We start from the raw sequence: 72,089 nt of genomic DNA on the forward strand, positions 1-72,089 counted from the left end.
CTTTGTATGGGACACAATCCTCTAAAAAATTACCTAAGGAGGACAAAGCTGCGTTTCACTACGACTGGATTCAAATTCTCCTGCTCTGACGCTCATCACAGTGGCGAGCGAAAAACAAAGAAACTTCCCCGCTTTAACAGAAAGCACGTCTTTGAAGCAGCTGGCATTCCTCCACTGGCAGTGCAGAGTGCCTTTGAAAAACCTTCTTATACATCTATTTGTAAGGTTTGCGACTACGGTTCCAGGCCCCCGTCTGACACTCCGCGCCTCGGCCCTGCTGCTCGCCCTGAGACCATGGGGCGGTGCTGTGGCCCAGCTGGAGATTGGAGCCCATGAGTAGCGGTGCGGGGCGGTGCTGGGGCCCGGGAGTGGTCGTGTCGGGGCGGTGCGGGGCGGTACCGGGGCGGTGCGGGGCCCGGGAGTGGCGGTACGGAGCGATGCGGAGCGGTGTCTGGGCGGTGCTGGGGCGGTGCTGGAGCCGTGCTGGAGCCCGGGAGTGGCGATACGGAGCGATACGGGGCGGTGTCTGGGCGGTGCTGGGGCGGTGCTGGAGCCCGGGAGTGGCCGTACGGAGCGATACGGGGCGGTGTCTGGGCGGTGCTGGGGCGGAGGCGGCGGCGGCGGCGGCGGCGGCGGCGGAAGCGGCGGGGCCAGCGTTGCCGGGCGGAAGCGGCGGCGGTTGGTGTTTAAAGGCTCCGCGGCGGCAAAAGGGCGGCTGGTGGCGGCAAGGCGGGCCGAGCGCTCCCGGTTCTCTCCGCTCCGCCTCGGGAGTGGCCGCTCTTCCCGGCCCCGGCAGCGCCCGGGCGGAGCGGGGAGATGGTCTCCAGAGCCGCTGATCGGCTGCTGATCGTCGTCTCCGTGCTGGAGGGTAAGTGTGAGGGGCGGGAGGGTCACGGCCTCCCGGCACTGCGCGTCCCCTGTGTCCCGAGAGGGAGGTGAGGGCTGGTCCTGCCTCCGAGGTGTTTTCTCTGGTGGCATGAGCGGGGTCAGCCGAGCAGCGTTGAGTAAACCGATGTTGTTAATAAAGCTTTGGATGTACTTATCTTAAGGGCAGGGTTGCCTGCCCTCTGTTAGGTTTTGGAGGTATTTACGCAATGTATTGTTTTAAGTGAATGAGAAAAGTACTAGTCGTTCCCTGAGGATTTGGGTTTTGTTGGTTTGGTTTTGTTTTTTCAGTAGTATTATTCTGGTATTTCTCTCCCTTTGTAGAAATCAACCTTAAGCTTTTTTTGGTAGTGTTGACTCAAACGTATATTTCGTCGGTCATCTTGCATTTCTACAGGTTTTAGTTTCTGCAGTCTAATTTGTGTATGTGCGTGAGTGAGTTATTTGTTAGGATGTCTTTTCCTCTTTTGGGCTATTTTGGAGATTAGTGGGGGTTTGGGTTGTTTTGCCTGAATGCTTTTTGTTTGCCAAGTAAATCCTATTACCTCTGTCCATTTATGTAGTTTGCCAGAGGATCTTACGAATAAGATCCTGCCTGAATAAGATCCTGCCTGCCGTCTGATGTGCTTGTAGTGTCGTCTCCTCACACTGTGATATAAATAAACTTTTACTTCTTTTTGTCATTTCATATCAGAATAGTGGATGATCCTGAGCCCAGGACTAATCCTGTACAGTTTTAGGCACTCTCCGAATCTGGTAATGATTTTTTTTTTTTTCAGCAGGTGGCAGGAGAAACACCATTCACTACTTTTATAAGATTATAACATTTTCACTTGAAGTAAAACATTCACTCTCTTTTTCACGCCTGCTCCCTTACCTATTGCCAGTCATAGATTTCTCAAATAATTTTAATTGCTTGCTACTTTGCTTTGTTACTTAATTTCTGATTTCTTCACAAGTAGTCTCATATTATGTTCTTTCGTATTTCTGCATAGTGCAAACACTCTTTCTTTAAAGATCAGAGCAGGGAAGGTGACATGGGAAATTAATTTCACGTAACTGATTTGTGGCATCAGTCTGAGCTCTTGCACCAATTTTAGTGATGGCACATGCAATGCCATTCTTTTACAGGGCGCTGTTTCCCAAAACGACCCAAGCACATGCTTATAGTTGAAGCCAAGTTAGATGGTGAACAGTTGGCTACTGACCCTGTGGAGCATACTGATCAGCCAGAATTTGCTACAGAATTGGCCTGGGAACTTGATAGGAAAGCACTTCATCAGCACAGGTAATGTTAAAAAGTGAAGTCTAATTTGCAGATAAAATTTAACTTTCTGTCTTTGCAGTTAGTGAAATACAATTTTTGGTTTACTGTCATCTGAATTGTTTTTTAGAAACTTTCTTTCAGCTACAAAAATGTTGTGGAAAAATGTACTAATGTACAAAAAAAGGTAATGTGTGGCAAAATAAGTGATGTTTAAAAATTCTAAAGGGTGTATTTTCACACTACTAAAAAACACCCCTCAGGCTCTTAGAGCAAACTAATAGTTCTGTAATTCAAACATTGTAGTCGAGCTTCCTTATGTATACTGTGGCACAAAATTAACTTAATTTCAAGTCTGAAAAGCCTGTGTAAATAGTTTCTGAAAATTTCAGAGATAAGCTGAGAAATTGAATGTTTCCTTAAGTGTTATTTCATTTCACAGGTCTTACAACTTGCAGGTTGTAATGTTATGATCATATGATCAAAGAAGTTAAAAATGCTGTATCATATTTATTTGACAGGAAAAGATGTCTACATTTGCCATGTGCTAGATGTCCTATCTGTGCCTTGCAGTAGTCAAGTGCTTTACCCAAAAATCTTGTCCACAAGTCCTGTTTTTAAGATGCCCCTCCAAGTGAAATAGAAATTTTGTGTGAGGCTCTGTACTTTTTTTCTTTTATATGAGTGAAGTATTTATTTGTTGCTAATGTCTTTTTAATAGCACTTGAGATGGAGGCTCCAGTGCACTCCTCTTAAAATATTAAACCATTTGTTCATTCTATCATTTAGTGATGTCTTGATGTTCAATATAAGTTCAGTTTCTGACCTAATGAAACTAGTTATATAATGAGTTTGTGTCATTGGCTTGCTGGAAACTTATGAACTATCTTTGAGAACTAATTGCAGAGATACATTTTATATTTAATATTTCAACTGTGTTACTATTTCAGACTACAGCGTACACCTATCAAACTCCAGTGTTTTGCACTGGATCCTGTATCTCCAGCTAAAGAGAATATAGGCTATATTGTACTGGATCTGAGGGCTGCACCAGAAAAGAAACAGGTACGTTATGGGCTATAAATACTTAAAAAATTGTTTTGACAACTATGCTGTTACAGATAGTATAATTTGAATTAAAGAATAGGCTAAACTTTTGAGTCTCATTTTGGAGTATGACTGATCATATATGGGGGATTTTGTTGCTTTTCTTAAGAGGAGAGGCATCTTGACTTGGATAACATGCGCAAATGAAAAAATACAGTTGGCACCAATCTTGCTTGCTTCTGAATTGAATAACAGGATCACTAGCAACCAATTAATCTACACAGTCTCATTATTTAATCAACTGGCAAATTTTATCTAAGCAATAGATATGGAGCAGTTGAATTGAATCTCCATCATCAAATCATGTCTTAAGTTTTTTTTATAGTGGCCTCCATGGAAGATGATGTGTTAGGTGATTGTTTCTAGCCCTTCAATGCAGCATAGAGTAAGCACAGTATAATTGTTTATATAAATTTAATTAGCCAAGTCCCTTGTATTAATCTTGATCAGAACATAACATTGATATGGGTCATATGAGAAGCCTGTGTCCTATTTTGGTATCATTCTTCTAGAGCATTTTCAATGCATCTGACTTACTTTGCAATTGAGGACTTGGAGATTTTCTAAGTAGAGATTTATGGTTTATTTCTCTATCTAACCTTTGCACTGTACAAGTCAGTGGAAAAAAACCAATATGTTCAAGTCATCCAGTAACTATACTATAGAATATTTTAGTACAACAGTATACTAATAGACCAAATCTTTAGAAATTTTTAGAAATAAAAACCAAAGTGTATTTCTGTAGATGATAAAGTAGAAGTGCTAGATTAAGACTGTTTTCTGTAATAGTATTATACTAGTTTTTTTTCTGTTGTATTTAAGCACTTTTGGGTCTTATTTTTGTTTTTTACTCTGTAGGCACCTAAATGGTATCCTTTGCTTAGTAACAAGTACCCTAAGTTTAAACCTGAAATACAAATTGGTGTTGCATTGGAGACGGATTCAAAAGCCCTAGCTGATGATTTTAAAGCAAAGGAGGCACCTCCTAGAGAAGGAAACGGTAAGTAACATGACATCACTCACTTTGAATTAAAAATCTTCCTGTGCCAGATTACATATCACTTGTAGCAAATCTGTTGTTTTAAGTCTCAAGAGAATTGTAATTTCACAGCAGTTCCAGTGCAAATCCTTTGCAGCTGATTAATGTACCTTGTAGAGCAACTTTTTCAAGGATTCTTTACTGTGGTAATTGTGTGACTTCTGCAAACCAGCTGGTATTTAAAATGAGAATCAGGGTCTCATAGTTAACTCCCTTGGGTATTTAACTTCTGTTTATGGGCTTTGGAAAATTACGAAAGAAATAGGAAAAGAGCTTCTTTATAGGAGGTAAAGTTTCAGTAGTTTGGGCTTGAAACAGTAAAGTAGTGAAGTGTCTCATTTGCTGGGTACACTTGATTCTTTTTTGGTTGGTTCCTCTTCTAATCTTTAGGTACTTAAATTATGTACTATTGTTAAGATACTTTGTAATAATATCTGCTTACTATTGGGACTCATTCCAATTCTGGATTCTCTTGTTTATTTTTCTTGAAGGAAATCAGAAGTGTCAAAAATCTATTGGACCTCAAATGTTAACACTAGTCGGTGCCTTTCTGTGCTGTGCCTTTAAGTCACTTTTTCATCTGTGTGTTTTGTTGGTTTTTTTTTTAATGCAAGTTAGTAGGTGTTAAAAAAACAAAAACAAGGCCTTAGAAACTTGATTTAACGAGTCCCAAAATAAAAATATATTTCCATCTTGCTCTGATCTCTCACCCAAATGCCTATCTACTTAACTTTTGAAAAGTTAGCCTTTTGGTACAACTAGTGGATTTTCTCCTGCTTACCTTACAATACTTTGTCGTCTTGCCCTGAAGGTACATTTTCCCTAATTCTAAATCGGTCATCTATCTGCTGTGGTCAGTGCAGTAAATGTTTTATAAGCTTCTGGCCCAGAGTTCACTGACTTGGTTGCATTTCAACATTGGCTAAGACAGGATTTAAGTTTCAGTGTTAGATAGCTTACTCCATTCTTTCAGGTTTACAGCAAAACACAGGGAACTTTCCATATTGTAATGTCTGTAAAGGAGGCAAAGAACTATTCTAAATGATTCCTTAGTCTGCACTTCCCATTTGGTCCTTGTGTCTGCAAGTTCTCCTATCCCTCATGACACTGGCAAAAAAATAAAAAGACCTTTCTGCCATTACTCAGCACTGTTTCCCATTTCATGTTTTCTGTGGAATAATTGCTACAAACAAGTTCGCGAGCTTTTTCCTCTGTTTCATCATGTCAAAATTAGTCAATATCATATTTATGTGATGGGGAAAAACAAACTTCTAGGTTTTCAGAGTTGTTAAGCTAATGTTTCAGGCATTGGGTATGACAAAGCTGTATTACCCAGTTCTAGTCTGGTCAGATACTTTTCCATTTAGTATTCATACACTCTTTCCCCTTACTGACTTAAGTTGTCTAAGGCTTCCAGTATTTGAAACAGAGCTTTTTTGTTCACAAAGTGCTATGTCATTATTTCTATTTGGTGGAACCTCAGGGCTGAATATGTTGAATTACTGGCACTATAGAACAAAAGCTAGCAAATCAGAATACAGAGTTTTATGCATTGAAGACTTGAGATTAAAAATCTTTAAATGAAGCAGTCTAAAGATCTGTGGAATGGCACAGCATACTTGTTCCAATAATATGCAATATGCAGTTACTGCCCTGCATTTTCTTTAATGAGCAAAGTAAAGAAATAGCATGGTATACTCTAGCCTACTGAAATAAACTTAGAGTCAGTGTAATGTTTCTCATTGTAACACAAAATAAAAATAGGAAGTAGAATTCTGTTTAGCACGGTGTTCAATTTAACAGTTGTGAATAAAAGTTAATTTCAGATTTTTTGTAGCTGTTTCAAAGTGTACCTAGGGACTTCTTAGTGTTTTGCAAAACTCTGGTAACAGCATCAAGATCTTTATTTGTAATTTTTGTTTCCACACGTAATTTCCATGTGTAATGCTTAAAAATAAAATTGCAATTATATACCAGATTGCTGCAGCAATTACAAAGACCACTAGTTACTTATGTTTATTTCTTCTCTCTTAGTGCTAACCCTTTTTCGTGGACTGGACCCTAAAAGTATTGTGCCAGTCTTGAATGAAGAAGAGGGCTATCATCAAATTGGACCAGCAGAGTATTGCAGAGATCACTTTGTCTTGTCTGTAACCATTGCATTTGCCACACAGTTGGAACAGGTCTGTTTCTTGCTATGTGTAGTTTTTAAGAAGTGTTATCCCACATTAATATTTTCACCCTCCCATTCCTCATTTTTAATTAGTTTTTTTATGGTTTCTTGAGTTTACTTCGAAGAATAACCTTGTCCCAAAGTGAATTCATATTCATTTTAAAAATTTATTAAGTCCTTAACATTTCAGATTGCAGATGAAATATAATTCTTTTTATGTACTAAACCTGTATTTACATCAAATGATGCATTCTTATGAAATGCATACTTCTCTACTGCAATATAGCTTAAGAAGTTTCTGTATGGATAATGCCAGTCTTCAGTGTGGTGCCCATGCATTGGAGTTCAAACAAGGTGAAATGCTTTCCAAGTATGTAAGACAGAGCTCATATGTTGCCTGAGGGAAAGACTCTACTAGCTTGGATGAAGTGGCATGCTAGTAGTTGTTTCAGCTTTAGACCTTAGCTGCTGTCTTGTCAACACTGACAGCATTGTTTTAATTGGTCTAGAACTCATGGTGTGTGATAAACTTTTGTCAGACTTGTCATGTTTCTTTTTTTCAGGGAAAATAATTTTCCATGTCAGAATTGTAGGACCTTGAGAAGCAAAATTTACTGTGATCATGTTTGTGGCTTGTGCCTCTTTAGGCATTGAACTCGCAGTTGCCTACAGGATGAAATAGCTGTTTGCCTGTTTCAGTCTTTTATTTAATCACATAAATTATATAACAGTATCTAATCTGCATTATTTAATAACTGGAATTATTTTATGAAGGCATGGTTTATTTCTGAGTATTTGTCCAGTACTTGATGTTAGTAAATACATGTTAGTTACAGCCCTTGGTGTTGACAAGACTTGTTCTTTTTTACTTAAAAAAAAATAAAACATTTTTTATTTGGCTATTGATATAATAAGTTGTATGTGGAGTGCAAGCTATGGTTTAGGTCAGCTGGTCACTTTAAGCTCTAATTTCCAAAGTAGTGCTTCAGAATTACTGTAACTCTGCATCAAGGAAAGAGATACATAATTCTCTTCTGCATCTCTTTCAGTTAGTTCCAAGTACTATGAAGCTCCCTGATCGACAACCTGAGTTTTTTTTCTACTACTCATTACTGGGAAATGATGTCACAAATGAACTTTTCACTGATTTAATTAATCCAAACTTTGAGCCAGAAAGAGCTTCAGTTCGAATACGTAGTACAGTAGATGTTCTTCAAGTTTATTTTTGTGCACAGTCAAAATTGCAGGTAAGCTGTTTAATTTCAAATTTGAATGAAAACAAATAATTAAATTTAAGGAAATAGAGTATGTCTCAGGTTGTATCTGTGAAGCATTTCTGTTTCCAAAAATAAGATGGTATTATAGTATTTTTGCTCAAATATAAATTGATTGTCTTGCTGATATGAGGGAAACCATAGCAGCAACTTTCCTAGCTCAGGTGGAGTGCTGGTTTTTAATTAGTTGCTATTACAGCAAGCTGGTTTACATGTCATGATAAAAGCTGTTGCTGAAATATGATCTTCCTAAAGAAGTAATGTGGCTCTCTGAAGAGCTCTGAGCTTTGGGGCCTGCACTGCAATCAGACCATCTACAATCCAGAGTCCTGCTTTGTGCTACCCATGGTAGTCCCATACCAGCTGCTCAGGTCACTCTAGCCTAAGTTCTAAAATCACTGTCCTCAGCACTCTTTGTGAATGATATGCGAGTTCTTTTTTCCCTGCTCTGTAGCCAAATGCTGTTTCTGAATACACTACAGACATTTTTGGGCTGTTTTGGGATATTTCTTATCTTTTTTAGCCTTGCCTGTAAATGGAGGACATGGTTTAGTGGTGAGTTGGCAGTGTTAGGTTAACAGCTGGACTCAGCAGACTTAAGGGCCTTTTCCAAGCTAAGTGGAATAAATATCAGGTAGTACTTAGAGTATTTATGGCAATCCGTGCATGGCTCAAACTAATTACAAAATTACAAAACAAGGGTCTGCTTTGTTGTATGAGGGTGTTGTAGGATTTCTGATAATGTAGCTGTTAATAAGACTGTAGTAATTATACAAAGTAATTTGTGGATCTGGACCATTTTAAAGTTATTTTTCTTTAAGTTTATACTGATCATTCTAGGGTTTTTATGCAGGGTGGTTTAAGGATGTTTTTATTTAAATCTTGTGTTGTTTCAAATTTTTTTTTTGCCTCAAGTTTAAATATTTTTAGAGCAACATATGCACTGGTGTGTTTGCAGTTTATTCTTACTCTAATCTTAAAGTGTTTAATATAACATATATGATACATATTTGTGGAATTATGCATGTTTTGCATCATGTGTAAAGAAAATTTTTTTTATTGCAGTCAGATCCACATTTTTATTTACAATTTTCTTCCTTTGAGTTCTCACTCAGCATCTTAAATCTTAGGATATAGGATCATATATAGAACCAGCACTGTGTTCTGGTTCTTAATTTTAATATATAGTTCCAAAAATGAAGACTTTGGTTGTAAAAGGTGCTAGTTGCCAGACTAGAGTGTGTATATATATGTATTGTATGACTGTATTTATATGTGTGTACAAAAATATGTGTACTGAAATACCTATACTGCAGCTCACACCTTCAGCACAACAGTTTTCCTTAAGTGCAATAAATATTAAGGATGGGAATATAATGTTCTGATCTGCGAAATCAAAACTGAAGTGACTCTTATTTGGGAAAAAACAAGTTAGTATTTGAGTTTCAAAGAGTAACTTCGAGGAAAATAGATTACTTTAGTGTGTACTGGTTTTGTTTTTAAGATCCATCTTTCACTCGTATATATAAATATGAAGCTGTGTAAGGAAAAAACAGTTGAATCAAGTTTCCAAATGATTATATTTACTGGGAATTAAAACCACAGTTACTTAATTCCAAAAATCCTTGCCAATTGAGTGGTGTCTAAATATATGCCCAAAGCCTTCAAGTAATCTTTTTCATTACCTTGCAGTTATGCATTTTATATGCCTGTGCCTAAAGGGCAAGCATCTCTGCAGTGTTTAGAAGCCACAGAGTACTGAATTTATGCTACAGAGGGAATGATACGACAGGTCCTCAGAAAGGCTGTGCAGTGGTTTGCTGCTGCCCCATCAGTGAGCAAATCCCACCTGCTCAAAACTGACATTTCATAGCTGTTCTTATTCTCAGCATGCAGGGACTAGGTTAGGGATGATAACTTGTTGTATTTATGCTACCTTTTGTGGAGGATGCACAGATGGTTCCAGTGCAAATCACGCATACCAGTTACTTTCTAGCACCTTTGTATGTGTGCAGATCCATCTTTGCTGTGGGGACCACTCTCTTGGAAGCACTGAAGTTCCCCTGTCTGGACTGCTGAAGAGAGGAAATGTGGAGATTGACCAACACCCTGTGGCAATAGAAGGACCATTTGTTCTTGTTCCACCAAATAGAGCTAAAGAGAAACTGCCACAACTGCCTCTGGATCTGGCTCCTACTGTTGGGGTATCTGTAATTCTTCAAAGGGAGAACTTGACTACCCAGGTGTGTTTTACTTGTTCATTGTTGGTTTAGACACAATTTAATGTTAAAAAATTATTGGTGTTTCTTAAACATATTTGACTGGTTTTTGCATAAAAAACAAACTGAAGGAATTAATTGCTTTATATGAATAATCCTTGAATTGGCATTTTTCTTTGTCTGAATAATAATCTCATACTATGAAATGTCATAGAGAGAATTTTTCAATGCGAGCTATGGTCAATAAGAAAACTATTATTTCATTCAGCCTTTAATTCCCTTAAATGCTACAACTGAACCCAAGCAGCCACAGGAGAAAGTTCTTTCATCTGTTAGTGGAAAAACAGAGAGCCAGCAGCAGAGATCCCAAAATGTCCCATCTCAAGCTGACCAGCGTTCTTCAAAAGAAGATGTAGCAACAGAGAGTGAAGTGGAAAGTCTTAAGTTTGAAAAAGGCACAAAACCAAGGAAAAGGGGTATGTGGTATATAATTTTTTTGCCCAGTTACTAAGTGTGATCTTAGATCATATACTACTCCTTCCTAGTATATTCATAAAGTAGAACCCATTTCTGGTGATAAATTTCAGAAAAAGTAGAATCATTTGCATAAAACAAGTAACAGAATGGGGATAAATGTTGTGATTTGATCATGATCGTTGTTAAGTACACTTGCAAGAACCTGATTAGAGATTTGGGGGTGCATAGATTACAAGTCATGTGGATGGTCATAAGCTTGAAAAATTGTAACAATTCCAGAAGTTTTGGAATTTTCTGGAGTTGTAAATGAGAAGGTTTAGTGCAATGCCTAGGAAGAAACTGACTTGCTCAATGAGATGAAATGGTCTAATGTTAATTTATTCAATAGTAAAGCGGGGTAATGTGGGATTTTTGAGTTTTCTAAGGAATTTACTATGTGGCTTATAGTTTGTGAAGACAAATGTTCATATAGTACAGGTTCCTGGACAAAACCAAGCAACTTGGTTGTTTTGTTTGGACTTGGTAGCCCAAGCCATAGGAAGACTCGTTTCTGATTTCAGAACTGGGAAGTGGAAAAGTGGAAGAACAGAGATAAATACCGTAATAACTGAATAAATCTCAAAAAATGTTGTTTTGCTAAATGTTACTGAACATGAATCTTCTTAAGAGGTAGTTTATGAATAAAGCGAAATTGTTTTTCTAATGATATTTGTATTGCAGGTCTTTTGAGCTTTGTCCTAAAGACACCCAGTTCTGTAGAGGAAATTCTGTGTTCTAGAATGGGCTCTCAGGATTTGTCTGCTTATTCAGCCAAATTTTTTTAATCTGAACTGATCTTATCTACGCAAGGATTAAGTCCTTTATGTGGAATGTAAAAAGAAAGTATTGTGAACCTAGCAGTTGGTTTGAATCTCTGGTCAGGAAATCCAGGATTGTACTTTTTTATTGATAGTAATAGTAATTTTATAATTGTGTTTTGCTAAGATGTAAAACATGTCATTTCACATTTGTCTTTCAGGGCTGGTGGCTGGCTGCCCTCAAGAGGTTAGCAGACAGTGTTTTGAAGAGCTTCCAGCTTTGAAATCACAGAGCAGAGCAAAGTCACCTCTGACAGATCTGCAAAATCCCAGTAAGGCAAAATTTATTGAATTTAGTACATTAAATTAAATTTGACTATAGTACCAACTTAAAATTTAACAGTAAGCTGTATGTACTTAAAAGCTGTATGATCTTTAAATTCCATTCAACCCATTCTTTGCACCAAGCAATCTACTGACATTCTACCTGAATCACTTAAAATTGTTTCATTCATACATTGTGTTAACTAGCTGATGTTGAAGTATTACAGCATTTTTTCTTTTTGTAATATTAATAATGCAAGCAAAACACTTGAAAAAAGGAGGAAAGAATAAAGTCAATGATAGTAATGGTGTATTTCTTTAAAATTACAGAAGTGGAAATGGTTTAAATAATTATGAAGGAAGTATCAGAACAAGTAGCACTTACAAAAGGCCGTTGAGTTCTTATCTGATACTTTCATTCCCTCTTTTGCAGAGGCTTGGTAGCCCAAAGAGCCCTTAAGACTTAAACAAAATGTCTTGAATATTTTTCAAGAACTCCTTTTGGAGACCTGTCTGTGGGACTTGTAGTTTGATGTTTTTCTCTCTGAAGGCAGTATTGAGTCTCATTGTAAGGATATGAGAAGCCTGGATGCAATTCGGCTGGCACTCAATGTTGCTTCTGCCTTCTAAATTAGAAAATGGATATCACAGTGCGTCGGTTCTATGACAGAAGCAGATGTGCTTTGCATGTTTTGGTTTGCTTCAATGGCTAAACCTCAGCTGGGGCCAAGGGTGATGCTGCCTTACTTGAGCACAATTGACCTGTTAATCTGATTGTCTTTGTAATTCCCCTAAAGAAGTTAGTTAATTTAAAAAACTCTAAATTTCTAAAACACTTTTTTCCTATGCATGCCATCAAGTTGACGATGAAAAATTAGTATAAATTGCAGTCTTACAGGGTCTTGCTGAAGAATTTAATTTCTTTCATCTTATCGTAAACTTTTATAGGCGAGTTAAACCTTACATAGCTTCAAAGATTAATAAAGAAAGGAAAAATATTACAGTCCTGTAAGAAGATTTAAAGTATATTGGGTTTTTGGTTTTTTTTTCTTTGGAAGCAGTAACTTACAGAAGGAGTGGTTATTTTTCACAGTATTCATTTATTTCACAAGGAATAGAAATCTCTTAGGGAAGCAACCTATCTACTTGCATTTAAAATGTGACACTAATCTTTGATATATTTTGTTATTTTGGGCAGAACAAGTTATAAAACATGTACATGAATTCTCTTTTGTGTTTTCAGCTGATAGAGGTCCAGTAGCAATATCTCAGCATAACCCTGTGGGTGTGTCCAGTTCTTCTGAGCCTGTGTCAGCACAGAAAATTGTCATTCCAGCAGCCTCTCACCATTTTTGCTTTTCAATAGACTTAAGAAGTATACGTGGTCTGGAAGTTGGATTTCCAATAAATTGCATTTTAAGGTACAATTTGTTTTTGTTATTCTTGGAAAATACAAAGCCTTTGTAATATGAGTGATGACTGCTGGCATGGTGCCTCTCTGCTTCTTCATGCCTTTTAAAATGTGGCTGATTTTCAGTGGCAAAATACTTTAGAATGTTCATCTGGCTTATCACTGAACTGACCATTAAAGATGGTGTGTAAAACTTTGCCTTTTGCTGTATTAAATCTTTCTGGCTCCATTTCCAGCTCATCAATTAAGTGACTTTTTTCTTAATTTTCTTTTTTTCTTTCTCTTTTTTTTTTTTTTTTTTTTTTTTTTTTTTTTTTTTTGTAGTTTCACACATTCCACCCAGAACTCTTCGCAGTGTTTTAGTAAGAGACAGATCACTGGTTTGTGTATGGATCCAAAGGAAGTCCATTCTAGTTCTAATGAAGAATCAGTGTAGTTAAATGCATTTCTGAGAGATTTGTAAATACAGGGATGAATTTGATGGTTTAAAAAATAAATTCTACTTTCGTTATAGTAATTATTGATGGTGTCTTTGAAGTGAGTAATAAATAATAGTTTATACAATTTGTCTTCTCATTTCCATCAGGGTTGTTTTTGATGTTTGTGATGAAATGTGTCTTCACATGGTGATTTAGTCTGAAAGCATTGAGGATTTCTGACTGGGGAGGTGCCTCTCCATTTGCTCTACCTCTTTTCTGGCACAGCTTGATTAATGCAGTTTTAAGTAGTCACTGGGAAATCTAGTTGTGGTGGTGTTTTTTGGGGTTTATACAGTCTGAACTAGGTCAAAAGGGGTGGATGAGACGTAGAGCTAGAATATTTTAAAATACAGCTATGACAGAGTGCACCATTAATGTCTTTCCATATTGGCTACATTACTAAATAGTATGCAGAAAGCAATGGATGGAATTTTGCCACATAAAATCTGTTGTGTAACATTTCAATAGTTAATTTGTTTCAGAACAGTAACAACACATAGGTTTTTTTGTTTTATGTGCTTGAATTTTTATAGTCAGTGATGAACATTGCAGGAAGCTGAAGAGGAAAAACATCCAGATACATAAACATTAAGAAGAGTTGCAGGGTTAAAAAATTGCATATTCACTGTAAACTGGAAGCATTATTTTATTCCAGTCTAAACAAGCTCTTTCAACAGCTCTTCACAAAAGGTGAAGAATGCAATTTTTATATATAGAGGCATCATTTGATGCAGATTTTATTTTATTAGGAACTTAGCTTACAGCTGGCATCATCACTTTGAATAAAATGAGGTTTAAGAGGTTCATGACCTCCCCTTTGTTACAGTTTATCATACACTGAAATTGCCAATAGAGTAGTTTCATTTTAAGTCATATTGGTAAAATGATTTGGCTTGCCTTTCAGTCAATTAAACTGTGGAAATGAAAAAGCTAATGAAATTTTCTAATGGTCCTGACACTGTGTATATGTATACCTAGTTATTAGTTATTGCATGTTAGTCTAGTCTGAACTGTAGGCACAATTATAGATGTTCTCAACTAACAATCTACCCATGAGTATAAATTTTTCTTATGTTTGTCTGCTCAGTTTTATATAATAATTGCAGAGTTCTAGCAAAATATGAATTCATCTTGTTGTGCACATACAGGTTATTATTTTGTCAAAGCAACAGCCAATGTAAAGAAACTGGACTGTTCCTGAAGGAAATGATGACATGAATACTTGAGAGCTAAGTTCTGTTGCTGAATGTACTGGTATAAATTTCTCAAACTTTGATGCAAGTCGTGCTTTACTAAATGATGTCTAAACTGGTTTCCTGTTGCAGAAGGTACAAAAAAGTTACCTATTCATAGAACCATTATTTTTGTTATTGTTTTTATTAGGTACTCGTACCCATTTTTTGGCAGTGCCGCACCTATTATGACAAGTCCACCTGTAGAAGTTAGAAAGAACATGGAAGTCTTTCTTCCAAAGTCATATTGTGCATTTGACTTTGCAACTATACCTCATCAGCTTCAAGATACATTCTTCAGGTAGTAATTTGCAATTTTTTATCTTATCTTTTCTAGATTTTGTTGTAAGTGCAGGAACATTAAGATTATTAGTGCTAGATTTTAGTAAATAATTCAAGGGCTAATGCCAATAAATACTTAATAGCTTACTCTTCCAGTTTCTCTATTATCATTTAAAGTCAGGAATTCGGAATTCTACAGTTCTTGATTTTCTCTCTTGCATATTTAAGTATTGTTGCTTACAGAAACAAGTACAATTGCCGTAAATTTTACAAGTCAAGCTTGATAGCATTATTTTTGACAAAGTACTTCTTGAAATATGAAATTCTTTTCTTTTTAATATGCAGTGACTGTATGATATCTTTGAAAATACAGCAGGTACCTGGAAAGCAGTTTGCAGTGTTGAGGGCTGTAAAACAGTTCTCCTAGTATTTCCACCAGCTTTCAATAAATGATTAAGGTGTTAAAAAAAACCAAAAAAACACACACCAAAACAAACCAAAGTAGCAGTGGGGGGACCTGTATTTTGAGTGACAATGGTTAAAATTAATTTGTAAGTATTTATAAATGGAAATGGTCATGTTGTGTTAACATTGTTCTGTCAGTTACTCACTGTAACACTGTTACTCCCTAATTGAAGAAAGGAATGATTATCTGAACCAAGTGATTGAGAAGATACAAAGTCAGTCAGTCTCATTCTTCTAAGTGAAAAGCAGTAAAACCAACTCATTTTTTGACTTTTGTAACCATCATTGATTTAAGAAATTACTTTAAGAACATGAGGTTTTTCTGAATAAGAATGTCTCCTCTTTCATTTTGTTGCCTGTTATGAAGATCACTTCTTTGTTTCAGATTGCCTCTGCTGGTTGAATTGTGGCACAAGGATAAAACAGCCAAAGACTTACTTCTAGGAGTGGCAAGGCTTCAGCTTTCAAATGTTTTGGCTTCAGAAAAAACCCGCTTCTTGGGTGGGAATGGTGAACAATGCTGGCGTCAGACTTGTAATGAAACAGTCAGTTTCACAGCAGCACAAGGGTAAAACTATTTTAAAAATACTTTGCTCTGTAGCAAGTTTTCTAGAGTTGTTTGTTTGGTATTTCTCTGAAAAACAGACAGCTTTTCTTGCATAGCTTTTTGATTAGGTAAACAGGCTGCAGAGTACTGCAGCATGCACAGGGGGAGAATAGGCATCCAAGACATGAAAATCTAAATTGCCACTTCATTTTGAGCAATGTGTACACTACTACCAAAGCCATTGTAACAAGCCTTTATATAATCATGATCCTGGGTAAATTAAACTTCACAGACAGATTAAGAAACAAACAATGTTACTGAAGCACTTCCTTAAGTAAGTTACTCAATTATAGGAAGGGTTGATATTCCATAAGGTATTTAGCATTGTTTGTCCATAGTATGTTTTTACATACAACTGACTTTGGTGAAAGTTAGGAGGACAGATAGACCCAGAGAATGGAGGTGTCTCCTGTTTCAGGATAGTAGCAGGGATTTCAGCTTGTGTACATCAGAAGCAGCAGTATTAGCCAATACTCTGTCTGAAGACAAATGTTCATTTACATAGAGCAGTGATGGGGTTTTTTATATATGTATCTGTGTGTGTGTATTTTTTTCTTTTTTGATTGGTAGTTACTTCTGTCCTGTGTCCTTGTTGAAGATGATTAATGTTCACAATCAGTGTCTAGACCCTCATCTTTTCTGGGTAGTGATGGAACTTGATTATGCCCTTAAAAATAAACATAATTGCTATTAAGACTGAGATCCGTTTTAAACCGCTAATGCAACAGTTTTAAATAATGGATTTTATATTTAACTCACAGGAAATTTCATGTTAGTGATTGGTAACTTCTCTCCTCCCAACTTAAAAAATTAACCTCTGCCTTTGCTTAAACTTCTGTGGGAAAGGCAGCATGGCCTGCTTCTGTGAAGAGTTACGTTAAGGTCTCACTTTACATTAAGGTTCATACTTTTACCATTTGTTAAGTGAAACCTGGTTTTGCACAAAACATAACCACTAGATGGCATTCTCAAAATATAATCAGGTCTGTGTTTTGCTGTGCTGGCCCCTTCCTATCCTTGCTCTTGTTGGTGTAACCTTCTTTTTACATTGATATGTTCAACAGATGTGTTGAATCATTTGCTCAGATTTCTGAGGTCAACTAATACAAATCTTGTTTTCTTTTTTAGTGAGTAGCCGATGGAAAGTTGTAAGAATTTAATGCAGCAATTTATTTTAAGTGAAGTACAAGCATTTATTGGGTTTTTTTCCTTTGCAAATAGAAGTATAGTGTAGAAGGCTGCACCCTTGTAAGAAGCATTTTAATGTCATCTAATCTATCTGCTGAAAGTGAATTTCTGTGAAACCTATAGCTGTGGTTATTTCCTTCAGCATCTTGTTGCTTGATATATTCTGCAGCTTCCAGGTGACAAGTGTAACTTGCCTTACTGAGTGATTATCACTGAAATGAGAGGTTTTGTTTTGACCAAGGTCTACACTTCAGTGTACTTTCATGTGAGACTTTTGATAATTTCCAGTTACATGACTTCTTTATGTTTCTTCTCTTAGTACCTTTCTGTGCAAAAGACTGGCTTTGTTTGCTACAATTTGACTGTGATTAGAGACGAGGCAGTTGAAAACAAACTGTTCTTAAGCGGAAACTATAATTATTTTCAAATTAATTTATTAAAATACCTGTTATTGTATTGTTAAACTGTATTCACTGTACAAGGGCAGGTAGATATTGTAACATCTTTGTGATTGAAAGTTACCAGTTCCCTATGCTGAAACTTCCAGAAATGTGTTTTTTAATAATCCCAGGATGTTTTACCACAAATTATATACTAACTTACTTATATTGTGGATAACTAGAAGGTTACTGTTGAAGTCTAAACAAGGAAAGCTAAGAAAATTTAAAGAGTATCTTAAGTTGAAGTCAGAAGCAGTGCCTGTGTATGAACAGTTACATCATTAGAAAGGTTTAGGAGTGTAGGTACAATTTTGGATTATTCCCTCGTTGCAGGGATGTGATGATTATAGTAATTTGTTAGTTAAATAGGTTTCCAATGACAAGTTATCTGTTTAAGTCAGAAGGCTTGCCATACATTCAGAAACTAGTCCCTAACTTAACAATAGATACTGGAGAGCTCTCACATAGGCAAGTGTTTAGAGATGCTGAGCTTGCACAAAACAACTTCAGCTGTGCTGTTTTGTGTGTTGTCTTACAATTCTTTTTCCATATCTTTAGACCGTTTTAATTAAAATTCTAATGCTATTTGTAGGTCAGGCAGCAGAATAGCAGAGCTTTCGTACACCATCACCTTGGAAGACTACGGACTTGTCAAAGTGCAAGAAGTTATGGTGTCAGATTCTTCTCAAGTAAATTTTATATAAATCTTTTATTTTTCCTTTGAACATGTCTTTGACAAGTTGAGGTTCCAAATTAAAATCCACTCTTATTATATCAGGATGTAGGTGCTGGTCAACAACTGCATGTCTCTCACACTCAGCTTTGCTGTGCCCCAGAAGACCATCCAGAACCTCGAGAAACTCTGGAATACAAAGCAGCACTGGAGTTAGAAATGTGGAAGGAAATGCAAGAGGACATTTTTGAAAATCAGGTTTTTACTCTCTTTTTTTATTGCCTAAATTTTGTGATTGCCAGAGAAATTTTAGCAGAATTGGTACAGAGAATAACCTTAATTATATTTTATTGTACCATTTCAAGTAAGAACTAAATTTTACTCATACAGAATATTAAAACTTCACATGTAAACTCCATTCACAAATTCCATGCTCTTACTTAAGGAAGAAGGTTAATTCTTAAGTGAAGAAGGTGCTGGGTTTGAACTGCAGAATACCGTCTTCACATTTTCCCATTACTCTTTATAAAGTACAATAGATTCAAGATTCAAACTATTGATGTTAAATATTAATTCTGTATTCTGTTAGTTGCAGCTCAAAAACCATTGCTGTCTACTGTTGAGGTCATTCTAGGTGTTTTTGTTTGCTTTTTAGAAGGTAGTGAAAATCTAGTACTTCGGATATTTTTCTCAAACATGCATTTACTTTGCATTTTGTACTTCAGTTTAAGATGTCTTTCACTGTCAGAATCGTATCTTGAGCTACAAAAGTCAGCATACTAAACTCTTTTGCTTCAAGACTTAGGTCTGCTAGTACTCTAAAGGTGCGCTTCCAGAAATTCTGATCTGGTTTGGGGATTTTGTTTTTGGTTTTTTTCCCCTAAAAGCTTAAAAAGAAGGAAATGGTCCATATGCAAGCACTTGCAGAGGAATGGAAGAAAAGAGACAGAGAGAGAGAGGCGTTAGTGAAGAAAAAGGTAAGGAAATCCCTACTTATATTTGCAGAAAGTCTAAATTGTTATAAATCTAGCAAGGTATTTGGTAACATGTATTAAAGGGTCTGTAATTAACCTTTGCACCTTCTGATAGGCTTGCAGCTAGTCTACAACAGTGCAAAAGAATTAAAAGTAGCCTTTAATCGTAGAGTATTTGTTAGAAATTTCCTAAGATTAGTTTGCTTTATATGAGAGCTCTTTGATTGCATTTTACTTGCCTGGTCAAAAAGCCCTTCTATGGCCTATGAGTTAGAAGTAAGTGCTCCATTGCAAGTTCTTAATTAAGAGATGGAGATTTGTTTTATATGGAAATTTCTAAATAAAAACTATCAATATATATATACTATAAAAACTATCAATATTTTATACTTTTTTTCCTCTTTTGTTTAGGTAGCAGAATATAATATTTTGGAAGGACAGCTTCAGAAAACCCTGAGGGCTCTGGATAAGCGAGAGCGACAGCTTTTTAGTGCTGAATCAGAGGTAAAAACTGGTCATATTAAACAATGTAATTGCATTAGCTACTTCTGTAAGGTTTGAGTTTTCACATTGTGATACACATTGTGTATAAGATAGTAACTAGCCACATTCATAGTGATGTGTGGAGGAACACTAGCAATTAAGCCAAGTTTTGTTACAGCTACACTTTTTTACTGAAATAGAAATTGAGTGAACTTTTAAATGGGTTGCTAGGATTACAGAGAGTACTCAAGTGTAAACCTTCTGTTCTTGACAGAATTAATGTCAGTGCAGACATTTATGTAACATTAGCATATCTCTGTTTTAAGTTTAGCACTGTCAGGTGAGTGTTGTACACATACACAACAGTGCCTCGCTTGAAAAAGTAATTGCTAGATTAATTGTTGAAGTAGGAGAAGGTGACAAGGAGATCTGGGAGAAACTTCAGGTTTTGTTATCCAACATTTTCAGAGTTCCTACTTCTGTTTATTTTTTCCCAATAGTGACAGGGTGAAAGAGGCTGCAGGAGAAACCAGTTACTACCACTGTACTGAACACCCCCAATCTGGCAAAGTGTATGTGACTTCAGGGGTGCTGGTTATATGAAAACAGAAAATAAACTGCCTATTCTTGTATTTCAGAACAAATTCAAAATTATACAGGTAAAATACAGTGGTGTTTTAGCTGTCAAAAAAAACTTTATCTTTCCTCTTTGTATAAGATTAATTTTTCCAGCCTAATCCCTTCTGTTCTTGTAGCAAAAGTGAGAACTCCCAACACAGAAATTTGCTGTTCAGTACCCAGGCTATCTGTACTACAAGATGCAGTTTGTGCTGTAAATAATGTTTTGATTTCAGCATCTGTGCAAAAAAATCTGGTGCTGAGGTTGGGCCAAGTGCATTTCAGTCTGAGTAGAAGTAGTTATTTTGAATCTCATGTATATTTCTCTAAAAACTTTCGTGAAGTTTAGTAAGATTGTAACCTGAGAGCTAGAGATGATAAAAATGAGTGGACTCAAAAAACACCTACAAAGTGATGTAGTGTTCAGTTAGCAAATTACAGTTTGAGAAACAGGCCATTGGAGAAGTTTCTATTCAGCTAGCAGTTATCTGGGACAGCAGCATCTTTCTAGAAAGTTCAAACATGTCAAGGATTTTTCTTCTGTTTATCTTGATGAGAAATTATCTCAATATGCTCAGTTTGAAGCATACTCACTGACGTAAAGACTTTTTGGCTGCAGCTGTGACTTTCACAGTCTCTGCAGTGAATTGGAGTATTTAGCTTTTCACTTTGTAGGAAGGTGGAAGTGAAACCTGCCTTGAGCAATCATGTAGAATCATTTGGATTGTACAAAAGAGCTCCAGAGAGCTGTTTTTACAGTAGTCAAGCAAGAGTATATTTGTAGCAAATACAGTAATTGGCAAATTGTTAGTTAAACTGAAATTCAGTAAGAACATATATAGTGAACATTTGGACAATGGGAATTTTATTATTTCAGAAATTAATACCAATTTTTCTGTCATGAATAGCAGTAACAGTTGTAAGACTTTTCAATGAAACTCTCACTCCTATGGATTAATGTAAATATGTGTCTCTTTTTAAGCTTCAAAGAGTAAAGAAGGAGCTGCAAGCAGAGCATGAACGGAATCTGCAGGTGCTTCAGGATTCTGTGCGTCGAGCCAGGGAGGAATGTGCACACCAGCTGGAGCTAGAAAGGTCAAAAATCAAACAACTGGAAGAAGATAAGCTTCGCTTACATCAGCAGGTATGTACGCAATAGAAGTGAGCATTTTTCTAAGAATACCAAGTTCAGTAATGGTTTGAAGCAATTGTATTCTGGCAGCTTTGTAACAAACATTTTATTTAAATTGGGGGGATCTCAGCACAGAGATCTATCCGTGTCAGTCTTGCTCCATTGTATGGCCAGTTTGCAGTGTGGTGCTCATGATTATTTTTTTCAACATTGGAAATCAAGTTTTATTTGAAAGCATACATTACATGAAGAACCTGAACAGCTGTGTACATTTCAGTAACTTTAAAAATTGTTGGCAATTAACATCTAAGTAGTTTGACTGTGCAGTTAGTTTTATTCTTCTATTGCAAATGAGGATTTCTTTTATCCTTACTGGGACAGAGGGGGAAACTCTCTTGTTATTGCAGTCTTCTATTCTGAGAGTAGTACTTTCTAAACAGTAAATTTAGACCGTGTTCTGTTGTCGTGTAAGCTAACTTTGGCACTAACAACAAGGACAGTCTAGACATTTTTCCTGACCATTAAAAGTAAACTGTTAAAGTTAGTACTTATTTTTTTTTAGCTGTTATAGCATTAGACACTTAATTTGTTATTAAGTAGATTAAATCTTACAAATGCCTAAGTGTTCTGAAAAGTACTTTGTTTATGTCGATTAATTACTTGCTTTGATGTTTTTCATGTCTGATATGTGATAGTGATAATCTGATACTAGCTTTCACTGTTTGAAAAATTGTGTCAGCCAAAGCCATATTTTTGTACTTAGGAAGAGTTGTGATAGATTTTTGTGAGTTTTTTTAGTTCTGTAATAAATACTGTTATTAATGTACTTCTTTACTTGTTAGCTTATGTTAACCATAGTACAGTGAACTTTTTAAAAATGGAGCTAAGACAAAAATGTTGCTAACCTTGAAGGTAGTTATTTTGACTATTCCACTAGAGCATTCACTGAATTGAGATGAAGAAACTGCAGAATGCAGTCCTATTCAGAGTGATAAGTGGATCACTTTTGCATTTTAAGTGTTGTTGGCAGCTGCAAGTAGTTCTTGTTCAAGTGGCCTAACACCACCAGCTAGTATTCTTAATTCATATTCATTCTTTCAGCTCCCACTGACCATTTTTAGCTGCAACAGGCCTTTTCTAAATAAAACATCACAATCACTTTCTTTTTCCTGTTCAGAACAGATATGCAGTTCTCAGATGAAAGATCATTTAGCTCAGTATTATGGTGCAGCAATGGGTGGATTTAGAGGATAAGAAAAAAGGAAGTGAGACTCTGAAAAAAAAATGCAGTTTTGGTATATCCAGCATACCATAAGGGTTGTATGTACTCTTTGCCAGAAACAGTTTCATGCTCAGTAGCCGTCAATGAAAGTTTTCTTCATGATCTTACATGATTCCTTTTAAAAAGTATTTAGTATTGCAACATCCTATGGCAGTGAGTTTTAAAATTTAATTATGTCTTTTATATTTTAAAACTTCTTTTTGTTAGTTTCAAGCACATTTCTTTCTAGTTATGAAGAAACCTTTAGTGCCTGTGCAACATATTGTTCCTGATTGCATAGGTGGCTGTCATACTGTTTCTCTTCCAAACACGAGCCCCACTATGTTTTCTCTTGTTTTGTACTAAGGCCATTTTTTCCTTAGCATTCTGGCTGTCTTCCTCTGTGCTGTTCCTGCTATGCTTCAATGTGTGATGGTTGTTGCCACATATTGTGTGTGAGACATGCTTTTTTCTTTTGTTTTGTTGGGGGTGAGATTTTGTTTGCTTACTTTGGAGTTTCACTCTAGGGCCCTGCGCTTTGCAATGTGCACAAGCAGAAAGTTCTGTTGCTACCAGATGAGTCTCTTTTCTAAGACCTTCTTGGGTGTGGAGTTTTTTGTCTGTGTGACTTTTCTTTTTTTGTTTTGTTTGTTTGTTTGTTTTTTGTTTAGTTTTTGCTTTTTGTTTGTTTGCGGTTTTTTTGTTTTGTTTTTGTTTTTTTGTTTTTTTTAACACAGAATGTTCTGGAATAAGTAGTCTTATTCCATACCTTTTAAAGGGATTTGTCAATACACAATTTCCACACTTAAACACTTGAAGAACTCTAGAATTCAACCTGTTTTGAGGTAAGCCCTGCTGTGTACAAGAGTTGATCCTTGAAGCATCCACCTTGAAAATCATCACCCTTACTTTCTGAATAAGGAAGTTGTGCTTTATTTGTGGGATTTTTATAGTTTCCTCATGTCCACAGTTCTGAGTTCTCATAAGAAATTCAATTTTTGAAAGTGTTTCCAGAACCAAACAAGAAATTAAACATTCTTATAGAAGTTCAAGGGAGAGCTGATATTTCTAAAAGCAAAAGAAATAGGTTATTGTCTTTGGCGTTATTGTCTTTGGCATTATGTCTGTATCTGCTTTAAAAATAAATAGGTAGAAATGAAAGGTGTTAAACAGTATCTTTTGTTCAAGTTCAATAGGTTATTGTAGTTCTGTGAGAAAAACAATGACAGCAAATTCTGTTTTTGTATCACTCCCTAGGAAATATCTTTGCTTTCTTACATCCATTCTGTAGCAATTATAAATGCAAAAAGCAGAAATTTGGAAGAAAAATAGAGCTGACCCAATTAGAAGACAAAGACTTAAACTATTATTGTACTAGCAGAAATTTTGTAGAAATAGAAGTTTGCTTTGAAACATAAATGAGTTCTCTAAAGCATTTTCACCCAGTATTTAAACTGTGGGATAGAATTAATGGAAATACTTTTATTATCTAGTTGGACATAAATACAAGATCAGCACACGGGATCATTTTCTAGTATGGAATACTTCTGTTCCATCAGGTGTATTAAGGTATTTATAGTTGAATAATATTTAACAGCAGAAAACATTACAAAAAGTTCTTAGTATTTTTAATATATTATAAAAAACGCTGTTAAACATTTGACTTCCTTACTTTCCTGTAGCAAGTAATTGTGTGTTGGCATAATTTTTCAAATTACCCGTAGTGTGTAAAAAACAAAGCACTCTCTTTATAAAAATCTTCTTGAAACTGTGGAAATACACTGTGAGGTCAGAGGTACTCAGCATTAAGTCATTAGTCACTGAAGCCTTTCTGCTTCAGCCTTTCTTCTAAATCATTTTGCTTTACAAAGTATTAGTCGTTTCCTTTCACAGACATTCCTAAAAAAGTTACGCTGTGAAACTGAGTAAGTAATAAAAGTTCATATAGTAGATAACATTGGCTTTCTTCAAAAGATATGTAAATCTTAGTATTATGCTTTCTGTATTTCTTCTGCAAGTTGTTTTAGAAATGTGAACAAAATTGTACATAAATCTTGATCTTATGTTTATGAGGACAGACTTGTTTGTTTTTTTTTTTGTTCCAGTACTGAGCAAAGATCCTCCTTAAAACTCTTCCTATTAAAACATTGCTGTGTGCCATCATCAAGAAATCATTAATTATGAATGTGTGACTTTCAGTGTCTGTTTTATATCAGATAATTGACAGTAAAATGTTTGTTCCAAGGACTAGGAAGTAACTTAAATTCTGTCATCTAATTATTTGTCTGTGAATGGGCTTTTCTGCTAACTTGCATTTTGGTTTCTTTAATGTAGCTTTTTGAAGCAGAAAATAAGCATAAGACTTTGGAGAAGGAGTTCCTGCAATACAAAGAACAGCAAAGTAGCAAACCAGAAATCCAGCTACAATCAGAAATAAATCTTCTCACTTTAGAAAAGGTATATTGGATTTTTCTAATACTTAAAAATTGTCACAATGGTGTGTTCACTGATGAAGAGGATGTGGAATACTACTGTCTCATGAAGTGTTAATTTGACCATTTTGGTTTACTTCTTCCAGTAATTTCTTCAGAGTTTAAATAGTCAGACACAAATAACGTTAACAGGCCTCATTTTTATAGAGGAAGCAGTAATGTTAGAGGCTAACACAGGAAAAAACCATAACCCATATATTTAAATCATAATTTATGATGGGGTCTCTGAACATTCTGTTTAAAAAACGAAAGAAAGATGATGATTTTCTTGAGGATTAATTTAAACTGGTTTTCCATTATTTGCATTTTGGTAATTAAGTATTTCTGCTAAGAGGTTGTGTCACTTATCAATAAAATGGAATCGTTGTCATAAGTTGATTTGCTTTAAGCCATATATTCCCACAGTAGAGCATTTAATTAAAACCACAGATATGGGCATTTAATGCTCAGAATTATTGTGAGATTTGAGTAAAACTGTTGATGAAATAAGCTGAAAAAAATTTGGCCAGGCTTCTTGGCAAAAAAATATACTCAGTAATATGGCCTGTCTGTATGTTGCTGTATGCTTAAATAATTTCTAATAATGCAAGCAACTGATACAAAATATTTTTGTGTTTCTACAGAGTTTTTAAGCTCTTACATTAAATATTTCTAGATTTTCTATGTTTGTCAGATGAATTAAACAAATTAAGATTTAAGATCTTCACAAATTTAATGAAAATAATTTTTGTCAGATTCCAAAATGCACTTCCTCAGAGATGTGAAAAATACATAGTTTTTTGTTTTGTGTGCTTCATAAATATTTTCATTTGTCTTTTAGTTCAAAAATTTTTGCACAGATAAATGAATTTTTTAGCAGTTGAAACTTTTAAAGATTTATTTAGTTAGTAAGATCATAGGTTCACACTAGATACAGAGATTTTAAAGATTGGTTTGAGCAGATGGGTATTTCAGAGAAAATAATGTAGGCCATATCTTCCATCAGCAAACTAAAAAAAAAAAAAATCTATGTACCTTTTTAAGTGAGATTTATCCATCAGCATTTTCATTAAATTAGTGTTTATAACCTTACTTTGAATAAAAAGGGATGTGGGGATGGCTGATCTGAGAATCTTAAATATAAAGGTTACATCAGCAGATTTAGTGCTAAAAACTAATCTTTTTCTTTGTATAGACGGCCATCCAATAAAAATAAGGTTATATTTTAAATAAGAAAATGTTCTTGTGCCATAATATTTATGTTATATTGTATAACAGCTTTAGATGATGTTGTATATTGCGCTACATAAACACTTTTCTTAAACCAGACCCTTTGTATATATACATCTTTCAGTGATTGTTACTGCTGTTATTGCTTCAGCTGATACGATTTTAATTGCTTTTAGGTTGAACTTGAAAGAAAGTTAGAGTCAGCTACCAAGTCAAAGCTTCACTACAAACAACAATGGACGAGGGCTTTGAAAGAACTTGCAAGGTTAAAACAGGTATGCAGGTTTTCTTTGGTCATATGAGACAACCAAGTTATTGTCGTGTTGGAAGCTACTAGGGATTACTGTTAACTACTGTTTTCATGTTATTAGTGTTTGTTTTTGCAAAGTAAAGCTCTCAGCTATGGTTTTAACAAAAATGAGAACAGCAAAACTGGCTTGTGTTTGACTTTGAACTCGGGAAAGACCAAGACTCAGACCTGCAAGGAAGACGGAACTATTTAAAATCAGATATGATTAGAAAAATAAAAGGTTTAATTTAATTCCAAATAATTCTGCATCAGCACTTCCAGAAAAATATTTTGCCACAATCCCAACCACCTTAGTCAGTTACGTAATATGTGTTTTGTATTTTAATTGTATAATGAATGAAGGGTAAAGATGAGAAAAAAATCTTCACTTTTAGAAATAAGGGTTTAAGTTTTGATGAATGCGTAAAATGAAGAAAACTTAAGCTGGATGTGAATTTTTTCTCTGCTTTTGGAAATTCTAACCTCATACTAATGTAATATGCTATTTTACTGCTAGGTTTTAACAGAGCTCTTGTACGTCTGTGGGCATCTATACAGATACAGTTATATACTTTTGACTTGAAATTACTCTGTTTAAACATGCAGTAGTAGCAGCTTCATCCTTGTTGAATCTGTATTACATGTTGTGTTTTGTCATCTGTCTTTCATGAATTCCAGTAAACATCAGCTAAACTATGTGCTTAAGAATGGCTAGCATTTCCATTGGCCCTGACAAACAAATTAGTAGATCATTAATCCAAAATGATTCATGAACAAACCTTGACATAAACACAGCGCTTCAGTATTCACATTTAGTAAAATGTTTTTATTGCCTGTATTCACACCTACTTCTAGCTTGAGGAACAGCATTGGGTTTTCTTACAGATTATGATACCTGCTTCATTTCTACTAATAGAATGTTCAGGTTTTGGAGAATAAGAAGTTAAGCCCATGTTCTTCTAATTTATAATGCTTCTTTAATCTGTATTTCTGTTTGAAGAGAGTCAATGCACACCACAATGACTTTTAGTAAGTTAAATCTAACCTTCATTTGCAGTCTTCAAATTGTACCTTTTTCACAGAGTGATAAAAGGAGTCATCTGCAATTTGTGAAACATCTATGCTTGAGAAGGTGATAGGAGAAATATAAATCTTATCCCTCTGATTGTGATTGCTTCAGCAGTCATGAAATATCCAGCCTATTTTTTCTTGCCATGTTTTAAAATTTCCCATAGAATAAAAGCAAAGATTGTCACTTGCCACACTAACACTAATGTATATTACCATCAGGTTCTTGTTACAAATTTCATCTCCATAGACCTGGTGAACTGAATTCATTAATATATGTTGATGGTTTCAACTGAACCTCTTGATGCAAGTCTGAACCATGAAATAAGTTGGCATGTACCGTGAATTATGCTACCTAAAACATCTACAACAAACCAAACCCTTTTAATGCAGTTTCTTATTGTTTCTATACTCCTGTGCTTCATCTATACTTCTTCAATTGATAAAGGTTTTAAGTGACTTTAAAGAGCCAAATAAAAGTTGAAGCAAATCTGATAAAAAAAAATTTACTGTGCTTTAAATATAAATTTGGAAACTGTAGGTTAAGGAATTCTAGATTTGCTTTCGTTCAGATGATTTGTGCAATTGTGCATAGTCTGACCAATTTCGTGTTTGAATTGGATTAGTACCATGTTAATTTTGTGTTGCCTCTGGTGAATAGCCACAGGGCTGTAATCTGTGCCAGTAATTTGTCACACCAAAGCTCTCTAGAGAACTATACAAAACATTTGTGTAGTGAGGATTAGACGCTGAAAGCCATATCTTAGATTGTTAATAAATGTTAATGACAAAACCCAGCTGGTAAGTCTTGGAAATGAGATCTAATGCTTTGTGCCCATTGCCAAAAAAATGTTTAAACAGATTTCCATTACTTAAAGGTGACCTGGTGCAGTCAATTTGTGAATTAAAGAAGCATAATCTACAGGCTAAGCATTTAGTAAAACGCTCTTCTGATTTGCAACCATAAAAGTCAATGTTTTCTTAATTAAAAAGTTTTCTTTTGCTTTGGAACTAGTTATTAGCACACATCTGGGATAGTTTTATATTTTGCAGAATATAAGAGACACAGCACATAACTTAAAGTATGGGACTGTTAATAGACCATGATCTAAGCTTCTCCATGGGTAGGACTTGGAATGCTAAACACAGTGCCAGTTTTACTGAAGTACACGAAGGCACACATACATCATATTTACCTGTACTTAGAAAATACAGAAGTTACTTAAATTAGTTTGTAAAATTGCTTGACAATAGATTTCACCCAGCTTACTTTTCTTTTCTCTGTTACTCAGTAAAAGTCTGTATTAATGCCTCAATTGTTATAGCCCTGTTCAACTTCTAGGGAGACAAAAATGTCATCAAATTAACTACTTTATCTCTGTACCAAGGTAAATATTATAATTTTTGGAGATTTCAAAAACTCTTTCAATGTTTGCTGACTAGATGATCTAAATGCTACACAAATTAGATTTCCTTTTTTTATTTATATGAGCATTATTTCTCCAAGGAATCATCATTATTTACATGAAATTGCATCCGTGCTTACACTGTTATTCAGGGCCATAGCACGGCAGGCACACCCCTAAAACAGAACTTAGATATCAAATTTAGTACCTGTCTGGGTGTAAGTAACATGTTATCAAGCCAAAAACAAAATTGGCAGAAATGTCATTTTCAGCAGTTGATTATTTCAGATTTAATCTAAATAGCCAAAATCTCAAAATGCACATGCATCCAGTGTTCTGGAAGAAGTATTTTTATAAGTTTTCTAATGTGTTTGTGTCCTACAGACCTGTTAGAACCAGCACTGAGGTATTTATTTAAAAGAGCGGAGACAATATTAGCTGGCTGACAGTTCATTCTGTCTCGTCCAGTACCTTGCTTATCCATTCAGTAATTAATTTGATTAATTTATAAGTAATTTGCTAAGGATAGGATGTAAATCTTTGTTAAAAAAAATAAAAAGGCACACATATGCACATAAAAAAACCCCAGAGTTGAAAGTCTAAATCTTGGTTAAAAACTGTGTCTTGAAACCATCCAGGCCCTCCTACTGACTTGTCAGCTCTGGGTTATTTTCAGAAAACTTTACTTGAGCTCCTTAGCTTCAATCGTAAGTTTTTCCCACAGACTTGCATGGTATGTATGAGTGGGAGAGTGAATAGTGGCTGCTATTTAGCCATTGTTTAGTCTAGTGTATGTATGTTTACATCTCCCTTTTGGATTTATGGGCAGCTATGGCAAAATAAAGATTGTGCTTCCTTGATTGAAGAGCCTCTTAACTAAAGCACCTGGTGGCATACAGGGATTCTTTAATGATCTGATTATAATTCAAATTTTGATTTTTTTTATTATCAGTTCATTTTTGTTAAATGCTGATACTTCTGTGGTATAAGTTTCAAAACATGATTGAGATTTCCACCATACAAGCTTCTAAAATGGTATTGCATTCCTCAAGCACTACATTAGAGATGAAAACTGGTGAGCAAAAGCAGTAAAACCTTGAAGTATGTCATCTGATAACTAGAATGCAGACTTGTTTGGTATGGATTTATTTTGTTTGTGGAGGAGAATGGAAAAATATTAATAAGTGAAAGGAATATTGTCAGTGAGTTTTATTTAAGGAGGTGAAGGAAAAGGAGCAATAGAGTAGCAGGATTAGCAGTGCTGAGGAAGTAGTGCAGGAGAAGGTATCTGGACCAGCTAATAGATATTGCAGAGATAACTCTTGATGTTCTTGCATATGATATTCTTGATTCATCTGTTGCTGCCTAACTGTGGGGTAGTGGCTGATTATTGGGTGATGGTGCAAATATAATATATTTCCAAGTGTTCTGAGTTTCTGGTGGGTTTTATATTCTGTTCACGAAGTTGCCTTTAGTCCGGCAGCTGATGATTCTGGAGTGTTCCCTTAGATAAAATTTAAAAATGCAAAATGTTAGGAACAAAAATTGTAGTACTTCTTACTGAGATTTGAAATAGCCTGACTGTCTAGAATAAGCAGTTGGGAATAAAGCTGAAATATTCCTTATTTTAGGACATATTATAGGAGAAAAATTTGGAAAGTTACCCAGAAAGTCTTGACTGAGAATTTTCAGCACGCAGCATGTATGCTTAAACTTGTGTGCACTGAGATACACTTGAAGAATACCAAGTATTCAATTATAACTCAATTTTTCGATATATGCACAGAATAAAATGAAGATTTTTGTTTCAACAAGGGGATTTAGTAATGTTTGACTTAATTGTATGCATAAAGTAAATGTGCAGAGGTGTTCTATTGAATTTTTACTTTGAAACATCTCATAATAAATTCTGCTACATTTCAAGTCCTACTATAGAATAGAGGTCTGTTCCTTCTCTGTTTAAAAAAGATGATGTTGCTCAGTGGTTTTTACATTGTCATGGAAAAAGTGGATTTAATACCTTAGTGTCTGATAAAGTGACATGAGATGAATAAAAAAATCCTTCCTTCTCTCTCACCATAACAAAATACAGTCTTTTTATGGTCCCTCAACATATCATAACAAAATTGTATATAAATTAATTTAAAGTGAGCATGCCTCCCTTCTTATCAAACTGTTGTAAATCCTTTGCCATCTTCTTGTATTGATGGATTATTAGGAAATGGGCTTCTCGTGCTCTGCTATGAATGGTATACATAGAACAAATTTTCTGTTATGCACCCTACAAATTGTTATGACAGACTTTTTAAAGGAGTCAAAGACTAATGTTGGGAAAGACATTTAAAAAGCACAGAATATGAAGTGTGTAATGTAAATTACACACAGGATCAATCATGAAAGAATCCCTTCTCACTTGTTTTAGTGTCTGTTTTCCAAGCTGGACTGTCATGAAATGAATGGGAGGAAAATCTTGCTTCAGCAAATGTTGATTTTTTTTTTTTAATTTAATATTATTGTGCTTAAATATTGTTATTCAGGGCCATAGCATGACACACTTCTAAAATTCTTGACTTTCAGTGACTTAAATTAATCTGGACTTATCCCCCAACACCCTAAATAAGTAAGTGCCAAATATTTGCCATGTTTGCATCACAATTTTATTAGTAATCAAATTAGAGATCAAATCACATTTATCTGAAAGGAATTCCTACCCAATATTAGGTTGGAGACAAAATGTACTGTAAAGGTTTTTCTCTCCTCTATTGAGTAAACAAGACTTTAGCACACACGGTATTTATAGTCTTGCTTCCCTCCAAATCTAGGACTATTATCTCTAGTAAAGAGCATGCTCACTAGTGACGTTGGTTTTGGTTGATTTTGTGTTTATTGGGATTTTTTAATAGAATTTTTCTCCAGAGAAAGATATCGAAAGGAACAGGAACTGAACCAAGGATTCTGCAGAAAAGCCTTGCTTTTCCTTCCTCTCTCCTTGGCTTCTTCATCATTCTGTCTTTTTATTGGCTTAATTAAACATTATTAAATATATTTATTTGAAAGTTACAGTTCTCAAATGAATTCGTTTAGTGAGGACATAAAGGATCAATCTATTAAATAATGATCTGATGAATATGAAAGCATTGGGAGTAGTGTGTCCTCTTTGTGGTCTGATGCAGTTTAAAATACACATTGTTCTATTAACCTTAAGAAATGTACTTCTAACATATGCCTCTTCTTTAAGCTAGTCTGAAATGCCTTTTTTGCTCTCAGGTTGCCATTGTGAGCATTTCTGTTGCTGGGCAGCAGAAATGTGTGGATCATTGAGCTTCTCTGCCTCAAGCAGTAATACATCAGCATGTCATGAAACCTGTGGTTGCACATGCTGCTTCTGGCCAGCGTGCAGTTATGCCTTTCTTCTGCAGTGCAGGTGGAAGAACACTTTTAAAATTTTCCCTCATAGATTGGAGTAATATACTTCATAAACTGAAGGACTAGACTGGAAGGCTTCTACTCAGTGCAGTCGCAGCTGTGTGATGATTTGTATTTATGTGAAAGCATTGCTGTCCTAGTAACAAGTGCTACTCTGTTTTGCGGTATTCAGGTTTTGGTCAATATTTGTACAATGTACCTTCAAAATTAATTTTCTCACAGAATTATTGAGATACACCAATTTTACAGACTTTGAGTTATGCCCGCTCTCTGCCTCTTGTTTCAAATACTTCAACAGTACTTTAGTATTTGTTTTCAGGCATAAATGTCTATCTTCATTCAAAACTTTGTTCTAAACCCTAAATCAGCTGAGTGTTTTTTGCTGTGACTGCTTAGTTATGTGTGTGGTAGGAGGTTTCTTTAGTGTGGTGTTTGGTTGAGTTTTTTGAGACTGGTGGGAAGAATGACTTTTCTCTAAAAGCTAGATTAATTATTCCTGGTGTACGCCTACGACCTGTTAGGTTTGGGTTTAGTTATGGTTTCAACTATTTTGGCCGCTCTTGAAGTTAAGTTCTGCTGGTACTTTTCTGGGTATTTCTAAGGCCTCTATTTAAAGAAAGAATAAAATAAAAAATGGAAAAATGGTTATTCCTGTGGTATAAACACCAATGTTGGTGATGGATTAAGACTAACCTCTAGTCAGTGTCACAACTTTTTGGATTTTCTTATAACTCTTGAAAATTCTAAATACCAGCAGTCTGTAGTAACCTGTTTTAAGTAATTTGTTTAATCTGCACATACATACGTATACTGGATGTATTTGTAGATTATTCTCAGACTGAAGCAGAATAGGTTTTATTACAGTATTCTTCAACCCTTTCCCACATAAAACAGGGTTTCTCTCACATGGGAATGTTCTTCTGCAATGAATTCTTGATGGAGAAGGAAGGACTGTGGCCTTATCTTCACCAAGTGCTTTTTCTATGCTTCAGTCATCTATCAGCTGTAGACTCTTTGGCAGGATTCCTGCTTCTGGTTTTTTTATTAGTATGTATCTCTTTAGCAAGATGTTCTTCAAGATTTATAACCTGTCTCACTGAAGTTTTAACATTTAATTTGGCTGGCTGGTGTATTGGATTTAGTATAAAAACAAAGTTTTTAGAGTCTTTAGGGTTGATTTCTTGTTGAGTACTTCTCTATTGTGTTGTCTGTTCACATTAACAGTTGAAATCTCTTTTTAATACCAATTCCTTTTGAAATTCAGATTTTCTTGCCCACTATTGATCATCAACAGGAAGTGTTTAAAATGCTGGCAGCTGGAATTCAGGAAACTACCTTATTAAAGTCTTTCAAATAATATGAGGTTGACTGTGTAAATAATATGCTTACACACATCAAAAAAAGAAATTACCTTTTTTAACCCACATAATAAATATAATACAGACTATATTAATAATCAAACACTCTAGATGAAAGCAGTGTCAGAATTGCAAAGATAAATGTGCACTTCACAATATGCCTAGATCCAGGATGTTTATGTAACTCCTGTCTTATTTTTTAATTACCTGAGGTCTTCTGTCTTAATCTGGGTGTAAGATTGGCTGTACACAGTTAGTGCACAAGGTCATGGAAATGGAAAATGGCTGGGAGAAAAATAAGTCAAGAGAGGACCATGTTTACTGAACCACTTTGATATCATGAAGTGGTAGTGGATTCAAACCTTAGATTTTTTTAGTATCTGTATAGAGCTTAAAAATTAGAGCCAAACAAATGTTTAGAATGGATAGACTGACGTCATTAAACCCGCAAAGTAAGTTACCTAAAATTTTACATAGTACTACACAAAAGGACACCTTGCCAGAAATTTGTTTCCAAGGCTTATTTTTTAACCACGTTGTAATTTTGAAAAGCAGTTTTTAAAGCTTTGATACTAGTCACTGGGGCTGATGGCTGATGATGGAAGCTTCCTGCAGCTATTTAGCTTTTATTTTCTCAAAAAAATCTATTTCATATAGTATATACTGAAGGAATAAATCTCAGTAGCTTGAGCAGTTCCAGAACTGTAAGTTTCATGTCTAACAACTTAAGCTAGAGTTAGTAAGAGGGTTTGTTAATAATTTTGCTATTTTGTTAATGGGAAGATATCTGTGATGGGGCTGCAGTTGATCCAGCCTGGACAGGTTTACTGTGATGGTGATAGTCAGTGGTCTTACTGCATTATAAATTCCACTAGCTAAGACATTCTGTTAACTCCTACATTTCTAATACTCCTGGAGATGTAATTGTTCTAACTTCATTCCTAAAGTTCTGCTCTGTCGCTATAATTAGCACTTTTACATGTAATCACGTAGTCAACTGAAAATGCACCCTTTCCCACACAGCGTGAACAAGAAAATGCAATGGCTCACCTTAAAAAGCAGCAACAAGAGCTTGAGCACATGAGGTTGCGGTATTTGGCAGCAGAAGAGAAAGAGCTGGGGAAAACAGACCGACAAGAGCTGGAGGATATCAGAAATGAACTTAACAGGTATAAAAAGTATTTGTAAGATTCCTCCTCAACTGTCACCTTTCCTTCTACTTTCTTGCTGTGAGTCTCAAAACAGGAGAAGATTCAATTCAATCAAGATTATAATTTGCTGTCAGTTCAGTGAAAGAACACAGATTAGTATCCCTTAGGTAAAGATTGCCTATTTGTAAAATGCAACAGTACAGCAGTATAGAAAAATACATGTTTAACACCACCTGGTTTTTTGTTTTTGTTTTTTTTTTTTTTGGTTTTTGTTTTTTTTTTTTTTTTGTTAAGGTCACAGATGTATAGCACCAAGCTCTTTGTCTATTTTAAATCTTCAGTTCTAAGCATAGCTGCTGCATTAAGAAAAGAACAAGGCACATTTTATTCTTATTTTGAATACATTAAAATTTTAAATTTATCTCATGTTGTCCTCCAAAAGCTGTCTGCACTAGTTTTCTATGTTGAACCCTTTTTAATTTGAGTGCAGTTTACATTACCAAGCAGTAGCTTTGATAGCAAGTACAGTTAGATACACACCTACAAAAGGTTTTGTTAATATTTAAGTATTGCATTTCTTTTTAGTTGTAGTTGTTTTCTCCAGATTTGTTTATTTTACTCTGTAGTTCAGTAGATAATCCAAGTGAGGATTAATATTCTCTAATTTTTATTTTATCTATATCAGGCTAAAACAACAAGAAGAGGAGAGAAAGAAATTGCAGGATGCTAGAGATAATTCTGCTGGTAGAGTGGATAGTATTCATTGTAGAAAACTAAATGAGAATACAGATGATTACCTCTCTCGTCTGATAGAAGAGAGGGATACCCTGCTGAGAACAGGAGTCTATAATCATGAAGACCATATTGTGAGTGAACTTGATCGTCAAATCAGAGAGGCAATTGCAAAAAGGAACATCACTGTTTAAGAACATGCAAAAAGTTCTAGAGCCAAAATCTGAATAGAGTGACTTTTATAAGCCTATAGTACTTTGTGAAATATATAACATCACGCTTTGTTTTGCACATTATGGTCAGCTCTCTTTGAAGTCAATGTAAATGCTTGCAACATGTCAAGTTAAGCACAGTTGTAAGTTTTATGGGGGCAATTACTGTTTTTTAATGTTTTTATACTCATATGTGTATATATATATATATATATATATGATTGTAGGTGTGTAAATATATTTATCTTGTGTACCCTCTTCTGAGATGTTTCCTACCTCTTTTTGTATCCCCCTGACTAGGGTTATTAGTAATATTTTTAATATTGATTCTAAGAGGTTTTTAGTCAATGTTGTTATGATTTCATTCCATTTTTAAAAATATCTTCAGCTAGACTAGGGCAAATTGACATCAGCTGTTTTCTCTGACGAAACCCTTAATTCTGAGCGGAACTAAAACACTGACCCATTTTACTAAATGACAAATAATAAATTTTTGCTTCTCTGACTGCAGCTAACATAACTAAGTTATGTAGTAAATAAGAGATAAGGTTTTGAGTGTGAGGGGGAAAAATCAATCCTTATGAAACTGAAGCCGAATCAGTTACTAACTAGCCTGATTGTCCAGGGTTGCCCTAGCAGTTTTGCACATGTCCTAGTAAGGCTATACCCAGGAGGATGAAGACCTTATTCAGAAGTACACATGCATTCTTATATCAATCCCTAATGAGGAAAGATACCTGAAGCCATAATTCTGAGCACAAGCATAAAACAAGATCTTTTCTAAGTCAAGGTGTTTTTTTTAATCAGGATGTAACCAATTTCAAGTTACTTAATATGTGTTTCAAAACATGTTCACTCAATACCACTTAAATTGTATATGAAGTTCTTGTTTGACAGTGTGCAAGGGAGAAATCCATAATTAACTTTAGTTTGTCCATAATCACAATTGAAAAACTTTTGTTTTCCAGCTTTCATTCCATTTCTGTTAGGTTTGTGTAGATTTACCTAGTAACAGTAACTTAGAACCCTGTCCATTCAACAGGCATTCTTGTCTGTCCTGTAGTCACAACTACTTCCATTTGAATGTCAAGTAAAAAATCATCTTATGATTTATTACTTTTAAAATGAACGAAGATACCTATGGAAAAATTAGTGGTTTAGGTTTTTGCATAAAATCAGTGAACTTTCATAGAGAGGCTTGTATACATGTGACCTTCCAGTTTTGTGTGGTATTAATTATAAAATGGGAGGAGGGGTATTTGTATCTGGCTTTAGCTCTCCATGCATTGTTTGTCCTCCTCCTTACAATGAGTGTAAGTCCTGCTAAATAAACTATTCATTTAGACTCCTTAGAAAAGTTATAAACAAGCTGTATAAACATTGAGATCATATTCCCTGAGGAATACTTAAATACTTATTAATACCAGACTTTGTAAGAAATGCTTTTTTAAAAGTATTTTTCTAAGAGATTGCTTAGAGATCCCTCTCCACTAGCAAAGAAAATACCACCCTCTTAAGTCCCATAGAAATCCATGAAATGCAATTTTACAATACTTTTTACATCATGGAGTGTGATATCACTGATACAGGGTTATATGCAATTATTGTTAATGATGCAGGAAGCTTCTATCTTGACAGGAAAACTCGTTCATGGCTTTTTTTCTTCAAATGCTTGCTCACTTGTGTAGTTTCTTCTCTAGACACTGGAGGGTGCCTGAGACTTAAATATTGCAAAGACAGTGTTGACTAAATTTTCATTACTGGTTGATTTTTGAACTGGTATTTTATGAATTTTCAGGTGTATTATTTTATGAAATAAAATTAAAATTCAAGTAAATATTAAGGACTTGGCATTTATTTTTTAACTATGGATTTGAGCAAGTTTTGTTTACTATTTCCAGTCATATGACTGTCTTTAGTGCTTGAATCTATAAAATAAAAAACTTGTTAATGAAAGTTAATTGTCACTTTTCAGTTTTTTAATGATTTTTTTAATTGAGTCTCTTCTGTTGCATGTAAAAAAATTGCAATCATGTTGCTGTATGTTTTAAAAAGAAACTTGAGTTTTCTTTCTCGCAAATCAAAGTAAAATGAAACATAGAATGCTTGTTTTTTAAAAACATTTATGAACTTAATTTAAGCCATTTTGGGTCCATTTAGCCTTTTGAAAGATCACAGCTTACAAGGTGCAAAGCATAAATTGTGTGATTTTTAAAACTACTTACATAGAATGTTTTGTTTTATAATCATTACTCTTAGTGTTCATTGTTTGTATTAGAATGAGGAAATTCTGGATAATTTAAGCTGTATGTTTTAATTTTTTTCCAGCACAATTTGTCTCTACTTCAGTCTGAACTAGTCCAGAAGCAAAATATGTTTGTAGTAGATATGTATAGCAGACATGAGCTCAATGTTACTGTCTTTCAAAGAAAATTTTTATGTTGGGTTCCATTTGCCTTTTTATTACTTCAAAGCCGTTTTAGAGCTTATTCAGTGGAAAGACCAACAACCATATTTTAATCAGAAATGTCTCAAAATTTGTATCTCAATCTCCATTGCATGAGAACAAATGCATGGAATAAGAAGCTCATTTTAATTTACCCGATAAATAAAGGCTGCTGGAAGTGAGACTTGTGTTTGCAGGTTCAGTCCTGGTTCCATAGGTCAGAGAAAACATGGTGGGAAGAGGAGCAACTGCTAGACCCTCCTGGAATTCTGGCAAAGTGCTATTGATTTTATTGCACCCAGGTTTCACTAGGGAAGCTGATGGAATGGTTTCAAACCGAGTACCCTTGCCAATACATTTCTGTGAACCCAGGTGGTGGGGGGGGGTCACTTCCATGTCAAATCAGTTCCAACGTCGTCTGCCTTAGGATTTGGGCCCAGAACTTGCATAAGGAAACTGATTATAGCCTGTACTTGTACAGTCTAGTCTAGTCTAGCAAAAGCACTAGTCCACTTTGAAATTAGGGCATTTAGAAGCACTGTTTTTTGATTATGATCTTCAGGCAGATGATCCCTCCCTGTGTCTTTATGTGGTAGTTTTTCTTCCAGTGGTAAGGACTTGCTGTTGCCTCAAATTACTTACTACAGGTTTAAATGTAGGGCTGGAAACCTGGATGGAGTGTTTGATTGATACGGAGCATTCACTAAGTTGGGAAATCTTACAAAGAAATAGACCTTTTTCTCCTAATAATTGTTAGATTTTTCCACAGAAAAATTGTGTCTAAATTCTTGTTTATATATTAAAGCAGCGGAATGCTTGTACATATATCTGTGAAAAAAATATGTCCAATTATTTTAGAAATAGTGCAGTTTTTATTTGAATCTGAATTATTTAAGTATATAGTTACATTACTGATCTTCATAGTATTTTTTTTTTATTTGGGAGCAAATCTCTAACCACTGTTTCTGTAATATTTCAATAGTGATCCAACACTTTTAACACTAATATGCTTTCTAAACTGCTGTTGTGGAAAAGAAGCATTGTTGTATCTGGCACTGAGCTTTTAAGTATTCAATCTGCAGCTCTCCTTCACTGCAGTTTAAATGCTTCTCCCTTCCATCCACTGAGATAAACCTTAATGCACAGCTAAAAACAGAAGTCTTTTATCATATCTTCTAAGTGCTACTGGAGTATTTATACCAGTTATTACATATTTACACAATTATTTATTTTGCTACTACTGTGCCTAAATGATCATGACCTGTGTCAAGGCTTGGATGGGAAGCACTAGCCTTGCTATTGTTAAAGACAGAGCTATATAAAGACGGCTGCATACTTAGATCTCATTTCATTTGTTTCTCCGGGGGGTTGTATTAGTAGTGTTTTCATTAGAAATGTTTTTACAGATGTCGGCTATCCAGATATGAAGTCCCTGTAGTGGAGAAGCAGTCAGGAGTTTGGCATTCAGAACAGAAAGGAAAAAAAAATCATCTTTGAGAGACTAATTTATAGAAAAATAATTTACTGACTTTCTGATATATAAATGTACAGTAACCCCATGGCAGCTTTAATGCAGAGTAATTGAATTCTTGCAAGTACAGTTATTTTCTGTTCTGAACTTGAAAAAATGCTACAGCCTGTTCCCCATCACTGAAGACTAAAATAGTCCCCTTTAATAATGCTGCTAGAAAAGTTATGTCCCTTGCTTTGTAGTCCAGTACTCTTTTCTCCAAGTGTAAAACTTGTGGTAGTTTGACAGCATTTTAAACAATTTATGTATTACTACAAAAAGTTTTGTTCCAACAACATATGTAGCGAGTAGATAGTTATGGAAGTGTGGTGTCACTGAGTGTTTGAGCAAAAGGTTTTAATGCAGTTACTGACACAAAACTGCATTGACAAAATAATATGGCATCAAACATTAGAAGGGCTTTACTGGGGCAGGTGGAGTGTAGGAGAACAGTCCACAGCCTACTACTGTTTCAGCAGTTACTGTGTGTTGCTCATGGCTTCAAATGTACTATGAAAAAAACTGTTAAAGTTCAAAAATTGTCGTGAACTGTGAATATCATATATTTTGGTTTACAAAGACAAATGTAAATAGAGCAACAAAATTAAATCACGAGGGTTTGAGGAGCAGGCAATCAAGCTAATATATTTTTTGTAAAATTGAAGAGGTAACGGAAAATCTCCAACATTTGCATATTTGCTTGATAGGATAAGTGAGGGTGTTTTTTTGGTTTAGTTTTCTGATCTGGAGGTACAGAAAACAATTTTATTGACCTCATGTTATGAGATGTTCATTGTACAGACACCAGACCATCAGTATGTTTGCCTGAACAGGCTATTTTTAACAACAAGATTAATACTGTAATACAATAGGTCATCCAGATGAGGGGTGGACATCACCATGAGCTGCTATTTGCTTTATAATTAAGCATGGACAAAGCCAAAGTTGCATCCCATTCATGTCAGATACGAAGTAGACATGATGCTTCTCATCTGAATGGATAACAGTTTAGTATTCTGTTAGAGCCAGGACTGTGGGCATGGTGCCATGAATGCCCATGTGTACTTGGGGCAAAGCACAGAGCCTATCTGCTGCTCCTGGAGCCCTTCAGGCCAGGTATAGGGAATGCTCAGTCTAGATAACATTTTGGTGTTTCCATAGCAATAATATTTTTTACTGCAGTTTTCCTGAATGTGGATGCAATGATTTAAATACTCTAACTTACGGGTTTATCCTGACTCTCTGATAATAAACAATTGGACTGAATAAATGGGGCTGATATCCCAAAGTAAAAGGAAGAAAAAAACCCCAAACATAGAATATTAGAAGCAAGAACACACCAGTACCCTAGGGAATTTGTAGGTACATCTCTATAAGAAGCAACTGTTGTTTGTGGAAAAAGTTGCACACCTCAACAACATGATTATGTGTCTCTTAAGTGAGTTTTAGCTCCTGCCCCATTCTAACACATAGTGCAGAACATGTGGCTGCTTTTTTTTTTTTTTTTTTTTTGCTCACTGACTATTGTCTTGCTGAATATATATGGCAAATCATTAAAATGGTCCTGGATACACATTTTTATGCTACTGATCCCATTTAATTTACCTATGTCATCATCAATGCAGACAGCTTGTCTGCATTTCCTAGTTAGAAATAGGAAGGCTTAGCAGGAGGGCATCTTAAAAGCCATTGTCTCTCAAACTGTGTAAGGGACTAGCAATGGTTTGCCATCCTGACTCATAGCTTGTGTTACAGTACTATGTTTGTGCAACATAGCAAAATCTCTCCTGAGTTGTTCATGAAGGTGATCCCACTGGTAGGCTGAGGGTTGGACGCCAAGTCTGTGGTTTCTCTGCCCGTCTTGGTTATAGGGGTGTTGAGTGATCTTAAACAGGGCTCTAGGCTTTCACTTCCTATCAGCAAAATGAGAATAATGTGGGAAAAGCTTTTCTGTGTAAGTGGTTCACAAACTGCTTTAAACTCCAGCTATTTGTGTTGTTTGCAGTTGTCTGAATGCCCTTAAAGGGATAGATACTGGCTTCCACTGAGATGCTTCTTCAGCAAATGAGTATGAGCTATTTACTTTGCTCTTTTATAGTAGATAAATCAGTACATTCTTTCTAGGGAAGTTGAGGGAGTCTATGGCCACAGCCTTCCATGAAAGGTTAGGTTAATCTTTTTGCTAAGAAATTAATTAAATAAAATTATTTGCTGATGGCAGGAAAAAAGGACAACTTTTTTTTTAAGTTTTGGGTCTGCCCCAAACAAGATTTTTTTATTGCTATGGGGTAGTACTACTTACTCTGTTTCTCTCTTGGTAAGGTGAAGGTGATTCCTCATTATACTGATGCTTTGATGAATAGCTAGTTAATGCTTGGTTGTTACAGCTATTTGATAAAGAAAAGGTCAAGCATTTTTGCCATGTCCCATCTATTGAGTAAATAAGTAATTGCAAGGATTTTAGTGAAAACTTTTATAGGAAAATCATTTAATGACTTATTAGTATTGAAATACTAATAAAAGCAAATCCTTATTATCCTAACAAACATGACATATACTTCTAGAAATTAATCTTGAAGGTGGGGGAGGCCAACTCTTATCTAAGTAATTCTCAAATGCTGTGAAACCAGCAGGCCACTGCCCACATGACATGAGATGGTCACAAAGTATCGCGATCTGGAGCTCAGTACAGAAACTCAGGGGATGCTGGGCCACAGATTGGGCCGCAGGGGAGAAGGAGGTGACTTTGCATCACTGCATTTTCCATCACATGGAAAAGATACTTCTACTGCAGCTCACAAAATCTTAGCCTTGCCCAGTATGCAAGAAATTCCCGCTTCTTTGTCAGAGTGGACTTTTACACATACCCATTTTTTTTTCCTCTCTCCTTTTCCTATTATAAAATGTAATCATGATGATGAGAATAGCAGATTTCACTAGCATACAAGTTAATCAAAATGTTTCTTTATAGTGAATGATAGAAAAGTTTGATAATTAAACATGCAGAGAAATTATGTGCTACTTTATTATTGTATTTGACTAAGCAACCTTGATCAAATAATTATTTTTGAAGAGCAGTATATGCATAAAATAAGTTTGTTTGCTTTTTAAAGAAAATTTTTATGCTTACTCAGGCAGCCTTTCACAAATATTGGAAGGTTTTCATGAGTTTTATTTTTTCCTTCCTTTTTCCTTCCTTTTATGCTCATTGAGTAAGTCATTCATGTCATCTGCACCCTTATTTCTGGAAGTACCTCACAACTCTAAAAGTAGACTATCTTAACTAAAATAAATGCTTGAAGAATAAAACAACAACAACAAGAAAGAGAGAAAAGCCTTCCTATGTGTTAAATTTGATCGCTGCTTATTTTTCCACACAAGTTTCAGATAAAAAGGCTTTTCATACTTTATGGAATGCAATTTTTTACAGAGCACAGACAGAATACTAACTTGTGTACCACAAAATAACAAGCTTCTATGGGTACAGGCAGGACTGCTGTCTGTACTACAAGATTCAAACTTTAAGTTAGATAATTTTTGGCAGTGAAAGCACCTAGCCTGTTACTTATACACCAGTTAATCCTGACTTAGAAAAAAATGAAAGTCCATCTAGGGCCTTTAAAACCTTAGCTAACTTTTATACTGTGCTAAGAGATGATTTAGAGTATGTCACATTAAAGACTATAATTCTTAAAATCTTCCTGCTGTTTTAGGCATTAGGTCTTTAACTGTTAACACTTCTTTTTTACACAAAAATGTAAGAATTAATGCTAAGACAAAATACAAAGCAACTTTTACTGGGCTTAGTTCAAAATTTTTTCTATGCTCGCAAGAGAAGAAAGCAGGCATTTAATGTCTGCTTTTTTAACAGAGGAACAAGGACTGTAATGAAGAATATCAGTATGAAGGAAATTGACTGCCCTACGTGATTTGAACAAAGGTCTATATTTGTGTGTGTGTGTGTTTTAAAATATGCTGATAAAAAAAGGAACATCATAAAAAGAATCCACACAGGTTTTTTGTGGGTTTGTTTTGTTTTTTTTTTAAGGCAGAGAAGCTTGCTTTATCTCATGGTGCTTTCTTGATTTTTCTTCTGTAGCACAGAGCAGTACTTCAATGGCTCAGCAGCCAGATTACATAAAGTCATTTTAGTAAGAAAAAAAATTCTCTTTGAGGACACAAGAGGAAACTTGTAATCTGGTTCACAATATCTTCTATTTCTAATTCTCTTCTTATGAAAAAAAACCCAACCAAATCCAACCATCATTTGGGGGTTTCTTTACAGAGATTTCTCAAATCTTGCATTTATTCATGTAAGTCTTATCAATACATATTTTTAAAATATCACAACCTTGACTCCCTTTTCTAACTCCATTTTTATTATCACAGTATCTATTTTAATGGCTATTAAGCTGCAATGTCCCTACCTTATCTTTGTCAGTTAATGTATCTAATTCCACCATCCCAGAGGGAATAAACCTGAAGCTAAAGCCTGCAATATATTATAGAATCAAGAACGCTTATGCAGAACAAACAGAGGATTTAGCTTGGATAAACAGCAGAGAGCTCAGTGTCTTTTATGTCCAGAGCTCAGGACTGGATGAAGAAAATGACTATAAATCATCCCTGAGAAACAACATAACATAAATGTTGTATGTTTATTTAAAACTTTATACAATCATTTATCTGGGCTGTAGCTCAGTTTCAAAAAATGGTCTGCTGTAATGAGGTACTGAGACTAGCAGTGATCAAGAGTAAAATGATATATAGTCTTCAACCAGAATTTGCTTATGGGAAGAATGGAAAGCACTTAAGCAGACACCAAGTATCTATAGCTAGTAGATCAAGCGGGAGGATAATGCAATAATAACAAAAACTTTGATAAATTTTTTCCTGTTTCTCTTCAAAACATCACATTTCTTGTAACGTGACATTGTTTTGAGAGCTGAGCAGCCAGCAATTTATGCTTAAATTTTCACATTTGAATAAAGACTGATTTGTTCTGAGTGTGTGAGGTTTGACATGATGTTCTACTAGACCTAAATTTTAAAAAGAGGCTAAATCTTTGTCTGGCCTTGCATTCCAGGGAGAGGAGCTCTTTAAAATGTGCTGCTGATTTGGTTTTGTGTCTTTGCTTTCTCGCAGGAGCAAGCACTTCTGTGATTTCATGGCTAGTAATTGCTAATTTTTTTACTTCAGGAAATTTAAGAGCCACTGATGATACATTTACTGCCTAAAGGAGACAAGCAAAAAATATAATGCAGATTTTACTGCAGAAAGAGATTTTTCCTGCAAATACTTTGCACCCTGGAGTGTTCCAGAAGATGCCAGTGTTTGGCCCAGGGGTGCTGAAGCAGCTGTGAGGTTCCAGGACAGGGTTTTGCCGTGACACCCCTGGCAGGACCAGTGCACCTCCCGTGGTGTGTGGGCACGCTCCGGCACACTGCAATTCCCAACACAGCACCTTTTGCTTTGCACCTCAGTGATGTCCCAGCAGACCTCCCTCAGTGGAGAAGGTTCTGTGTTCCGTGGCACAGTAGGTCCCACCCAGCCCTTGGCAAAGTGTCTTTGGCAGTGGCGACTTCTGATGAGACTGCAGCCACTGTGCCTCTCCCCAGGTGCTGCATGCAAAGATTTTCAACTCTGCCTGGCAAATCACCTGTCACTTTGACAGCGCATTTGGGCCTGAAACTCTATAAATTTTTCATTTCTTCCAGAGATGATCTGGTGGCAGTATAAAGCCTGCTCTCTGTTATCAAATTAATGTTAATTTAAGCTCTCTCTGTTACTAAATTAAGTTAATTAAGCTGTTCCATGTTACTCTAGCATTATTGGAGGACTACAGGTCTATTTATCAGACACTGAAGAATTAACCATCAAAAAAAAAAAAAAAAGGAAATCAAGTCACATCATTTTCACCTAGATATTTTTATTTATTTAATGGTCCATGAAGATGAGGGCCTGCAGAGATGGGGCTGACTGAAACACTGTATCTCCTGCCAAGAGCATTAGAGGTGAAACCTTCTTCCTCCTATTTCTCCTCCACAGCTGACAGCACCCTGTAAAACAGTGCTGTAAAGAGCACAGGCTCATAAATACTTCTATGCCTATGCAGCTCCGGATGTTTTCAAGCAAATATATTTATTATGTCAATAACTATAAAAATAAAGATTACTTATTCAATAATTCATAATGGTTTCAGAGCTGCTGCAGGCTAATATGGCTCACTTTACTTTAGATAACTTATAAATGTATATTATTATCATGACAGACTGAAATTACTTTCTGTTGAATATTTACTTGTGCTTTAATTTTCCTATTAACCCAACATGTACTAGAAAAGAAGATGTTGGTGCTGCTATACTTGTGCAGCTCTCCCAGATGCAAGTAGCAAATCTCTGAGAAGTGTTTTGTGGAAACAAGGTCTTAAAAATTCCTCCATGCCATCAACAGCAGAGCAAACTCTTGTAGGTCTTTTTGGTAGCTAAAACTGTTTTGCATTTCCAGCATCTGATTATAAACAAACATCTCCACAAGAAATAGGGAGGGCTGGGCCACTGCTTTCCCCATGAGAGCTGCTCCCAAATCCTGGAGCACCTCTTGCACAATGCCCGGGTGCCCAGGACAGCTCTGGCAGAGCTGGAGCATCCTTTGTGGCCAAGGCACCTGAGGGAGGGATGGGACAGCAAGGAGCAGTTTGGAGACAAGATAAAATGTATTGGGTACATCAAGCACTCTCATATCCTGAGGGATGCAGAAGACATTGGCACCATCAGACCTCTCCAAACTTCATCCACGTGGGATAATGGCCTGATCCTGGTCTGCTCTTTTCTTGCACATGGCACATACTGAAACAGAAGAGACATCCAGAATCCTAAAAATAGTTTAAATAGTTTATAGTTTTCCACTTCAGAGTAAGTGGAAGCTGGAATATCTTCTGGGCAGGAGAAGCAGAGAAGGGACAGGAAGCAGCAGGAAGAAGAGAGATCCCCACATAGAAAAACTCAGCTCTTGTCCCAATGACAGGCTGACTTTCTTCTCCTTTTCCCTAGGTGAAATTGCAAATTCAAAATATACTTTTAAGCATGTGTCTATATCCTAACAAACACAACATTTTAAGTGAGGGCTGCTGTGATGGTGCGTGAGACATCTGAAGAAAGCATTTATTGTACACACAGGAAAACATACTGGGAGCAAATTTAGGGTGGCTTTTCTAGCTTGTTGATTGAAGTTAAACTGTACAAAGGAATAGGTTTTGAATTTATGAATGTCTTCTCCATAATGTCTTTATATCAAACATCTATTCTATACTTCTTCAACATGAAATCTTTCTATTAATTTAATTTTGCACATGCGAGAAGTATGCAAGCACAGAAATCCATAAATACAGGCAGGTTAAAAATAAGCCTTGCCCTAACCCCAATAAAAGCTAGCGAAAAATATTTGAAAACTTGAACTCGGTACAAATATGCAAGAAATCAGCTTGGAGCCTGTTCAGAGCCAGTTTCTGGGCAGAGAAGGGTGACAGAAGACCAGGTCCAGGGCCGGGGCTGTCCCCACGTGGCAAACCTGCCGGGAAGGAGCGCGGGGTGTGCCCGGGCAGCCTCCCTGCGCAAAGCCGCGCCTGCCGGCTGCTCCCCCGCGCCAGCCCGGACAGAGAGCACCCTCTCTCTTTAATCACTTAAGAAGTTACTTATGATATGCAACTAAATATTTAGTTGTGCAGAGGACAGCTTGTCACAGACAGCTTTGTTGCTAATGTATACAAATGCTGGTATGGCACTGGCTTCCTCGCTGTGCGCGCTGAGCTGCACACACTCAGACCACAGCCTAAATAAGCTGATTTATTTGTTTCAGTTATTTGATAAGTGCATCATACCTCAAACCCTACGAAACCACTTTAAGAGGATTATAAGTTTTATGATGTGAAAAGATTACCCTGAGTGTGCCGGGCAAAGTTTATATTCAGAGACTGTGCAGGAGGTGAGGCATTCACAGAGGCTGGAGAAAGAGGCTTGATAGATCAAAAAGGGATTTTCTTTGTTGTTGCACCACTTGCTGGATTTTTTTTCTTTCTCTTTTCCTCCATTAAAAGAATGGCCCTGGCAAGCCCCAGATTTGCTAACCTTGTTTTAAACCAGATTTGCTAACTCCTCTGCCTTGCACTCAACAATGGGAATTTCAAGATCTACACTTTTTTAAAAATAAGAAGCCATAATTTCACTGGCAAATGAAGAGGGAGGAGAGTTGAGTCTGGGATTTACCTGCAAAGTGTGTCTGTGAGGCTCATCCTGAGCTGGGAGTGTGGGTAGCTCAGCTCAGTTTCCCTCTGGACTCCATGAGTATCCCACTGCCAGGCACAGTGCCCCAGGGAGGCTGGAGCAAACAGGGTATCTGTAGAGATGCTGAGTACTCACCCAGTCTTTGGGAGGGCTGTCCCACCACCCTTCCCCGTGGTGGGAACCAGCATCCACCAGCCCCAGTGCAGCTGAGAGTCCAAAGCAGTCAGCAGGTGAGGAGAGAGGTGAGAATAAGGCTTGGCTTTGGCCTTGAACTGACACAGCCGTGCTCATGTCATGTGGCTGTGTTGGGCTTGACACTTGTGTCATGGTATGGCAGAGAGAGGAAAATAATTTGGCCTTTTTTACCCTTATTGTCTAACGTTTGACATATGCTCAGGGAATAATTGTAAATAGGAGGAGGAACAAAATCACTGATTTATGTTTCCACCCATCCTTTTTAAAGGAATGGTTTTGCACAGTGAATGTTTAATACCATGCTCTAATGATGTTATCTTATTAATAGAGCCATGTGGATAAAAAGGGCAACACAAGAAAGAAAAGAGGAACACAAGAGGAGGTAGTGCACACAACGTCATAGAGGTCTGCTCTCCTCAGAGGCTTTGCTCAGGTGCCAGGCAGCACTCGGGGAGGGTGCCTGGGGGTTTCACTTTCACACTAAGTTCTCTGGGTCCTGCCTGACCTCATCTCCTCTGTCCTGGCTGCATCAAAGTGGGGTCCCTATTATTCTCACCCCTGCCTTCCCCCATCACGAGACTAGGCAGTGCTCCCCACAGAGCTTTACTAAAAAATGTGCTCGTGCCCAGTGCTGCACAGCCCACAGTACTCTGCTGTTACTAAAAAAAGCATTTATATTATATTCAGTCTCCTGTGTCTTTCATAAGGGAGTTTTTATATGTCACCAGAAAATACTGGGTAACACACTTTATTAGCCTCATGACACTGTGGCCCATCAATACTTGTCGAGGCCTGATGAGATCATGCTATAATTGTTAATCAGAGCAAAGGAAGGAGGTGGAGTAGTGGGAAATACCTTTAGGAAAGAATCAATTAGAGAGAACAGAACTGCAGGTAAGCATGCAATGTGTTTTCCAGTGTAAAACAGCAGGCAGCTGCTCAGCCCATCCCTGAAGTTTAAACATAACTTCCATTTAATAACAAGCACTCCTTTACTCAAGGAGAGAAGAAATACTGGGTAGCAGGACATGTTTGTGATCAGTGTGTGGCTCTTTCAACCACTATCAGACTCCTTAAGATCCATTATTTAGGAAAGTACTTAGGTGCACAGCTGGCTTTTAACAGCTGGAGTGTTGTTGGGACAGTCTCATTTACTCTTTGTCAGACTAAAAGGTCTAAGAGATTGCCCGGCACAGCTCAGCATTGATTACTCACTTGGAAGAGTGCTCTGGGCTTGGGTTTTCCTCTTCATTGAGGACTGGTTTCCTGGAGAAGGAGGCTGATCCTGCTACCAAAGTGACCTGAGCGTCACACAGGCAAGGTGAAGGATGTGGTGAGACTGGTGCCACCACACAGTGATCACCAGGATGTATTTTAGCAGTGTGGCTCCAGGTGATGTTTGGTTTTCAAAGCCTGCTACTATTGCTTGGTACTGATAGTGCACAATTCCTCTCTGATGTATTTTTCATCCCGTCCAGGGTCAGAGGAGGGTAAGGTTTTTGTGACAGAACAGTGAGATTTAATAGTCATATGACTTTTCTTGGATTGCAGCAGAAGTCTGCAGCTGTAGAGCTCACCTCTCATCCCTCCAAACTCTTTCTTGAGTTCCTAGGAACGCAAGTGAAAAGCCCAAGATACTTTGATGACACCTTGGGTGAAAACCACAGAATTTACAGACCCTGTTTTGCACACTTGGCTAAGAAGGAAACAAGGTGTTTAGTGGTTTCCACCCCTCAAAGTAATGCAGACCGGGCTGATGACAGATGCCAGGCTGATTGCTCCATGCTACCAGCCTAGATAGGACTTTGTCTGGTTTAAGAAGTACAAATATCTGTAACTTAGACACCCATTGCTCATTTGTTGCCAAGTGGAGAATTTCACGAAAAAATGAGAAAGGAATCGGATCAGCCTGGTAATTCACACTGGCAGAGTGCTGGAAACACATCTCCCTATACTTTTCCAAGGTTGCAAATAAGAATGAATTTTGCATGTCTGTAACCAGCCATGCTTTCACTGGAGAAACCTAGAAGTCCTATTGCATTATTAGTACAGCAACGTACTACTCTATTAATTTGGATCCTGGGGAATTCATGTTGAGAAACAAATGGGTGCTTAACAGTCCTAGCAGAACAAATACAGAGAAATAAGCAGTAAACAATAATACCTCCTGAACCAGCTGAATATTTCAGAGTGTTCCTGGAGTTATTTTAAGAAATTCTCATAGACAACCCTTGATCTGAGCTATGTCAGCACTTCTGAGAGTTTCCCTAGGGACTCTTGGCAGGAGCTACCTCATCCATGTTAATAAGGTCTCTATCTTCACAGCACAGAGAATGTGCTCTTATGAATGTTAGACACAGCACCAAACTTGGGGCTTTAATCAGAGGGCAGGAGTAGGTTGGGTTTTGTAGTATATTCCTCCAAGTTTAAATCAAATACATAAGCTCAGTAAGTATAAAGAGAGCAAGAAACCTCAAAAACAAAATTCCAGGTGAAAAAACCCACACACAATCAAAAGAACTGAAACAACAGAGCAACCACAAAACAACAAAAAACTCACTAGAAACCAGAGGGCAGTGATCATGAATCTGTCGATGCTTTCACAAGCCAAACACATTTAGTTTTACTAAAAGGAACCTTCCTGAACTACTGACCAAGTGAATAGAAATCAGTGCATCTCAGTGAGATGAAAATATGTTTCCCTGTGACCCCTAGGAGCTGCTTACCTTGTTGTGTCTGTATTCTCATCTGCCCTGAAAAGAACTGGGGCTCTGCATTAAACAATAGCATGGCTCATTCCATGGCTCTTCTAGAATAGAGGTACTGTCAAATGCATTTCTGTGCAAGTCCTGATGTATGTGATGACTGCACTGGGTACAGGGACAAAAAAGCTGTTTAAAACTATAAATTTACTCTCCATTGATTAGCACAATTCCTGCAGGCCCCATGATTTAATTTTTTTTTTTTTAAATGGATATCAGTTGTTATTGAAAGTTGTGAAATCAAATACAAATCTTCTTTGCTCAGGGCAAAATTCTGAGTTCATAGTTTATTCCTGTGCCTTGTAGAACTATTCCAATTAACAATGCATCTGATAAATTGGAAAAACTGTCCTAAATACTCCAGTCTTGGTGGAATATTTCAGTTCAGAAGGGACCATTAGATCATGCAACCTCATTTTTGTTTATCGGGGGCTTTCTATTTAATCTAGCTATACTTGGATAGGGCCCAGTGGTCCCTTTGGCTGGAGAACACTTGCTTTGACTTAACCATATCTTTCAGAAACATTCTCTAGCTTAATTTGAGGACAGGGGTTTAGGCACTAAGCATCCTGCCTGCCCACATGTAAATTCTGTGTATCTCTGCCAGGTTGATGGGAAGAGAGTTTGTCAGTAAGTCAGAGAGAGAGAGGGTCAGATCCTGAAACAGCCAGCAGGAGGGAGAAAATTTTTCTAAACCCATTTGTGAACAATTTTCACTAAACACTTCCGTAAACCTTCTGGGCTCTGTAATTCAACACTGGCTTTGAGTTCCAGCCTTTTATTGGCAGTGTATCTTGGCTTGATCTCATGCCTCCAATGTTAAAAGCCAAGTTTTGAAAATTAAACTGTTGGGTTGACCGTGGTTTAGATACACCCTCGATCCAAGTACAGCAGTTTTTGAATCTCTTTGTACTGGTTTACAATGAAATCCGTTTTTCAATCTTTTTTTATTTTTTTTTCCCAGTTTTTCCGCTTTTTCTATAAGAATAAATAATAAAATCTGTTCATTTAAACTGTTTTGCTTTCAATTGAATTCTGGAGTCCTTATGAACATATGTGGCTCTGACTGTTGTAAGACTGGTGTTTCCAGTGCTTTCAGGAAGTTCCCCTTCCCCAGTCCCTCTCATGGCAAACAAGTATTTGATGTGAACAGAGTAAAAGGTGAGGGAAGCAAATGAGAGTGTGCAATGGAGACATACTTTAGGAATCAGATAAAGATGGGAAGAATAAAGAGTAAAGATGTCATGTATATTCTCCCTGATCAGCAGTGAGGAGGCATGACAGTTTTTTTATTTAGATCTTGCAGTTTACTTGTCATGGGCAAGAGAACCTGGTGAGATTAACTAACTTAGTTTTGGATTTTGGACACAAAGAAATCTTCACACAATTTTGTTTGATCATCTGTGGGCCTCATGTGATACCTCACTCTTGTGTCTCCATGTTTTCCGCTGTTGCCACACAATGACATTCACTTTTCATTTGGTCCTTTTCATGAACAAGAGGTGAATTCTTTGTTCCCAGCTCTCAAGGCTACTGGGCGTACTGGCAGTGCATAGCATTTTCTGTGCCCTCAAAATAAAATGCAGACAGGAGGCAAACGATGAATGATTTGCCACCTGTGTCATGCAGTAAGATATATGTATGTATGAAATATGTGTATGCATGTCTGGATTTTTTTTTTTTTTTTTTTTTTTTTTACTGGCTTGTGTTACTCCCTTCATTTTTGCCTGACTAATAATACAATACCGTGTTAGTTTAAAGCTAACTTAGGAAACTGTGTAGCATAAGGGACTCATAACTTTGTATTCTTCTGGGAGCTTGCCGAGACACTCAAAGTGTTCCCACAATAAGGTGGACTAAGTGTTTGCTGGTGAGACATCATATGGCAGCTTTGAGATGTCTATCACTCGTCGTACCAGTGTTCTATTTTTTTCCTTACAATTCACTGTATCTCTTGGGAAAGTTTACCTTAGAAAACTGTTGTGGGAGTAGAATGAAATGTTTTGGTCTGGTAAATGGAAATGTGAAATTTTGATCACTTTCCTCACCTTAAATACCTCAGCGCAGCTCTCCTGTCAACCATCCCCATCAAATAGACAGGTGCCGTTCTACTTTTGCACTCATTTAATCCAGGACACGTTTGCATTTCTCATTAATTTGTCAGCTTCCATTTGGGAAGCATTCTTTCCCAAATATTTGCAGAGTCTGTGCCTAATGGGATAATTCAGGCAGCTGTTGACCATAGTGTCACAGGGACAGGAATACGTTGCTGGAAAAAAAACTCATGCAAGTTTGTGTGTGCACAAAATTATGCTCTCTTCCTCACACACTCCTTCTTTCCTCTGCTCCTCGGAAACCCTGCCCCTAGAGGGGCACACACGGACTCAGTGCATGTGCAGTGCTAGAATGTCACTGAAGCTAAACTTAAACTTCCTCATATAAATAAAACTAATGGTGCTTAAAAATACAATAAAAACATGCAGAGCTTCACTGCCAAGTTGTGCAAGGTCACATTGCAATGTGTTGGCTGTAAAGATTTCTAAGGAGCCTGTTTTCTTGAGTAATAGCAGTTGGAGAAATGCACTTATCTGAAGAATGAGACTGTTATAAATTTCTGTAAATCAAGCCCTAGCCAAAGAGCAGTTCCTTAATATCCATTTTCCACTTCAACACTTTGACTGTGGCACACACACTGGGCTAAATCCTGCCCAGCACACATAAGCAGCCCTCAAATCCATGCTGGCATGACCAGCCCTGTGCAAATGTAGAAGTTAGCTCAAGCTAACTATTCCACACAAGCAGGAATAAAAGAGTTTCCTGCTTTCTGCACATGAATATTTTAAGTGGTACCAGTCCCAAATTTATCTTCCAGAGGGGCTCAAGCCATACAAGGTTCCAGATAAACCAAGCTCATGGGAAATGATGGAAATCTGATGGATTGAAATATAAAAAAGCAATGGATCCACAGCTGCCACCTTTTGGGTTTGTATCACCACTCCTGCTCTTCCAGACAATGTACACCACTAGTGGGTGTCCTTGGGGTCCACAATGGGTGATCACTGAAAGCACTTCAAGGTGCTTTTCAGATGGTTGTAAGTACTGCTCCCTTTAAATTTCCACTTGTGGTTGTCAGTACCAGGGAAATGCAGCTCCCACCCAGCACAGCTTCTTGCCACAGGTGTGCATGAGACCAGCTCAGCTTCCTCCTGTTTGGGCAGCATTTGGGCAGGATAAAGAGAGCTGCTTTGGGGAATCCCTCTTGTGCAGAGCCACCCCGAGCAGTGGGTGTCAGCTGGGAGGTGGTGAGGCAGGGTCCAGCGTGAGCCCCCACAGCCGGGGCGTGCCTGGGGAGTGGGAGCAGGCTGGTGGCATCACGCCGCTCCCAGCGCCACATCACAGCATGTGGGGCTGCCTTCTGCGGCAGCTCCGCCAGCTAAAAACCAAAAAGGGCTTTTTACAGATTCTATTAAATACTGTTATTCACAGGAAGCCTTAGAAAAATCTAACACTACATTCACTTCTGAGGTATAATAGATGTGAAGTCTTTTTTTTAAATCATTTTAATGCGATCATTTGTTGGGCCTTAGGGTAAAATTACATTTCACAGCTCCCTTGTTCCCATGCTATGTTAAAAAAGAGATTGATGTCTGAAATTTCAACTGTATTTGTCTTACGAATTTGTCCGACTCCCTGGAGAATAATTGTCTCATATCATTTGAAGGCTGGTAATTCCTTTGGAATGACCTCTGTGTTATAATTACAGCAAGAGTACTAGCATGTAGTTAGGCAAAGTGAAAGTTAATGTTCTTGGTTTCTAGCTTTGTTATTTTTATTAAACTGTTCCACTTTAAAAGAAATACCTGGAGATATGGACTCTTACTCAAAACGGCTTTTTGCAGATAACACAAAATGTCGTTTTTCCTGCACAACACTTACATGCATTAACAATTATCTGAAGGTTGCAATGTATTCTTAAAGTCATGTGCATTTCTGGAATATATTAGAGGAATTGGAGACTTCAAGATGTCATTTGCCTCAGGATTATTTATTTTATCTCACTTCAAATGTTTTGAAATTTTTTGAATATATATTCAGCCATGGCTCATGTCATTTTTCTATCATGATATGGGATTGAACTGAGAATAACCTAAATATACCTTCTCCTTAGGAAAGAAAATCCTGCAGAGCTGGGAAGAAATTTGGACAAAACTGGTGAGCAGATCAAAAGGCATAGAGAATTAGAGATGAGCTTGCACAAGTAACGAGAAAGAAGATGCAATCCAGCGTACAGCTTTGTCCTGTTTGTGTCAGTCTCTGCAGAGCATCCTGAGCCCTGCTCCTGAGCCACGCTGGGGCTACGTGGAGGGGTGCAGAGGGAAAACCCTCCCTGCAGCCCTGGGGGCACTCTCACTGATGTGCAGGCACAGAATTACTGTTACCATTACAACGATTTACATGCTCAATTCCTGTCTGCCTCAGCAAGGTGATAAATACCTCAAAATATTGTACATTATAGGGCCTATTCTATTCTTGATTTACAAGGTCAATTGCCTATACTAACTCTCTTAGTGTTGGTGGGAATTTATTTTATAAATTTTCAGCACACCCAGAAAGGACATGGGAATTAATCTGTCGTGATTCTTCTCTCTAGGGGCAGGACCAGCATCTTACTGCCCCCAGCCATAGTTCTTATGCACGTTTTTGGTTGGTATTTGAAGGTAAAAATGTGGGTTGGTAAGTGGGATGGGGCTGCATGCTTAATTTAAAAAGAAAACATAGACACTGCTTAATACATTTACTGCATTATAGTTCTAAAATGGGAACATTTATCATTCGTTATACTAATAGTTGAGATATTATTAGTATTTTTTTAGCCTCTGCCCACTGTGAAACTACGATATCTTATAGTGGATATCCATTATTTATAAGTAGATAGGTTTTCATACAGGTTACAGCCTTAGACCAGCCCAGTTGCAAGTCTGAAATATTAGAGTAGCCCATCTTCATTATTAAGAGATACATACCTATAACTGTTTAATAATGGCTAAAAAAAGAGTAACACTCCATCTTCTGTATTTGCTTGAACAATGTGCTTGCTCAACATCCTTGAATAGTGTCTTCTTTTGTCCAGTGAGCACAAAACCAAAACTAAGACTTCTGAAGCCAACTGATGAACCTTTAGGGGTAGGCAACAAGAACGTTTTGGTCCAAGTTTCAGCAGCTGAGTTAATCTCTATTTTTTCTTCATATTTTCTGATATCTCTGGAGGGCTATGCCTAGTTTCCAAGCTAGTAACAACAATATATAATTTCACTTTTTTTGGCTGATTTAAAACAAATGTGCTTTTTTTTAACTTAGAACCGGAGGGGCTCAAATTTGTGTCATAAATGGCCTAGAACACTCACAAATCTATGGGCTTTATTTTCAGTGACTTATATAAAGTCGCTGAAAATAAAGCTTCCATAAGTTCTTTTAGTTAAATGACTGCATATATTTGTAAAGCAGTCTTGCATAGAGGCAGTATGGTGACAGAATTAAAGGAAAATGAGAAACTTTGTTGAAGCTTAATGAGAATTAATGTTTTGGCCATTGAACTTGATGGATATGTTGGAAAAATAGTTAAAGTGCTTGCTGTGTTAATGTCAGCTGACATAACAATTGTTTCCAGAGAACCAGATTTCTGAATCTTCCTATAAAGCACTGGGGAACTTGAACAACACAAAAGAATGTAAGGTTTGGAGAGAATGGGGGCAGGGGAAGGAAAGAAAAACATTATATAAGTTTAGCTACTTCCAGCTCATTTTTCCCCATTGAAATAATGAACATAAGGGTGTCTCAGCAGCAGTCCAAGCCACGTTTAGAGAGAACTTCAAGACTGCTATCTTAAGCATAAGAACAATCCCGTGCACTTACCAAGCTGCACCAAAGAGTCTTTAATTCATGTTTGTAGTCCTCCATTGAAATGAAAACTGGTTTATGGGATGAAAGGTAATAATGACCTTGGGGAAAAAAACTAATCTCTTGACTAGCTGAAAACTGCTCTCCTCACTGAACTCAAAGGAGCCAAAAGCAGTGCTCAGAGCCTAGTGCTGTGTGTGCACAGCAGGGAGGCAAAGAGACAGCCCTGACCTTTTTCCACAGCACAAGCCCACCACTTCCCTGCTCAGTGGAGATGGAGGAAGCCTCTGTGGCTGCAGCCTTGGACACAAACACTCCATTGCTCTGAAGTTTTCAGTCTTCATCTGTGCTGTGCTTCAGCACCCAGGCATCAGCCATGCCCTAGGGGCTCCCACTGGCTCCTGGAAATCTCACACCCTTTGTAAACTCCTTTCTGCAAGGGAATTTGGGGTTTTTTGTTTTGTTTTGTTTTTTTTTTTTTTTTCTAAGTGCATCATATAATTCAAGATGCTAAAGAACAATTTTATTTGGTCTGGATCAACTGGTGTTTGAGCTGGCAACTGCCCACAGAGGTCCTCTGCCATAGTTATCATGTTGCATACACTCATTAACCTCCCTGTATAAAATAATGAGGAGAATATGCACAACATTACCAGTTTTTTGTAAGTTCAAAACCCAGAAGAACACAAAAATCACCAGAGGAAAAGATTACAGCACTGGGGTAAATTGGAGGACACATCTACTACTGTGCCAGTACCAAAAAAATAGCATTTTCATTGTGAAGAAATATGTCTTCATTCTCACACCACACATGCACAAAATAATATCCTGATGGTTTCCTATGTATGGACTGGAAACTTATCAGTGGAAAATGAAAAAATATGTACTATCTCTACCTTCTCTCCCCCTCACATTTTCTGAAGCCATGTAGAAGCCTCGTGCCATTTTTTCAGATTGTTCATGTATCAGGGCAGTGAAGGGATCTAAACAACATATTTTGTGCAAATATGGGGCTTTGTAGCCCTTGTCTCAACTCCAGTGTTCAGCTCTTGTGATCCAGCACAGCTGAGAAAGGGGTTTTGACCGAATGACCCCTGGTTCCCACCCACTACTTGGGCTGTGATAGTCAAGATAGTTCTTCCAGTCTATTTCAGTGACTGCCAGAGGCAGCTTTGAATAATTTTGAAGCATAATATGTCCTTACACCATGTTTTTTGAAAAGCCTGACCCAGGGAGGGCAAGTTCTTCATTAAAGACTTTAGGCTTCAAAGCTTGCCTGGTCCTACACAGGGCAACCCTGTAGGCTCCTGCACTCCCAGTGTACATGCTGCTTGCATATAAGGGACTTCCATCAGTTTTAAAGTAGCCAGTATCATTCTCAAAAATGCTTAAAGCCGCGGATTGTATTTCCCAAGATAACAGCTCTGATTATTCCCAACGGCATAGATGCTGCTCTGGTCATGGAGAGTGTCATCTGTTTCTACAAAAGCAAGAGAGGTGGCCCTGAGGTGACTCCAGGCCTGTCAGGCTCACTTCAGTTGCAGGTAAAATTACAGAGAAGATTATTCTGGTAGTTAATGAAAAATACCTGAAAGAGGTGATTGTCCTGCTCTGCTGTGCACTTGTGTGGCCTCATGTTCAGTATTGTGTGCAGTTTTGGGCACCACAACATAAAAAAGACATTGAGCTGTTAGAGAGTGTCCAAAGGAGGGTAACAAGGAAGGTGAAGGGCCTTGGGTGAAGCCGTGTGAGGAGTGGCTGAGGTCCCTTGGTCTGCTCAGCCTGCAGAAGAGGAGACTGAGGGGAGACATCACTGCAGCTACAACTTCCCTGTGAGGGGAAGAGGAGGGACAGGCACTGGTCTTTCCTTTCTGGTGACAGTGACAGGACTCAAGGGAATGGCCTGAAGTCCTCTTCGGGGAAGTTTAGGTTGGATATTAGGAAAAGTCCTTCAAGCAAAGGGTGGTTAGGCAATGGAACAGGCTCCACATAGAAGTGGTCACAGCACCAGCCTGACAGAGCTCAAGAAGAATTTGGACAACATTCTTGGTCACATGGTGTGATTCTTGGGGTTGTCCTATGCAGGGCCAGGAGCTCAATTTTGATGATCCTTATGGGTCCCTTTCAACTCAGGATATTTTATGATTGCATGATTTTTAAGCCTCATTGCAAACCTAATTTTAGAAGTCTTCACCTGCCCTGGCTCCAACTTTTTCCATCTTTCCTCACATAGAAAACATGAGAAAAATGTAAGTCTCTTTCCTTGCATGGGAAACAGTTTGCTGGCAAACCAAACCCTGCAGCAGCTTTGCAGCAATTCCACTTACCAAGAGGAACATCATTTCCATTTGGCAAGTCCCCACTGAACATCACACTGCTTACATCTTTTCCTATGCTATGTGTTCAGTACAGGTTGAATGAGCAAGACACAGCTGTGCTCACACCACAACCCCTCTTTCAGAAGGATGGTGGTGGCGGGGATGTTGTTAGCCTTAGAGGCTGAGTTCCCCAGGCTGCCATCAGGGACTCTCTGAAGGGAAAAGTTTAGGAACAATTTGGAAATTATAGACCAGATCATAGAGCTATCATATAGCTTTCATCAGTCAATAAAACAGGATTTCCTTTTCATAAAAAAAGCTCTCAAACATTTTTGTCTTATAAAAAGAATATTGATGCTGGAACTCTGAAAACTTCATGCGAACTTTTATTTTCTCTGCTTCACTTTTCATTTCCTGTTTTTCTTTTCTTTCTCTGTGGTGAGTACTTTCATGAGACCTTTAAAGCTTTTTGATCGACTTATGGGTGAGGTGCCTCAAATAACACCTCCATGTTGCCTATCTCTGATTTCTACCAGGAGGTCACCAGGCAGCCATGACCTCTTAGAAGCAGTGACAGAGAGATGTTATCTTCGGTCCTCTGCATCACCCAAAGCTGAGGAAGAACAGGAGATTAGGTGGGGAGAAATATGGCAGTTCCAACTCCTCTAACATTTTTAAGGCTTCTTGAAAGAGTATTGTGGGAATGGCACACACTGAATGACCTTCTTGCTGTCTTTGCAAGAAAAACATTCTTTCTGTGACATGCTTGTGCCAGTACCATCACAAGATTCTGCAGCCAACACACATAGTAGATGCTGTGTTTTTCCTTTTCAGTTAATTTTCCCTTCACAGGTGGAAAATAGAAGACAGTTGTCCAGTTGTCACCCCTGGCTGAGCCCCACCTTGCCTCATGCTGCAGCCTGCAGAGCTGCTGGTGTTTCCACAAGCAGCCCCGAAGCCCCAGCACTGGGCACAGGGTGCATGCACCCTGATTGTCACTATCTTATTGCATGAAGGCAGTATTCAAGAAATATTTAGCTATGTTTTCCCAATGTTTGCATGATGGTTGAACTTTTTTTTGTTTTTAACTGAAGTCTTTCTTTTTGGGAGAAAGGCAGTGTTTATGCCTGCTCGTGTTATACCCGGCAGTTGAGTATCTGCTGTTAATTGCTGACAATCAAATATTACTACTGGAAATAATGATAGAAAAGAATTACAGCTATTTTCCCCAAGGTGGTGCTGCATAGGTAAAGCAGAGAGCCTTTCATATGATTTGATTAATGTAATATACTCATTTAGCATTTGTTGACACATAGGTATTTCAGCACAAACCCCACTATGAGTTTTGACAGCATAAATATTTTGGGTCTATCTGTCATGATAGATGAAGAAATCAGAAACACAGAAAAAAAAAAAAAAGAAGGAAAAGAGGAAAAATAATCACATAACTAATCCACAGTGAATTATTTAGTTCACTCCATCTCTATCTCTGTACAGGCAATACTGCACAGCAGTTGACAGCCCTGGGTTGGTGACAGTCAGGAAATGAGTTCTCTACACCATTGTCCTATTTCCATGACTCAAACTTTTACAATTTAATAGTAAGGGATTTTAAATTATTGCTGGACAGTTGATTGAAAGTTGCTGTACCTGTTTTCAAAATGTTGTAAGTAAAAATTGATGTGATTTTGAAAATGGAAAACTATTGTATGAAACTCTTAACATCAAGAGAGCTTCCTGGACTATGGCCATAAGCTGCATTTGCTCAAGTCAATTTTGCATTAATCAGTGTGCCTTGAAGATTACGTCCTATGTTTTTTTATTTAGTGGGTCATATATTTTAAAAAATGCCTTTAAGTGTTTTGATGAAACACATTAAAAATCCACTGTAATGCCTAGGTGGCTGACAGTGTTAATATATAGGAGGTACCTTTCCCTTTACAGTTTAAATAATCTGGAGGAGATGCTTCATTATTTATTTTTAAATTTTATCCCCAGAGATCTATAATATCTGAAAATCAAAGTTATGGTACATGTCTCCAATATTTTCAAAAATACTAATAAATGTTTTCCAGTCACTCAACCACAAAATCAGATTTTTAAAAGAAGTTTTCCAGCTAGAAATTACATAAATGATCTGATGTTCTTTCACACCACCAAGAGAGCATGAAAATTAACCCTGCCTGTCTTTGTGCTGCCAATAGAGTCCACAGAAGGAGTAGTGTAACGTTTAATAAAATGGCAAACGTCAGGCCAGAGTGTGTACTGATTTTCAAAATATTCACAGGTCTGATGTTTTCCTATAGCCTGTCCAAACATTTTGGTCACAAAATAGACTTTTCACAACAACCAGACTTCGTCCGAATTTCCTATTTTTTTGTGAAGGGATCTGGCTGTCTTGGAGGTCCTACCAGCAGCAGAAGAATTTTGTAGTCTCACCTCCATTCTCGGGTGCGAAGGTGAGTACATGAATAAAGGCTTCAGGGTTCAACCCTCCATTCTAAGTTAAGACAAGCGTGTGCAGGCAGAGACTTGTCCTCTTCAATAGACAAATGATATCATGAAAGATGAAGCAGTGTGCACATGCTGCTTTAGCCAGTAAAAATCTCTTGACACCTGACACTGGCACAGCCTGGTGATGCTTCAACACAACTCTCCTATGCCCTGGCTGTGGAGGGAAGAGTTCCCTCCCGTGCCCTGACCTGGAAGGAAGCAAATTTCCTGCTTCAGGCTGCAAGCTGCAGAGGCATGAAGAGGCCTCCCAAGGCTGCCTTGGAATCTCTAGGGGTGCGGCAGGACTGTGTGAACATGGAAGAGAAGCAAGCACAGCAGCCATGTTAAGAGAGGTTCACTTCCACCACTCTTTAGTAGGAATCCAGACACTTGTTTTTTTAGGGCTCTCTAAAACAACATTTTAGCAGGGAGAAGACCAACCCAAAATGTTGCAGTAAGAGCTGCCTTGTTCATGCCCTGGAACTGCCTGTCTACTGAGCTGAACTCCTGTGGGGAGGAAGCCTTCTCCTGCAATGGGGCCCCCATGGTGGGAAGAAAGGATGGCTGTAGCAATTTACACATTCTGGAGGCCAGGATGTAGGGACCCAAGCTGTGAATATGAATATTCACGAAAGTTACACACACAGCTAAATGCGAAGGACTGGCTTCAGCTCAGTCTAGGATTTGAGCACATATTTTGTTTCAAGGCTAGTCTATCCAAACTAATTTGTCCATCTCTAGAAATTTTGCCCAGTGGGCCCCATCTCACAGCTTTTAGTCTTTATTCAGGCTATAAGCCCATTGATCTCAGTGAAAGCTGTGCCAGGATAAAGATTGAAGGAGGACCGCAGGATTCAGGCTGAATATCTTGAATAGCATTTAGATATGATTTCCTGTATAAAGATGTCCAAATTTTTTAAATAAAATTTGGGAGGATGATAACAACTTCAGTGACATGATTTAGAATAATCACTTCTCAAATGTAGACATGAGGTAAAAGATAGGAAATGAACCTTTTGAAAGAAATATAGCCTACATAACATGCTGGGAGTGGTCAGTGGGTAAACAAGTTCTGGCAGTGGTGAAGTTATGTGAATACACAGGAATTATTTAGTACTTTCCTCTGACTAGAAGCAGGACCACACAAATACAGGCCTGTCACAAATATATACGAAGGGAATGATGACTCCAATTCATTACATTTAGTGGGATTCTGTGTGTTTTGCTGGGCTGCTGACCTACTGCAACAGTATTAAAGTGCACTGGGGTGCATTTTTTAAATTACAGAGGAAAAATGAGAGGAGCCTTTAAAAGACTTTGCATGTACAGCCAAGTCCACAGTTGGTGCAGGTCTCTGAGGCTATACCACCAGAGAGGCTGAGTAAAGCCCTGGGACTGGAACAGAAGTGCTTGCTGACTGTTGTCCTGCAGAAGGTCATTTAGCAAGTTTTACAAGCTGTTCTCTAGCCATATTTGAGTTACTTGAGTTTTGCATTATTGTGCAGTTTCACACCCCTTTCTATGCCCAGCCACTGTTAGAGGTTTTCCTGATTTTGGTTGGCGTTTGTTAAGAAGAGTGGGAGCCTGCAGTGGTTCATTCAGGAGAGAAGAAAAGATGAGAAGTCTACAGACAGGGGCTTTGAAGAAATTGAATGTTAAAGCTGGATATCTAGTAAACTTGAGCTCCCCTATTTTGGCTAGCTCTGAAGTTGAAATTTTTGGAGTTTTCTTGGCCTTCCATCTAGATCTGACCTGTCCTCTGAGACTATGTGGATATTTTTGGCTTTTTAGAATATACTGCACAGATCACAGATCAGAAAAATTACAGCTGGCAAAAACCTTTCCTCATTTAGCTTGGCTGCCTGTCTGTGAAGGATCGTTCCCTAGAGTCTGTTTTTGTAGACTTCATAACACAATCTAGAACTAGTGAAAAGGGGAAAGTTTGTCTGGAGAAGTCTGCTATTTAAGAGAAGGGCTTGATTTGGACTTTTATTTTTTGTTGTTGCTGTTTTATTTTGTCTGGATGAAACACACTAAAATTTATGCAGTTGTCTAGAAACTCTCTCTATGCCTTGGTATGGGAGAAGATTTGCATGGCTATTTATTTTTGTGATAACCCATGCTTTAGACAGATCTGAAGAATCTGTTAATCGCTGTCTGAGCTGATTTCCACCTGGGTGAGAATGAAGAACTATTCACTGCATGACATGTGAATAATGCATCTCAATAGAGGCTGTAATTTAGTATTTGCACTGTAGTAGCACTTTCCTATCCTTCAGAATATTGAATCACATATGAGCAGTGTCCAAAACACAATTACAACTATAACACAGCAACACCTTTCAGGTCCCATAAAGTTGGGGGAAAAGAAAAGAAAAGAGAAAAGAAAAGAAAAGAAAAGAAAAGAAAAGAAAAGAAAAGAAAAGAAAAGAAAAGAAAAGAAAAGAAAAGAAAAGAAAAGAAAAGAAAAGAAAGAAAAGGAAAAAAAGAAAAACCCCCCAAACAACCAAAACACTTAAAAGAACCTTCAAAATGCCTGCAGATCCTTCTGTCTTGATTGCTTCTAGGTCACACGGGAATGCACTTCAGGAAAGCTCCCACAGTGCCTACCCAGAAAAGGGGGCTGTAGGTGGTAAAAATCCCTTAGGGAGCCTGGTTACTCTGCATTTTTCTCCCTGCTTTTCACACCATGTACATATTTGTAGGCTCAGCCCTCTGGATCCTTCCTGGCAAATGGATGAGTCACAAAAGAGAACACTGCTGGTCTGATTGGGGCTGAGAAGGGATTATATCACCTCACACATAGCCTCATAGCATTGTATTAAACTTCCCTTTTGCTGGATTAAAATTGAGAAAAATAACCTCTACTTTTCTCTTGTTTCGGATTGCCAGTCCAAGGTTTAACGTAATGCTTTACAAATTGCATGAGCCCCATATTGTATTTGCTTTGTGACAGGTCTGACTCTGCTTCATTAACTGGCTCCTTCTGGCATAACACTTTCACCCATCAAATTTACCTGTTCTTAACTGTCTTGAAAGAAACTCCGAACTGTGAGTAGTAGTTAATACTTCTTTCTGTACCACATCTGGTATTGCTTAAGGTTATGCATAGGCTCTTAACAGTCATTTTCCTTTCTGCAGTACAAAATGAAATGTATTGATTATAATTTGTTTCCACTCCCTTTTATCTTTTTTTTTTTTTTTAATCAGAACTTGGAAGAAAAATATTCAAGGAGTGCTTTTCTCTATTTTTTCTTTGTTTCTGCAGCAAGTTAATTCCTATGAAAAATAACATACAATGAAGGCGAAAGGATAATTTTCATTGTGATTTTGCCAAATGCCTGTTTTCCCTTATGAAAATCCTCTAATAATCTCAAAATATTGGATAGAGATCTTAGAGTTAGGGCACAGAATATAAATTGAAGCATCCCTTAGAGTTCTGTGGCATTATGAACCAATCTAATTTTGCTGTTGGGGTTATCACAATGACTTTGTGAATCATGTGGATGGCTTTCAATAAGGTGGACTGAAGGCCCTGAGCCAGGAAATGTTATTGTCTTACAAAAAAATGAGTGCAGCAGCATAACCCTGAGGGCATGAAATCTCAGTGAAGTCAGTGGGATTTACCTTGTCCATGAAAGAGGAACTGCAAGGAAAATTGACAGCTGACAAAAGTTCCTTCTGTCCTATGCCGTTTGATAACTGATTCTGGACTTGATTTTCAATTTTTTCCTATTCTCTATTTTTTTTAAAATTTAGAATACAACAGGTTTAAGGATCTAATTTGTTTCTGTAACAGATCTGGCATCCAAATTATTGAAAAGTGTTTGTTTCATAAAGTACTGTGCTTATGTTACTTTTGATTTGAAATTTGTTTTCCTTAATATACTCCATCATTGCAGGGGAAGAATCAACAAAACCCTTCCAATGATAAGGCTCAGTATAACCTGGGACATGTTCCCATGAGAGGCGCTCCATCTGACTCTGAAATGCAATGGGGTCCAGGAAGTTTTGGACCCTTTTTCCCTACTTCAACCCCCTCTTTTAAGTTTTCTGCCTCTGCACACTCCAGCTACATCCCTGATCAAGATCAAAAATGGAGGTAAAACTGTGGCATGTGCCACGCAGTGCGCCTCTCCCTGACACAACCTGAAGGACTATTTTTAGCTTTATTAAGTTAAATGAGGCCTTGAACTGGATTTTAAGACATTTTCTTCCATCATATTACCTTTTAAATTATTTCCTAACAGTAAGCTCTTTCCACCTAACAGTACACTCTTTCTTCCAGCCCACTACCTACACCTTTCAAAGGTGTTCTTTAAGCTATTTCCATTTCTGTTTCTTAATCTGTTTCCATTTCTTTCTTTCTCTCTGAAAAAAGCATTTCTCTTGCACCAGATTCACCATCATCCCCTTGCCCTCTTTCCTGGCATGCTCTGTTTTATGAGGAGATCCCCAGGTGGGCCTTGGCATTAGGAGCAGAGAGTGACTGACCACTCTTTCATGCTGTGGATAGTGTTTGAACACAAGTGTTTGTGCTGTTCCTGCAGCAGGAGAATCTGTAAAATTCTAGGAAATATCTTCTCAATTAATTCCTTTGCTTCTGTCTTCCTAAGTAGCCTTATAAGGGAGTAGGGTTATTTGGGAACAGCTTTCCTGGCAAGGACAAATACTACTGTAGTGATGCAGCTGTCCTGTTCCTTGGCATCATGGCTGATGAATTTCCATTTCTTATACCATATCCAAAACTTGCCTAATTTGATCGCTTCTTTGCTCTAAAAAATTTTTACAAATTATTCTAACATGATATTTATGAAGAACATCTTTATTCTGTTAAGTGTATCTGAAAAAGAAATAGAAGCAGTGAATTAGGTCTTTTGAGAATAGCCTTATGGAATGACAAGTAAAATTATCCAATAGAGATGGTGTGTGCCTTCTTTGCACAGTGAAATTTTGTTTTCTGGTCACACTTTTCATGAGTAGAAGACATTTAAGTGCTACCAGTATTACCCTGTGATTCGTTGTACTTACGGTACCACAGGATGATGAATTCAGACATATCTGCTGGGAACCAAGCATTATCAAGAGGATTTCACAGAGGAAAACTAATTATTTAAAGGAGCAGCTGAAATGTATTTCTGTTCTGAATGTCCCCTAGAGCCTGGCTAGTAGGGACATTCAGCCCATAAATATGGACTAAACTCTATTTTCATAATTGATTTGCAGTACATCTTTATGTGCTAAGGAGGCCAGGTGGTTCAGCACTGACTGCAGCTTGATTCCTGTACAATAAAGAATCTGTGCATGCTGCACTCAGGCAAGTTATACCATGGACAGTTGAGGCTGATAGGAATCCATGCAATAATTCTCACTCCATCATTTTTGAACATTAGTGACTTACAGGTCCTGATCTTAGTTCTGAATTTGCCTTCGTTTTCATTGATTTTGTGGTATATCTGATGCCCACTGCAGTAAATTACTGAGATCATAAATGATGACTCATGAAGCCGAGAGTGAAGTCAATGCTATTGGGGTGAACAAAATTAATGGATGCTGGTGGATGATCTTTGTGCTTTCCTGTATCTGTTGTTTGAATCTTTTCATTGCACATGGGCCTTAGGAAGCCTGGGAATGTGATCACAAAAAATAGCTCCATGGCTCAGTTTTCTTATATCTCAGTAAATGAGCAGGGGGCTGAGGAAAAGGCGGTGCATGAAGGATTTCAGTAATTTTTTTTTTTTACATCTCTAGTTCTTAGGTAACAAGATGATGCTGATCTAGTAGTTCCAGAATTGTGATCTTAACAGCAATAGACCAGCAGAAATTGAGGTAACATTATCTAAGGCAGTTTTAAACTTTCAGTGGCAAAAGATTGATCTATATTTGGAATATCTTTCACCTGTTTCAGGGCAGGAAGAAAGAATCATTACTGTCATATTTTTTGACAGTACTGCTGAGACAATCTTCATGCTGCCCAAAAACCTGACATTATCTTTCCTTAGGAGGCCAAGTCACTCACAGCAAACAATAGCAGACCCTTTGAGAAATACTTTCCACATTGCTTAATACACAATTTGAGAGAAACACTTCACTAACTTCAAGAACAGAATCTTTTTTAAGGAGGAAAATGTAGTCTAGCTGGGGATAAAGGAGCTTGCATGGACTTACAATAATAAAGGGCTCTTTGATAGAATTAAACCAGTGTTACTGGCCATCCAAAAGCTGCCTGTTACCACAGACACCACAAAACAACATCTCTGGTTATGTGATGTGCAGCAAGAGAGATTGCATTGATTTGCAGTTCAGTGACTTCAGAGTAACCATCAGTATTTGGATGGCTGTGTGCTTCACTGACACAGATACAAGTCAGTGTTTGCCACCATCAATGTGACATGAATCTTTCATAATCCTCCTCACATTAAGAGACCCTACCAAAAATGATGCCCACTTGTTTCCTGTCAATGACAGGAAACAGTGTCCATATTCTAGAGTATACTGGGTTTTTAAGTACTGTCAAGTCAGTCATAAGGCTCTTAGACTTGTCTATACCCAACAGGGGTACCATACGAAAGTAGTTCCAAGGACAAAAAATCTGATGTTTAAACAAAGAAACTATTTCTACTAAACATGAACAATACCTGAAAGAAGCAGATTGGGAACTGAAATTACACCATTCCTTGTTGCTTTTGATATTTTGATGTTGCCACCATTGCAGTGGTCAGTGGTGGAGCAGCACTTGAATGGGAAAGTAGTTGGCCACAAAGTGACCCCTCTGATCAAATACAATGCCAGTGCAAGTCTTGGGATTTCCAACATTATAAGCCATATAGAGAAGCATTGTTATATAAAACTTGCCGAATTTAAAAGGCCTTTTAAATTCTCAAATAAAAAGCCTAAGATATTTATGACTGTGTTGCTAGATGTGGAGGCCAAGTAAACTCACAATGTTGATCTTAGTTGTGTTTAAATTTCTCCTGCCTTCTGGAACTTTGAGCTGTAGTGGAAAGAAATCATTTACTTCTAGTAGCTTTAAGCATTTGGAAACACAGGGGTACTATGGAAGAGGGTTAAAAATATAAATTATGTCACATAAATAGTCCCAGAACTGTTGTTGGGTACTTTTCCTCTCAGACACTGCAGATCTATAGTGACATGTGTGGGCACATTAGAAAAAAAGCCCCTGAACAAAATGTGGTGCCAGCCCCTGGGTTACTGGCTTTCGACATCAGTCTGTACTCATTTAACACTCCACTGCAAGCAAACAAATAAACACAAAGCTTGAGCCTCAAACCTGAAGTTTCTTTCTGAAAGCATGATTGTCTTTGTTAGACAATTGATATTTAAAGACATTCTTTGTTTATCTGTATATATACATCCTTTTTTATCATGGTTAAGTTTGGGAAGGAATACAAAACGTGATCTTCCTCTTCTTGGGGTTTTAATTGCTCTGCAAGTTTAGGAAAGAATCTATTCAGCTTTTCACCTTATTAGAGATCAGAGGCTACAGAGTGCTCACAAAGCCTGTGGAGCAGGGCAGCTGAGCAGTGAGGGTGCAATCGCCCTCTCCAAGGCAGGATATGCTTGCTGGATGAAATCTCTTGGAGCAGAATAGCAGTCATCCATCCCATTTGGAAAGGTTTTGGTTAAAAGAATCTTATTTTTCATTTCTTTATGGTGCATTTAATTTTAAATGCAGGGTAAAGATTGTCAAAAAGTCCCAAGTACTACCATGTGTAAGAACAGTGAGATGATCTATCATGTGGAAGATTACCGTGGTATAAGGCATGGCAAAATGCAGTTTGTTGAACCCAGAAACAAATTAAACACTTATCTCAAAAGTAAATTTAATGAAAAATTTATGTGAGACATATACATGTTCTGATTAAGGTTATTAAAGTTAGACAGTAAGATTTCCTGGTAGAAATTTTCTTTCTTGTTTTTACAAGGTCTCAACTTTATCACTTTATTCCCTTACTTTTGCATTTTCTTTTCACTTCTGAAAAGTCTGAATCTTTAAAGAAGAAAGAACTAATAAAGATTAGGGAGAGGGAGAGTGCGGGTGAATGTCTGCTTGTATACCTGTACAAGGTACACAAGGAATAGAGTGTGACATCCATGAGTTACACAGCTCAGTAAGACTACTTACTGACTGCTTACAACTACTAGAATTACTACTTAATTTTTTTCTATTAAGAAAAACAGGATAGGCAAAAAAGTATAAAACCATCATGGCTTAAATCTGGCCTAGATCTTCAGTTACGTGTGATTAGTTTAAGCCATCTCTTAAAATCGCTACAAATTAAACTACGCATGCAATTAGGAATTTTTCCTGTTGCTTTTACCTCCCTTTTCCTTTATTTTCTTTTTAATGCCCTCCCGAAAAAACCCCACAAGATATTTTAGCTTGAAAAGGCATGTTTCTCTTTTCTCATTGCAAATCCTTGGTTTTGTACTAGGCACAAGACCTAAACAAAAAATCTATGCAAGAAAAATGTTATTTATTCTCTGAATAAAATTTAACGTGATTCTCTCCAGAACAGATTTGTTGTTGAAGTTTTATTTTTAATGTAATGAGATCTAGTGGTTTTCTTTGTTTTAGTACAGAATAATTGCATTCTTCAGTAGCATAGACTATTGTTATTTGTTTATTCAATTTCTGATGATCAGTCTATTAAAATACATTATTATGGTTAGGCAGAATCACAGGTACGTTTTATTTTACATTGAAGCTGAATAATTTTTCTGAAAGTTCACTGCATGTGTCCTCTGAACAAGAATATGTTGCCTGCAAAAATAGATCAGTGAGGAAAGAAAAGAGATTTGGCGAGGCTGTGTTTATTGTTCAATAAATCACAGTCACTATAAGTGACCTGCTGACTTCAAGTTCTTTAGGTCAAGGAACCCTTTGCTATTCTGCAACTTCACCTCTTTGCTGAGCCTCTTAATCAAAAGTGTAAAGCCAGAAAGAACATCAAACAATCAAGAGCTGGATGATTGGATTGGTTATTTTAAATGACTACAGCTATGGTTGTGACAGATTTGAGGATAGATTGCATCATCTCAGCCTCACTAAGTAGGTTGAATAGGTTGAGCATTTTGTGAAAAACAGCTCCCCTCCCTCAAAAAAAATTTACATGAAGCCATCACTCAAGGTACTTTGACAATTAATTTACTACACATGTAAAATCTTCAGGGAGTAAAAAAAAAATCCAGTGTAGTGACACCTCAGCTTTGCTATAATGGGAATTAAAGATAATTTTTAATGCCTTTACTATATTAACATATATTTGCTGTGCTGTTTTATTCAGGTTTATCTCTTAATTCAACCTGGTAATTTGTACTGGTTCCTGTGATTTTACATGTGCTGTTAATGACACATTCAAATGTAAGAGGGCTACAAACCAAATTGGGGCACAAAGAAATTAAGATTGATGCAGATTCCCTTTCTGTTCTGCAATTTTTAAAACATGTGATTTCCGTGATAGCAAACATCACAATAGAAAACAAGGTAAAACCAAAACCAACATCTGGATCATTACCACAGGATTGTTTTGGATAATGAGCCAATAATATAAAGGAAGCTGTACTGCTTTTTACTGGGGTGGAAGCAGATCTGGGAATTTTTACATCTGAAGACAATCTAGACATATACTAGAAGCATGCTACATACTGAGGTATGCATGGGGCTGCCATGGGATTTTGTGGGCAAAGAGCCCTTGTTCTTAGGCTGTTGTCAGAAAGGGAGATAACCAGCAACCTTATTTAACATGGGAAAATCCTAAACTAGAAAGGTGCCAGCAAACAAAGGAGAGGGAAGAGAAAAGCCACACTTGGCTTAAAATTCTTCTGTAATCTGCAGTATACCTTGTTAATACATAAGTGCACCATGTATTCCCTCCACTAGGACTTAACTTGGGGTGAATTTAGGTCATATGACTGTGCAAGACTGGTAGAGAAAAAGTATTTTTGCAGCCATGGTAAAAAGTAAAGCAATGATTTTGAAATCAATGATGTTACTCAAAATCTTGCAGAGAAGAA

General features: G+C 37.2%; 1 protein-coding gene across 2 annotated transcripts; it reads left to right on the top strand.

Moving 5' to 3' along the window:
* The first annotated feature begins 496 nt into the window (after positions 1-496).
* CEP120 (centrosomal protein 120) lies at positions 497-38,736 on the top strand. 2 transcript variants are annotated; one of them, XM_041395985.1, is made up of 21 exons: positions 497-868; positions 2,017-2,173; positions 3,100-3,214; positions 4,115-4,256; positions 6,330-6,478; positions 7,518-7,715; positions 9,758-9,985; positions 10,230-10,437; positions 11,457-11,567; positions 12,803-12,980; positions 14,833-14,982; positions 15,814-15,996; positions 18,256-18,352; positions 18,442-18,594; positions 19,224-19,313; positions 19,722-19,814; positions 21,394-21,555; positions 25,139-25,261; positions 26,682-26,780; positions 35,076-35,221; positions 35,889-38,736. In XM_041395985.1, exons 1-21 carry the CDS (start codon positions 817-819, stop codon positions 36,127-36,129), a joined length of 3,075 nt encoding a protein of 1,024 aa, XP_041251919.1. In that variant the 5' UTR covers positions 497-816; the 3' UTR covers positions 36,130-38,736. The 2 variants fall into 2 exon arrangements, with proteins under 2 accessions (XP_041251919.1, XP_041251920.1); XM_041395986.1 differs by having other exon boundaries at positions 10,269-10,437.
* The last annotated feature ends 33,353 nt before the right edge of the window (positions 38,737-72,089 follow it).

Source organism: Onychostruthus taczanowskii, unplaced genomic scaffold (assembly GCF_017590055.1).
Source record: "Onychostruthus taczanowskii isolate IOZ18803 unplaced genomic scaffold, ASM1759005v1 scaffold122, whole genome shotgun sequence".
In the NCBI taxonomy this organism is placed as follows: Eukaryota; Metazoa; Chordata; class Aves; order Passeriformes; family Passeridae; genus Onychostruthus; species Onychostruthus taczanowskii.

Excerpts from the sequence above, each read along its gene's own strand:
- CEP120 (XM_041395985.1), top strand. The coding sequence starts at position 817 with ATGGTCTCCAGAGCCGCTGATCGGCTGCTGATCGTCGTCTCCGTGCTG. Across the intron at positions 11,568-12,802 it reads GACAGATCTGCAAAATCCCA|CTGATAGAGGTCCAGTAGCA; the intron begins GTAAGGCAAAAT and ends TTGTGTTTTCAG. Across the intron at positions 25,262-26,681 it reads ATCTTCTCACTTTAGAAAAG|GTTGAACTTGAAAGAAAGTT; the intron begins GTATATTGGATT and ends AATTGCTTTTAG.